Raw genomic sequence first — 72,089 nt, 5'->3', positions numbered from 1 at the left:
GACATTTTAGTTCAGAAAAACTCTCTTAATCTTTTGAGAGGATAAGACTTTTTGGGCAATAAAAACTCTCAAGAATTTTCGTATCCCAAGTCACTTATATATAGGCCTTTGATGGCCGTTCAAAAACATTTGAAAATATGTGACTGTTGGGAGTTATATTCAAAAATCCTCACTGGTAATCGATTACAATAATGGTGTAATTGATTACACAGTTACTTCTGAAGAGTTATGACTTTTCTCATTTGAAATTTGAATATTTAAACACTGGTAATCGAATACAACCTTACTATAATCGATTACACAACTTTGAAATTTAAATTCAAATTTCTTATAGTTGTTTTAAAACGTTCCAAACCTCTGGTAATCGATTACAAGCCATGTGTAATCGACTACATGCTTTCTAAAATATTTAAAACCTTTTAAAACCTTTTTGGAAAGCATATTGGCCACTGGTAATCGATTACATCCTCTGGTAATCAATTACCAGAGAGTAAATCTCAATTTAACATGATTTAGATAAAATTCTTTGGCCAAACCTTTTGCTTTTTCAATTTGGAACCTTCTTCCTAAGATTCTAGAGATCAACTTGATCATATATCTTGATTTTCTTGGATTCTTAGATTCTTGTCTTGAATAAAACTTGAGAAGCACTTGATCCTTTGGCATCATCAAAACATCAGAATATCTTGCTTCTACACCCGTTTCGACCTAAACCCATTCTGGGCTCATATCCGTCTCTTAACATAACCCAAGCCACCATCAAAGCGGCACTAGCTAAGCGTGGCTGCATCGAAGGCGATTCCACTTAAGCATTGCTCACAATTTCCAGTGCTTGGAATGATGTTTCCAATGACTCCTCTGTAGGCTCAACATAAGGCGTAGAAGATGGAAAACTTACTAGTATGTCTTCCTCCCCTGATACTATAACCAACTGCCTTTCCACCACAAACTTTAATTTCTGGTGTAGCGTTGACGGGACCACCCCAACCGAATGGATCCAAGGCAGGCCTAACAAGGAACTATAGGCAAGGCTTATGTCCATTATTTGGAAGGTTATCTGACATATGAGGGGCCCAATTTGAATTGGGAGATCTATGTCTCCCCTTACATCCCGATAGCTACCATCGAAAGCCTGCACCACCATGGAACTTGACCTCATGTGCGATGCGTTAAAAGGCAGCTTATCCAACGTAGTTTTGGGCATGACGTTGAGGGAAGAGCCGTTGTCGATGAGCACTTTGGCCACTATGTGGTCTAAGCATTTGATGGACACATGCAAGGCTTTGTTGTGTCCCTTGCCCTCGATTGGTATCTCCTCGTTGGAGAAAGTAAGGTAATTGTTAGCAGTGATGATGTTGACTATGCCCCCGAAGTCCTCCACTGATATGTCTTTCGCTACATGAGCTTCATTCAAAATTTTGACCAACAGCACCCGATGAGGCTCAGAGTTCATGAGCAGCCCCAACAGAGATATCCTAACTAGGGTTTTGTTCAATTGTTCAATTACTTTGAACTCACTTTGTTGAATGATCCTTAGGAACTCGGTCACCTCTTCAGTTGATATCTCTTTCTTCCTAAAGTTGTCCCCTTCCTCTGTGATCTTTCCAACAGGGACCTCGTCATTCAGGGTTAGGTCCGCCTTATCTCTCTCGCCTATATCTGCCTTCGCCTTCCCTTTGTCCTTTGACCGTACCGATAGCTCAGGCGCAACGAAGATCCGTCCACTACAAGTCATGCCACTCATACCGGAAATATTTGTAACTTTAGCAGATGATAGGTCCTCCTTAACACGTATGATGGATGCGTCCTTCCTTCCCTCGGACCCTTGCGCATATATTTCCATGGCACCGCCTTATCACTTTTATAAGGGAAAGGTGCAGGCGTCTTAACTGTAAAGGGCTGGAAACCTCGAGGCCTCTGAGTGGTGACGTCCCTGGTGAAATGGATCACCAAAGGCTTGGGCTTACTCGGGTTTCTGTCGTCTGACTGCATGCATACATCTCCTTCCCCTTTCTTCGCACTGTAGACTTCAATCTTCCCCCTGTTCATCATTCCTTGTAGTAGCTCCTCCGCTATTAGACATGTCTTCACATCGTGCGATATCCCTAGATGTATTAAACAAGAATCTCCTTTGTCACCATCAAGGTCAATCATACCAGCCGCACACAATGCTTCCAATATGAACCCTCTGGATGTTGACACATTCCCTATCTGCTTCTACCCCCGAGACTCCCATTCTTCCACTGCATTCATCGTCGAGCCCCTATGGTTGGTTAGTGGATTAGTCCTCACATTCAGACTGTCCTCTTGAAATGTCAGCCATCCAACGTCAATCAAGCTTTGTACCTTGTGCTTGAAGGCTACACGCTGCTCGATAGAGTGCCCTGGAATACCACCATGATAGGTGTAGGTTGCTTTGGGATTGTACCATCGGGGAAAATGAGGTTGATAGACCTTCCCCAGGCTCACCACAACCATTTGGTTGCTGAGTAAAGATGGTAGCAGGTTGGCATAAGGCATCAATATTGGGGTGAACTCTACGGGTTTTCTTTCTGGGAAGTTCCTCCTTGGGTTTGTGTTTATGTTGGGGTTGGGATTTCCAGCTAGTCGAGGCTGTGCAGGGAATGGATTTTGTGGGGGAGGCCTTTGTGGTTGAGTGGGCATTCTCTGTTGGAGGGGCGTCGGACTGGGAGGAGATTCGATATTGGCTGAGTAATTATACCAGGGCAAGGGATATTGGTAAGTGGGGTTGTGAGGGGTTTGTTGGGACTTTGGCCATGTGGGAGCTGCAGTTATGGCATGGGCATCTCCCTCCTTTTTCTTAGCTCCACCTGTACTGGTCCTCCTGTTGCCAGCACTTGTTGAAGCTGCGTAATCGAACTTGCCCCTTATTAGGCCCACTTCAATCCTTTCGCCCACAAATACCAGATCTGCAAAGCTCGAAGGCATTTGACCTACCATTTTCTCATAGTAGAACACTAGAAATGTGTCCACTATCATCGTTATCATCTCTCTCTTCATCATTGGAGGTGCTACCTGAACTGCCAAATCCCTTCACCTCTAGGCGTATTCTTTAAAAGACTCATGCTCCTTCTTACACATGTTTTGCAATTGTGTTCTATCCAGAGCCATGTCAGAGTTGTATTGATACTGCCTAATGAAGGCAGCCATTAAGTCTTTCCAAGAACGGATCTGGGAAGATTCCAGGTTGGTATACCAAGTGTTTACCGCCTCGGCAAAACTCTCTTGAATAAAATGCATAAGAGTTTTTCATCTTTGGCGTACGCCCCCCATCTTCCGACAGTACATCTTCAGGTGGTTCTTGGGACAAGTAGTCCCCTTGTACTTGTCAAAGTCTAACACCTTGAATTTGGGAGGGATGATTGTTAGTCGGTGAATACGACTAACTTTTGTGTATAAAACTTGTGTAAATTGTATCAAACTCCTCCAATTTATGGTTATTTTGTAGTGTTATAATTATTTTTTGTTAAAGATAGGTAATAAATACGCAGTACTCCCATTTTGTGTGTTTAATAATCATTTTCTCTCAATTTCAGGATAATTAAGCAAGTTTTGAAGTGCTGATTTTCACCCTCTCGCTAAGCCAATCTGTTGGCTTAGCGAGCTATCCACTGAGCAAAACATTCCTCAACTAAGCGCGAGGAAGAATCTGGAAGAAGGATGAGCTATGCTTGTTTGCTGAGAGAAGGGCCATCCTGCTAAGCGCACCGGTTTGGTCCATCCGCTGAGCAAGAAAAGCCGCGCTAAGCCGAAATTCACTAATGCGCATTAAGCGGTTCATAATTGCGCTAAGCGCACGAGCACGAACAAAGCCACCTATTTAAGCCTGAAATCAGATTTTGGGAGGGAGTTTGGCCTTTTCTTGAAGCTTCTGCATAGTTGGAGAGTTCTAGAGAGAGAAAGGTCCAAGTTCTAGAGAGTTTGAGAGATTTTGTTATATGAAGATCTGCAAAGACCAGAGCTGGAAGAGGAAGCCGTCCTGAGAGCTTGAGATGAGTTTGTGAGTGATTGTGAGGTCCTAGAGGTGGAGGAGACATCCCCACTACTTGTATTTCTACAATCTTTCATCTTTCTCTTCTCTTTGTTGTAAAGGAAGCTTCCCAGTTGTGGAAAGCTAAATCCTCTATTGGATCTTCCTTGCAAGTACTTGATGTAAATATCTTTTTATCTATATAATGATGTTTTGTGTGTTCACTATGCTATCAGAACTTCATTCTTCCATGTTTTTGCCTTGATCACGTAGATGCATGTGTTTTTAGGATCATTCAACAATGGAAACTGGTCTGATTCTTAGAACTTGATAAGACGGGGCTAGTTTGTTGTATTTTCACGAGGAATCGGGGTACGGTAACCTAGTTGTTGTATGTTTGTCTTAATGCGGTCCTGGCCGAGTTTAGTCCAACAAGAGGAATCTGCGGATGATGCTTGATCAGGATTAGGCTAGACTATCATGAGGAATCGGGGTTTAGCATTTCAGGAGACACCATAGAACACATGAGCATTGTTAAGTAGAGAATATCCTTCTAACATCAGGCACTTATTAGGAAGACCAACGTGTCATCTACTTGTTTTTACGCATCATTTCTCACGTGATTTTCCCTTTTAATAGTTAGTTTACACATTTGTTCATAGTAAACACATCTCTTTTCACACTAGACACCTATTCACTGAAATAGCTTTACCAAGTAACACAAGTTCCCCGAGAGTTCGATACACGGTTCGTACCATTTTATACTACTTGCGCGATCCGGTGCACTTGCTAGAAGCGAACAATGATGACATCGGGAACTAGGCACAGTTCCGTCATGTCGGCAAAAGGGTAATCTCCAATCCTCTCAATGGCTCTCAGCCTTTCCTCTATAAGATCAAATTTCTCCCTTTCTTCCATGGCAGGTGGCAGTCTTCCCACAGAGAAATGTAAGGGTTGCAGCGGGCGATGCTGAGGGCCCCTTAAGGTGTTAGGCTGGGGCATGCCACCAAATGTTGGCCCCTTAGTGGCATATCCAGGGTAAGGCTTGAAGTTGGCCATAACGTGGTCTCGGGATTCTTCACTTGGCCCCCTATGGGCTGAGCAAAATATGCATGCCCCAACTGGGGTTGCTGGCTTTCAAGGGGAACAGGAGCGGAGTGGTCGGCGTTCTCGTCGGGCACATGTACAACATTGGGTGGGGCATAATTGGGAGGCAATTCATATGGTGGGAAAGAATTATTGCTTTGCACAACATGAGGCCCGCCTGTACTTCCCAATGCTTCTCATCCCTGACCAACCATGTCCGGGATTGGACGACTTATTTGATTCACACAAGATGGGTGAGTTGGATCTACCTAAGCGGCAGCGCTAGTAGTGGCAACAATAGTCGCATTGCTTTCCATTATTTTCTTCATGCTCAACATGGCCTCCATCATAGGAGCTATTTGGTCTTTCATGGCCTCCATGTCGGCCTTCATCTCTTCCTGAACTTCGTCTACCTCACTCATGATTCTACCCCTGGCGCATGTTCGGTAAGGGTGCCGTAAAGCTTGTTCGTTCCTTTTGGTTACTATGATTACTTTTTAATGACTGTTAAAAATAGAAAGCAATGAGTAATGCAACAACTAACTAAATGTAAATGCATGAGAATGATAAGTTGCTGAGGTATTGAATCCATGTAGAACTTTTGTAAAGACATAGGGTCGAATCAAATTCCATTTTCATTAAGAAACAACATAGTTTATCTTGCCAAAGCCAAGGCATAAATACAACACAAACGCCTTAGTGATTCCTAATTAGGTGGGTCATTAGTTCGACCATGCATTGGCAGTAATAAAAAAGACCATGAACTTCATCGGGAGCTGAGTACGTGTTGATCATTGCCTTGGCTTTGGCTAACAACCTTGGAAGCCCTTGACTCCCATTTAGAGTGAGAGCGAACCTATCCATCCATTTCATAGCTTCCCTTCGCAATGATTCGGTCACCCTCTCTCTTGCTTCCCTTTCAATTTACAGAGCCAATACCTTCACATGTTCATCCTCTAGCCTCTACCCATGACTAGTAGCTAAGTTCACCTTCTCCTTATATTGATCAATAATTGTCAACATATTTTCTTTTGTTCTGCTCAACCGTTCCATCAAGCTTCTCTTCGACCTTTGACAAGCCTTCAACTTATCCTCTAACACCATGCTTTCCATCCTTGACTCGTCCCTCTCGGTCCCTCGGAATTTGTTCCTGCTCTATTCTTCCTTTCGGGCCCTTTTTGTTTCCCGCTCTAATGCTTCAACCGTAGTCATGTTGACCTCTCAGCTCATCACAATCTTTCCTGACTCTAGTGACTGCCGTCTTTAGCTTCTCCTTGATCACTCTTGTTTTTTCGAGTTCCGCTTTCAAAGCTTGCACTTCTTTGCTTTCCTTAGGGACTTCAGCTTCTTTCCCACTTAGGCCTTTTAGCTTTGGGAGCCAAGTTATCCCTTGCGTCCTAGAATTCAACCACTTGTGATAGCCACCGATGATGCCATTGCTACTTCCCCTAAGCTCCTTATCTTTCATTTCCACTGTATTCCATGCTTTACGAACTCTTTGAAGTATCTTCGCATTGGCTTCATTGAAGCCTCGTGCAACGAAACACGCGATGATCTCCTCCGATGGTGCACCTCTCATAGGGTAGCCTAGTTGTCTTATGGCTAGCATGGGATTATAATTAATACAACCCTTCATTCCCATCAAGGGGACATTTGGGAATCCTTCACACGAGCATAACACTCTTGCCCCTCCTTCTTTCCATCGGGGGAGCCGGCTAATGGACGCTCCTACCATACTTGTCAAGAGTTCTTCCCAATTTTCTTTTCCCTTTTCGGTGCACATGCGATGACCTTGTAGAGGACAAATAGGCCTACCTTCATGACGAAAACATGGGAGACCAACCACACATAAAGAGTAGGCGTACAATAGATAATTCTTGCACTGCTCTTCTCGCACCTCAAGTCGAGTGTATCATATGTATCTGCCAAAATGGTGATGACCAGGCTTTGCTTGCTATGGTGATAAGCAAGATAGGTGTCGATCGCTGCTAGGTCCACTAGCCCGTCTACATTCAGAAATAGTATAGTTCCAAACACCAATAGTGCTAATATGTCAATGAATGAGGTCCACTCCCTTTTATTTGCCAAAGCTTCTGCCTTCTCCTCCAAGTGCTTTCTTGGTATCCCTATCACCCCATTCCTATTTTGCTTCACTCGGTTTAGCTCTTGTTCCGAGATCTGGATCGCTTTTGCTATTCTTGCCATAGAAGGATAGAATCTAGCAAAGAGGTACGACTTCCTTCCCCCTAATGGGCATCCTAAGATCTCCTCAAACTCTTCTATGGTTGGTGTCAACTGAAATTCCCTAAAAGTGAAGCATCTGAGTGATTGGTCGTAGTATTGAGTGAGGGATGTGATGGCTTCAACGGCACTTCTACCATGGCCGAATCCCATATTTTCCCATACGCCTTGCTGAAGGCTTGATGTCGAACTTGATCCATCTGCTATCCTAGTTCTTGCAAGCTAGCTAGTTCTAGGTTCTTGAATTTGACATGATAGAACCTCTTTTTAAAGGAAGGCGCTTGGTCTGACCCCATGTTTGCAGGAATGAAAGTTCTGATGACCAATATGTCAACACCCTATCATAGAGGAGGTATGATGAATGCATCAGGGCATCTTCATGCTATGCGTGACAAATGCATTTATCTATGGACACAAGAGCTCGGAAGACCATCTCTTCTTACCTACAATGCATTGGGTATCATGGTTCATTTGCAGTCATTACCATGGTGCCCAATGCTTGCAATTAAGAAGGTGATATAGACTTTCTGGCTTCCCGTGACGAAGATGACGAAAACAAATGCAAGGCATGAGCAATGACACGACATGAGTATGCATGCGTGAAAGTAATGACTAATGACAACAAAGAGTATATGGTTGGCAGCACCAAGAGAAACATGATAAACGAATGAGCAGGATCATGCAATGACTTAATGCCAAAATGCCATGTGTTAACATAATAACATGGTAAACACAGGAATGATGTACACAATCATGACGTCATAAATATATGCATGACTAGATTAAGGAAACAAAACATAGTGTGTTTGTTCCGTGTCCCTAATTTAGTGCCAACTCCCAAGGGTGGTCATATATAACTTTCAAAGGTTTCTAGAGATATCATCCTCTTTGATATCAAACATTGTGGTGGTAGGGACTACCAGCGACAATGTATCATCAAAAGAGAAAAACTCTAGATGAGGCTTCACTGTTATCAAGCGAGTCGGAGACCCAGCATGACCACAGATCGACCTCCACTTCCTATGTTTCACACAGACCCGAGTATAGGGCCTAATAACTCACTGTGTGTGCAAAGGTGTAGGTGTCATGTGTGCATAGAACAAACAAATATTTCTAATTATGCATGTAATAGATAGGCAGCCACACACCAAACATAAAAGCATAGAAAAAAGGGTTATGTAAATATAAACAAAACATTGCACACAAATTAAATGGCTTAACTCTCTAACAAAAGAATTCCCCAGTGGAGTTGCCAACTGTCGTAGCCTACCCTTTGGCGGGAGGGCAAGGCGAAAAGCCAAAGGCTCGTCTTCCAAAAAGGAAAATGCGCGGGAGTTGCCACCAACGTTTATTCGGGGAAAACATTAGAAAAACCAAAAAGAGGGGTTTACGAATTTCGAAAATAAGGGTCCGGGAGTTGTTTACGCATAGGGAAGGTATTAGCACCCCACACATCCGTCACAAGGGATGGTAGCCTTAATCGAGTGTACGCAACGTGACTTCAAAATTATTTATTTTCTGTTTTTGTATTTTATTTATTATTTTGGGGTCGACAAGGGTGTTGCCCTTGCTCCTACGTATCCTCAAGTGCGTTGAGGAATTCAGACCTACATAATTCTTTAAAGCGATAAAGATGTGTGTTGAGTTGATTTTAGGCTTTTGAAAGATTCATCTTTAACTAACAAGAACGAAAGAGGTTGTTAAGGCGTTGGGGACTTCAGCCCTAACGCGAGAAAGATGTGTGTTGAGCTGATGCTTCACTCTGAAGTGACTTGGCTTGCCTGGACGAGTTGGGGACTTCAACCCTAAGCCATTTGGGGGGGCCCAGGTGAGCCAGAGGCTAGCCTGGGCAAGCTGAGGTCTAGAAAAATCCCTAAAAAGACCCTTTTGCCCATCCCTTTTAGTATCTTTCGCACCCTTGACCAAAACATCGAATGATCTTTCATCTTGCACGGTAACTGGTGTCGAACAACTCAATTCGGCTAGCGAGAATCCAAATATCCATGAATGATAGTCCCCAGACGAAATTTGGGTCTGACACCCATAAATCCTTCTTTCCCTAACAAGGGAAGTCCACCAATAGAGGGCATACCCTTGAATGCTAAGGGTAGCCAATGGAACTTTTCTCTCTTCACTAATATGATGACAAGCAAAGAGTTGTTCAACTTTCATTTCCCAATCTAGGTAGGCCTCAACATTATCTTTTTCCATGGAAATATGGGAGGCTAATGTTAACATCTTAAGGCCTTCTATCCTTTTCTCTTCTTTGGGAGTGATGTTTAGTATGTGACCTATGCCGCCCTCCATAATAGTCACTAAGTTCTTCACTTAAACTCTTGCAAGAGTCATGACTATTATAGGAGGCATGTTTTTCTTTTTTCATTTCTTTCATTATTTTCCTTCTTTCTTCTTCTCTTATTTTCTCTCTTTCATCTTGACTTAATTCTTCCAATCTTTTTTCCTTTTTCTTTTCTCTCTTGTTTTTCTTTCCACAATTTAAGGGATCTCAACTCATCTAATATCTTATACAAGGGGTCCTTAGGAGTAGAACCCTCACCATTAACACTAGATGAAGAATGAAGACTCATGTTGGTTCCTAAGTTATGGTTCTTTCTTGTTGGGGGTTTGAAGATAAAAAGTAAAAGAAAGTATGGTTGAAACTAGCCAAAATAAACACTAAAAGAGGTGTGAAAGATAAGGTAAAACCTAAATGGTAAAAAGAAATCTATCTTGGCGGTTTGACAATAGAAGTTAAAGGAAATTTAAAGCAAGCTAGATAGTTTCCTATGTGAATGCTTGGATAACCCTTTGGAGGTCCCAATTGGCTCTTCACTTAGGCTACATAGTTTACACTAAGCTATTACACACAAATAGAGGTTTGGGTAGTGTCTTGGAGTCTCCCAATACACCCCTGAAGAATGTCCAAATACAAGGAATTGCAATAGAAAAAATTCAACACTCAATTATTCTATTACAACAAATTTAACAAAGAAATTAAGGTCTTCAAATTTTTCTTCAATTCTTGTTTGTTTTATCAAGTGTTTCACTCAAAATTTGGTGAGGCTTTGGTTTCTTCAAATCCAATGGTGCTCCTAGGATGGTTAACCTCTAAGACTCAAAAATCTTCCTTCAAGCAATGCACCAATTTCCTCTTCCAATCCTTATTGTAGGCAACACTTTAAAAAAAGAAGAAGACAAGCAAGAAACCAAAAGATGAAATGAAAGATAAACCAAAAGTAAATTTAACATGACATTAACTCAATGAGAAAAGCAAAAGGACAACACCACAAGCCAAGGTGGAACATAGAGGAAGTCCTAGAATGACACTAGATTATATTGACAAATTAAAAACAAGAATCAAAGGAAAATTCTAGTTATGTCAATTTGGAAACACATCTAAAAGATTAACAACTCCAAGAAGTCAAATAGGCTTGTAATACAACTCAAAATAATGAACAATTTTAAAGCAAATCAAGCATACACATTTTTTTTGGTTGTTCTGGATGTGTATTTTGACGTTAATCTTTATCACCTTTTATTGCTCATTTATTTTTCGTTTTTGTTCATTATTTTTACATTTTTTTCTTCTAGATATCTATTTTATCCAGTTAAAATTTCAGCTCAAAACTCAAAGTATTCAAGCCATAGTGGAGTTAAGAAGATAGTGTGCCATAACTGACAACAACCAGAATTTCAACCTAGAAATCAAGAGTGGTGTTTATGTTGCTTAAGGCTTGGGTAGTTACAATTTGTGTTTTCTTATGACCAATTGTCTTGGATAACACAATTCAAGAGAGCTTAAGACTTATTTTAATTCACAAATCCAGCCACAACTCAGCACCGCAACTCAATTTCTTCATAGGCATCATATAAGAAACTTAGAAAAAAAAATTAACAACAAGACTACTTCTAGGAATTGATTTAGAACATGTTATGAAATAAATAACATGCATGAATTAGACTCAAAATTAAAATGATAGGCTAAGATTTGCAAGAATACACAAACAAATGTATCTAGAATTCAATCAACAAAATCAAAATTCAACACAAACTTAGAACATAATGTGACAATTATTATGACTAAACATGACTCTAAGACAACATGAATGAAGTGATTTACACTTAGATTTTTGTGTTTTCTTTAATAATCAATATTTTGCAAGAAAAATGAGATCTAAGGGTTCTGCACAAGAAGATTATGACTGAAAAATGATAGAACCTAAAATCAACACAAAATCATGATTCAAGAGTAGATCTATAAAATTTGAACCATAAAAATGCAAGAACAAGTGTACTTCTAAGATTTAATCGGTTTATTTTTTTGAATCTGCTCTAAACAACACAAAACCACAAGATAATGGAGGAGATACATGAAGAAGACGATGAACAACAAGGAATTAAAGTGAATTGACCAAACAAAAGATAGAGGAAGCAAAAGAACATCACCTAGATGAAGATGCTTTTGATACCACATGATGTAGCTCCAAGTAGAGCTTGTAGGCCTTGGATCTTCTTCATCAATGGAGTTATTTGCTTCTTGAAGATCAATGGCAGCAGAATGGAGAAGGAGGAAAGGTGATTGGTGATGCCACTTCAAGGAGAAGATGAGTCAAGAACAAGCTCACCACTATAGGAGGCCATGGATAAGAACTTGAAAGTAGGAGAAGATGAGTGGAGGGAGAGGTAAAATGGGGGGCACGAATTTGATGTCTCAAATGAGGTCTGAACTTTGAAGTCTAATTTTTCAAATGATCAAAGTTGAAAAAGTGCACACACAAGGCCTCTATTTATATCCTAAGTATAACACAAAGTTAGAGGGAAATTTAAATTTCTATTCAAATTTCACTTGAATTTGAATTTGTGGAGTCAAATTTGGAGCTAAAATTTTGCTAATTATGATTAGTGAATTTCAGCTATGGTTCAACCCACTAATCCAAGATCAAGTCCGAGATTCTCCACTAAGTGTGCTTAGGTGTCATGAGGCATGTAAAGCATGAAGGACATGCATAAAGTGTGACTATATGATGTGGCAATGTGGTGTAGTAAGCAAATGCTCACCTCCCCCTTAGGCTGGTCCAAAATTTAATTAGATTGGGCTTCTCCCAATTGAATTAAATTTCTCTCCCAACACGTGCATCAAATAGTGCACTTAATGCATGTGAAATTAGAAAACTACCCATAATACAAAAACTAGTTTAGGTGACCTAAAATACAAGGGTTGAAAAATCCTACATTACTAAGGTACCCTCCCTACTCTATAGAGCCCTAAATACAAGGCCCAAAAATAATGAAACCCTAATCTAATATCTACAAAGATAGGTGGGCTCATATATAGCCCATGGGCCCAAAATCTATCCTAAGGCTCATGAGTACCCTAGGGTCTTCTCCTGCATCTTGGCCTAATCTTCTTGAAGTCTTCTATCCAATGTCCTTGAGGGGTAGGATTGCATCACAATAAGCTAAAACCTTTTGGGTTAAAAGGGGAGATATCAACTCAAAATTCTTCTACTCCATAGCCACGATCAAGAAGAAAATAAATTCCATCACCTCTATGTCAAACAAAAATAGTGTGTTCTTTTATGAGCATCACGACTTTGGCAGAATTGCAACAAATTATTTTGAGGGTTTATTTTCAACAGATTGTTTTGAAAATATAATTCATATTAATTATATCCGTTCTTGCATCTCTGATGAGGACAATCAATCTTTGTTAGCCCCTTTTTCTATGACTAAATTTAAAGCCTCTCTTTTCCAAATGCATTCTGACAAGTTTCCTGACCCTGATGGGTTAAACGTTGCTTTCTTTAAAAATTTCCGGTTGGCTAGAAAATGGTTTCTTCCCACTAGAATTAAATAAAACCACCATTTTTCTTATTCCCAAATTTCCAAACCCAAATTCCATGAGAGACTATAGACTCATTTCACTTTGCAATGTTCTCTATAAAATTATCTCCAAAACCCTTGCAAAGAGACTCAAGCCTTTCCGCTCAAAATCTATTTTAGAAGAACAATTTGTTTTATAGAAGATCGTCCTATCACTCAAGGCTATAGATTGTTTTATAATGTGCTCAAAATCTGAGGTAATTCATCCCATGAAATGCAAAACAAATGGAAAAGCTAGTGAGATGACCTTGAAAATTGATATTAGCAAGACCTTTGACAAAGTGGACTAGAAATTTTTATTTCCAGTCATGACAAAAATGAGTTTTCATAAAAAATGAGTGGCTTGGATTAAACTATGTCTCCAAAGTGTTCACTACTCAATCATGGTCAATGGTGATCCTTTAAGACAAACAAGTTCAGTACATGAAAATTGACAGTATAATTATATTAGTATGGCTATAACACTGGATAGTATTATGATGTATTTAATTGGAAACTAAGTAAATAAGAACAAAAATGAATATGGCTCAATAAATTTATGATCAACACACGTAAACTGAATTGAAGGTCTACCATAATAAAACAAATATTATATAAGAAACAACCAATGAACAAAGTCATAATGTTAGAGACATTGTTTGTAGGAAAAGCACGCCCACAAAATAAAGAGTCAATTTACAAATATTTACAATAGTCAAAATAACATTGTACTTAATTTACAAACATGCCCAAAATAAAACATAGTTAAATGTTGGATCAGGGAATTTGAAGATAATTTCCATGTCAGGTTCGAAAGTTTGTGTTTCAAAAAAAATTTTCCATCCGGCTCCAACTTTAGTTGTCTTTCTCCACTGATTGTAAACAATGAGGCATTCCGCAATGTCTTCCAAATTCAAATGAATGAACCCTTTGTCTTTCATAAAATAATACATCCTGCTTGGAACATCCTGATATTAACAATAACTTTATGTGAGAAATGGAAAAAATTAAAATCTTGGCAAATAAAGGTTGGCCAAATGATTAAGTAAATTACTAAGTGACTTACCAAGCTGCTACAGGTAATTTTGTATTGATTCAAAAGCACGTTGAAAATGACCGAATTTGGCACTTTATGGTATAATGAGTGCCATTTTGGGAACGATTTTGGATGGCTACTAGTTTTGAATATGGTCAACAAGAATAGACTCAGACCATAATAAGTTAACATCACTTGATGATCTTCGATCAACTAATAGAAATCCCTTAATGTTGTTCACCCTAATACAATGGTTGGGCCATCCAAATCTTGGTTGTAGACAATGGTATGCATATTTCCATTTTTGTCAACCAAATGCCAGTAACGTTCAACCATGTCCTTCCACCTCATGGAAAACGACCTAGTAACTTCACCGTAAGTCTACATTTGAAATAGGTGTAACATTAGAATGAGAATAATTGGTTGATCAGTTGTATAAAATAATTGAAAAAATGATATGTTAAATAAAAATGAAAATGACAACAATATCATAATAAATGGTTGACCTGTTCCTTGGCATGAACAATGTTTAAAATCTCCTATGATGTTCTTGTGATCTGCAACATGATGTTGGCCATTTCATAGCACTTTCTGTGGTCTTCGTTCATTAATTCTAAAATCCATATAGAATTATAAATTTGGCATGATTAAATGTTGACACATAAATAACCATTTAAGTAGATTATTATACAATGATATAACAAAATTGACATTAATCTTGTGTCACGATGAAAGCCAATTCCTTCTTAGCCTCACATAAAGATGTACATCACACACCTATTATCCATGTTCAATGTGCCCAAAGTTATGCATATTATGAATTGAAACAGAACAATCAATCAATAAATAAATGCAATGAGATGGATAAAACTACAATACTCATAATTTGCTGAAAAGGAAATTTCAAAAGGTAACAGAACAATGTGCCTAGCTCTCTGGTTTTTTGTTCCATAGTGTTATCATTGTCAAAAAAATGATATACTTTGTTAATGAAGAAAAGGAAGATGAAAAGCCCTTCATACAATGTATTAGTAGACAATGCTATTACAAATTTGACATAATAATCTTGTGGCATGATGAAAGTCCCTTCATACACAAAGCTATTACTACACAATGTTCATATAAATTAAATGGGTAAAATAGAAATCATTTTCTGACAAACATTTATTATGTAATAATAGTTAGGCCATTCAATTAGCATGCCTAACATAATCTGCGTTTAGCCACTCCTAATGCTCTTTTCCTAAATTCAAACTAAAAGCGCATGCAGAGAACATTAAGCCTAATATGATGTTGGGTCTAGTTTAAACATTTTTACCAGGCGTGGTGGCTCGACGCGCAACTGGTGAGACAGGTTGAGGGTGCCAAATGTAACGACCCACCTTGTTGCTACGATATCACCACTCAAAACTGCGTAAATTTCAATTTTTAAAAGGAAAACTCTGTTAATTTGCTTATGAAAAACGAAGGTAAATTTTTCGCGATATATATTCCCCAAACAATGCACAATTACTTTTATATATATATATATATATATATATATATATATATATATATAGTAACTTAGTACACATCATTCATATAATAAAAAGTAAATTAGTTCATACATATAAATAAATCTATGATTTACATCCTCAATTCAAGAAAAGAATTATGGAATCAGCTATGAAGGAGTTGATTAACAAAACACAACTCTCTCCCAAAATAATTCCAATGTGATCACGTCGGCTTGACGACTCCACAAAAGAATCTCACTTCACTTACTCTACTGCTGTCATTCTGCTCCTATGAACAAAGGTTCGCAATCATCACAAGTACCAACCACACGGTACAAAAATTGCAAGGGTGAGTTTATTATAAAAGAAATTAATACAAAAATTAAATAACCATAATTAGTAAGAAAACATTAACAAATACCATAAGCACACACAAACAACCATTAGTCCAACATACATTCAACAAGTAGTCATCATCCATCCATAATTCCAATCAATCAAGCTTAGTATGATGCATGCACCTGACCTCAACTCTCAAATGCAATGTGGTACCATTCATCAAGGAAATAGCCTAAGTGTGTCCATCGTTAATGACTTTTGGCAAGCGTACCAATTGTCGTTGTAGGTTTCACATTTATAAAGGAGTTCGTCTCCACATGGATTTGAGTTATTTAATTCATTCAGATAAAGGTTACCAATTTAATAGTTATGTACAAATTCAATCGAATGTCATTTGGTTTTTGTTTAACTAACTGAAAGTAAAAGAATAGTAAAAATAACGGACTTGCGGAAATAATGGAATTCAGTGCATCGGAAATATGGAAATTACGGAAACAATTTAAATTAATTCAAGAAAACACAGGATTAGATTTCAGCGTTCATACCATGGATCACATCCTTCATTATTTCTCTTGTTGGTCTTGTGCTCTGTGCAATGATCGGCTAGTTTTTATTAAGGATTGGATGTAAATTTTGTACCCTTATGTATCCCTTTTGATATTATATATGTATCAATCTTTTCTACTAATTATTTATGATTTCATTCTACTCGTGATGCATGATTGTATTTGATCACTAGTGTCATGAAATTGGATTTTAAGTGAGACTGGAAAGTAATGCAATTTGGTATGACACAGGACCGACTCTTTTGAGAATTTGGAAAGGACTGACAAAAAGAGGTGTGAGTTTTTGGGATTACAATGCTCAACCAACCCCAGTCTCAAGAATACATGATCACTAACCTTAAACTCCAGGTCTTTCCTCCTCTTGTCCTGATAATTTTTCTGCCTACTCTCAGCAGTCCTCATCTTCTCTTGGATCAACTTGACCTTCTCAGTGGTTTGTTATACCACTTCAAGTCCTAAGGTGAGGTCTTCCTGGGGCTCTAGCCAATGTAAGGGTGTCCTACACCTTTTACCATACAAAGCTTCATAGGGAGCCATGCCAATGGTAGAGTGAAAACTATTGTTATAAGTGAACTCTATTAATGACAGAAAACTCTCTCAACTCCTCTTTTATTCTAAAACACACGCCCTCTAAAGGTCCTCCAACGAATGAATGGTCCATTTAGTTTGGCCATAAGTCTGAGGGTGGTAGGCTGAACTTAGTCTAAGCTTGGTTCCCAATGCTTTGTTCAGACTCCCCCAAAATCTAGAGGTAAACCTAGGATCTTTATCAGACACTATGCTAGATGGCACACCATGTAATCTAACAATCTCACTAATATACAGGGAGGTCAACTTCTCTAAGGAAAATCTGATATTAATAGGAATAAAGTGAGTATACTTGGTTAGTCTGTCAATAATAACCCAAATAGAATCTAAACCTTTAGGTGTCCTAGGTAGTCCTACAACAAAATCCATGAAAATACTATCCCACTTCCATTAGGTATCTATAAGGGTTGTAGTTTCCCTAAAGGCCTTTGATGTTCTATCTTAGCCTTTTGACAAACTAAACATGCATACATAAACTAACTAACCTCTCTCTTCTTGTTGGGCCACCAAAACATCATCTTCAGATCCTGATACATCTTGGTAGCACCAGGGTGGATGCTCAGGTTACTCCTATGTCCTTCCTCTAAGATCATCTTCCTAAGTTCTGGCACATTAGGAACGCAAATTCTATCTTGAAGTCTCAAGACTTCATCCGATCCCACAATGAAACTACTATCTCTCCCTGACTCTATAGCTTCTAACTGAGTCCTTAGAAAATGATCAATCTTTTGGCCCTCCCTGATATCTCCTAGTAACTAACTGGTGATCCTCAAAACTCCCAATCTCACACTATTAAGGGTAACCTCACATGCAAGCCTAAGGTCTCTAAATTGTTCTAGGAGATCCACCTCTCTAACAATCAAGGCAGATATATGTAGGGATTTCCTACTCAAGGTGTCAACTATTACATTGGTTTTGTCGGGATGGTAGCTAAGCTCAAAATCATAATCTTTAAGAAACTCTAGTCATCTCCTTTGAAGCGTGTTCAACTCTTTCTGACTAAACAAGTACTCAAGTGCTCTTCATGTTCCTCTCTAGTCTTTGAATATACCAAAATATCATCTATGAATACTACCACAAAACTATTGAGGTAAGGGTGAAAAACTTTATTCATGTAGTCCATAAACACACCTAGAGCATTAGTCACACCAAAGGGCATGACAAGATACTTGTAGTGACCATAACGGGTCCTAAAAGCAGTCTTCATGATGTAACTCCATTGGAGCTTGTAGGCCTTGGATCTTCTTCATCAATGGAGTCCTTTGCTTCTTGAATATCAATGGTAGTAGAATGGAGAAGGAGAAAGATGATTGGAGACGTCACTTCAAGGAGAAGATGAGTCAAGAAGAAGCTCACCACCATAGGAAGCCATGGATAAGAGCTTGAAGGTATGAGAAAAAGAATGGAGGGAGAAGGAAAGAGGGAGCACGAAATTTTGTGCCTTAAAAGAAGTCTGAACTTTGAAGTGTAATTCTCAAATGATCAAAGTTGAAAAAAAAATACACACACATCACCTATATTTATATAGCCTAAGTGTCACACAAAATTGGAGGGAAATTTAAATTTCTATTCAAATTTCACTTGAATTTGAAATTGAATTTGTGGAGCCAAATTTTGGAGCCAAAAATTCACTAATTGTGATTAGTGAATTTCAATTATGATTCAGCCCACTAATCCAAGATCAAGTCCAAGATTCTCCACTAAATGTGCTTAGGTGTCATGAGGCATGTAAAGCATGAAGGACATGCACAAAGTGTGACTATATGATTTGGCAATGGGGTATAGCAAGCAAATGCTCACCTCCCCCTCTAAAATTTAATTGGATTGGGCTTCTCCCATTCAACTAAATTTATTTCCCAACACACACATCAAATATTCACTTAATGCATGTGAAATTACAAAACTACCCCTAATACAAAAGCTAGTCTAGGTGCCCTAAAATACAAGGGATGAAAAATCCTACAATTCTAGGGTACCCTACCTACATTATGGAGCCCTAAATAAAAGGCCCAAAAATAATGAAACCTTAATCTAATATGTACAAAGATAAGTGGGCTCATACTTAGCCCATGGACCCAAAATCTACCCTAAGGCTCATGAGAATCCTAGGGCCTTCTCTTGCATCTCTGGCCCAATCTTCTTGGAGTCTTCTATCCAATGTCCTTTGCGGGTAGGATTGCATCACTTCAAAATATCCTCAAACTTCATTCGGATCTGATGGTAACCTGACCTAATGTCTATCTTGCAAAACACACAAACTCCTACTACTGGTCCATAAGGTCTTCTATTCTAGGCAAAAGGTACTTATTCTTAATTGTCACCTTATTTAACTGACGTCTACACACAACCGCATGGTCTCATCTTTCTTCTTTACTAACAACACTGGTGCTCCCCATGGAGACATACTGGGTCTGACAAACTGCTTCTCCAACAACTTCTCTAACTATTTCTTAAGCTCGGCTAACTCTATAGGAGACATCCTATAAGGGGCTTTGGATATGGGTCTAGCACCAGGTACCAGGTCTACAGAAAACTCTCTCTTTCTCAGGTGGTAAACCAGATATATCTTCAGGGAACACTTTAGGAAACACTCTAACAACAGGGAGGTCACCCATGGAAACATTTGTCTCTACTTCAAAGTTAAACAAGATCATGTGCACTTAAGCATCTTCTTTTAAAGATATCACAACTTGGTTGGTAGATATAAATATCCTATCCTTACTCACTCCAAAATCATCAAACACCACAGTTTTATCAAAATAGTTTTACAAGACATGGTTGGAAGATAACCAGTCCATACCCAAAATAACATCAATTTGGATCAAAGGCAAACAAATCAGATCAATCAAGAATGTTCTACTAGAAATTTCCATAGGACAATTCAAACACATATTAGAAGTTAACACAGAACCACTAGTTGGGGTCTCTACCACCGGATCTTTATTTAAAGAAGACACAGAAAGCTTAAGTTTCTCTACACACGAACAAGCTTAAGTTCCTTGATGAGTCAAATAGCATAAGTAAGGGAATCCCACTTATGAAACATTTACCTTGGATTAGATCCTTGGATTTTGAAGCTTCATCACCGTTAAGGGTAAAGACTCTTCCTGTGGCCTTCGAACATCCAGTTTGGTCATTCAGGCCCACACCATTCCGCTCCTTCTTGGGATATAGGCAATCTCTCTGAATATGCCCTTTCTGCTTACAGTTGAAACAAGTCATGCCTTTATTAGCACAATTTGAGGAGATATGCCCTGGCTTACCACATTTGTAACATGTGATCTGAGTTGAGGAAGTAGTGGGTTTGCTACCACTAACACCACCCATAGCAACAGTCCTTTGATTGTTGGGGCGATTACCATATTGCTTAGAGGGAGTTGAGTACGGTTTTTCCCTATGTTAAGGTCCATTCTTTTTGTTCTTCATTGGGCCTGTACTCCTATAATAGGCCGCACTATCTCGGGAGTTTTCATCCCAAATCCAACACATGTTCACCAAAAGTGGAAACTGACGAATACCTTGGTAATTCACAACTTGATTCACCTCAGGTCACAAGCCATTCATAAACTTCACATACTTTGAACTTTCGCCATCTCTTCCTTGATAATGCAGAAAGTACCTTACCAATTCCTCAAACTTGGCTGCATATTCAGCCACAGTCATGTTCCCATGCTTGAGCTCCAGGAACTCCATCTCCTTCTTGTTCCTAACATCCTCAGGAAAGTATTTCTCCAGAAATACCCTCTTGAAGACATCCCAGGTCACAACTTGACCTTCAAACTCTAAGCATTAGCGAGTATTCTCCCACCAATACTCAGCTTCTTCCACCAGAGTATATGTACCAAAAGCAACTTTTTTTGCCTCCGGACATGCCATCACTAGAAAGATTTTCTTGATCTCCCTTATCCAATTCTGAGCACCATCAGGGTTGTATCCTCCGTTGAAAGCAAGGGGATTGTTTCATTGGAAGCAGTCCAACCCTTGGTACTCAACATCTCCAGCAACTCCTCCCCTATTATGATTCCCCATAGTTCGAGCTAAGGCTTGGAGAGCATCAGCTATCGCACAATCATTCCACCCAGCCATCATTCCCTATACACACCAGGAAGTGAGAACGTGGAAAGAATACACACAAGAAAAAGAACAGAACAAAATCACACCTATCTTAAGTCCCTACTTAGTTACTTTTGAGAGCTAATGCCTTGAGAAATTACTCCTCTAAATCTCTTGAGACATTAATACTTACTTTTCATCCTTTGTATTCCTAATCGCTTGCCATATCATCCCATTGCACTTCACAAATTATACAGATGGCCAATCTGATAACTCATGACAAGGCATTGAAACTCATGAAATAGCAGACATCAAGGGAACAAACATGTTATGACTACACCAATCAAATCTCTATGACTCATGGAAACACAACAAGCTGAGTAAGTTCCAAATACAAACAACAAACATCAAGCATTCAACAAGGCAACCACAAAATGCACAGAGAAACATAGCCGACTCGTAACTCACTGGCCAAAAGGTTTGATCGGCTCTGATACCACTAATGAAACGACCCGCCTCGTCACTATATCACCACTCTAAACCACATAAATTTCAATTTTTAAAAGGAAAACTCCGTTAATTTGCTTATGAAAAATAAAGGTAAATTTTTTGCAATATACATTCCCCAAACAACGCATAATTACTTAAATGAATATATATACATATATATATATATATATATAGTAACCCAGTACACATCATTCACATAATGGAAAGTAAATTAGTTCATACATATAATTAAATTTGTGATTTACATTCTCAATTCAAAAAAAGAATTATGGAATCGGCTATGGAGGAGTTGATTAACAAAACCAACTCTCTCCTAAAATAATCCCAACGTCATCATGTCGGCTTGGCGGCTCCATAAAAGTATCTCACTTCACTTACTCTACTGTCGTCATTCTGCTTCCACAAACAAAGGTTCGCGATCATCACAGGTATCAACCACACGGTACAAAAATTCCAAGGATGAGTTTATTATAAAAGAAATTAATACAAAAATTAAATAACCATAATTGGTAAGAAAACATTAACAAATACCATAAGCTTGCACAAACATCCATTAGTCCAGCAAACATTCAACAAGTAGTCATCATCCACTCATAATTCCAATCAATCATGCTCAGTATGATGCATGCACCTGACCTCAACTCTCAAATTCAATGTGGTACCATTCATCAAGGAAATAGCCTAAGCGTATCCACACGACACTCTCACTTAGGGAAACTAGGCAGTAAGTGTCGAGGTCACCTTATCATGCATAGGCAACTCCCCCATGGTGATCAACCTGAGTCTCAAGGGAGTTCCAAACCGAGTGGCATGCCACCAAGTACAAGTATTCCCCCTCATGAGAGACTACAAGTACTTACTGACAAAGTTTATACTATTTGCATGAAATATGAAATATGAAACATGGGCACCATCAATGCCTTGACCGTGGATAATTAAAGATTCTAAGCCATCCCCCTCCGGAGATTCTTAAAACTCTCTTTAACCACTTTATTTCCCCCACCAAGGATATCCAACATCGTCACTGCACCCCCCCCCCCCATGTACATACACATCACACATCATCACAATGACATTTTCAACATCAGCATCATCTCATATCAATGTTATTCTCAACATCAACATCATCTCATCTCAATGTCATTCTCAACATCAAAACAATCTCATCTCAATGACATTATCAACAACAACAACAACATCATCTCATATCAACATAATCATTAATACCAACATTATCATCAACACCAACATCGTCTCGTATCAATTATTATCGATATCTTCTTCAATAACAACATCATTCTCTATCAACATTATCATACACATCAACGTCACCTAATATCAATTTATATCATCAATAACAACATTTAGGGTCAATTACCCCAGTCAAAAATCAAAGGGCTAAGGGGCATTTTAGATTCTACTAAAACGAGACATCATTTTGAAATTTCGATCACGCCAGTGTGACCGCATTCAGTGAAGGTCACGAAAATAACATCAATTTTATAAAAAGAACTTTTATAACGTCTAATTTTCAAGGGTTTTTGAAAGGAACTGTAAAAACACACTATTACAGTACCTAAAACACAAGAAACACTAAGAGAAGCTCAAACTAACTAGGAGGAAGGCTTAGAAGTCAAGATTACCTCAGAGAAGCTATGAAAAAAAAGGATTTGAGGGATTGTTCTCCATCAAATCCATGAGGTTGATTCTGAGGATTCCGCTCTGATTAAAAAATTCCTCTCGGTGTGGTGGTTCAACGGAATGCAACGCTGGCTCGTGGTGGCCACCGGTGGTTGTGAGTGGTGAAGAAAGAGTTTCTAAGGTAGTTTGGATGGAGTTTAGAGAGAGAGAGAGAGGCGTGAAATCATATTTTTCACGCTGAAAAACGTATTTATAATTTGCAGATCTCGCTTAGCGAGCTCATATCGCTAAGCGGGAGTCCACTTTTGGCACTAAGTGCGACAATTCACGCTAAGCTCAATTCCTTTTGCACTAAGCGCGACAATTCTTGCTCAGCTCAATTCCCTCTCAGGTTGGAATTGCACTTAGCACACTTCTCGTGCTAAGTGAGACATCAAAAGTTGTTATTTTCAAAATCCCAACGGTCAAACCGTGGGGACATATCGCAGGAACCGACAATCAAAATTTTAACATGATCCAACGGTTACAAATCTTGGATCGTGATTTTACTAGAATAAGTTTAGGTAAATTTTGAAATCTTATAATTTCAACTTTGGTTAGTAAAACTCCACATAACTCATCATCCACATCAAGGAAATCACACATGACTAATTCAGACCATACCTCAACTCATTCAAGTCAATCGTATAATCAATAACACGATAAATGCAATTAAACATCGATTTATAATTAGCAAAATTTCAGGGTGTTACACCAAATAGTGACGATGGTGGAATGGGGCGTTGTGGTTGGACGTTATACAGACCAACTTTGTCTTCCAACCCCGGCTTGATCTTCATCTTTGCAAGATAGGCATGTGTTCTTCACTGGTCAGTGTAGGAGGTGTCTCCGGCTTTGGAAATGAAGAGAAGCAAATGAGACCGTATACGAAGTTTGTGGTTTTAAGAACGAAGCATTCATCATAGCACCAAATTTGCTTCCTGCACCCACCAATATACTTGGGCACCCAGGCCATTTTGGACAATTACAAAATTTTCCTTTGTTGAATCTGATACATATTATGAATTCGTAAAGTCATTACAGATTTGCAATTTGTATGGGTCAATAGCAATTTTGTGTTGATTGCACTTTATTTGAGTGTGTAAAATATTAATTTGTGAAAATTAATTCGTACATAAGTTTAGTCCAATTTATTTACATAACCTTGTTTATTTGGAAAAATGCTTAATTGAAGACTTTGATATTTAAAAAGAAAAGTTACAATTTATTTGAAGTGGTTATAGAAAAAAAACATGGCTCGAGGTAGCATGAATATATGGAAATTATAGCATATGTGTTAGTTCTTTCCTTATAAATCAATTAGTTTTGTACTTGGAAGTGTATTGATATCAACACAAATGGTCATTATATATGCAGCTAAGGTATATGCATGCTAATTTACTAGGTTACATGAAGCTTTCCATTTATAAAATATCACAATTGCAAATTGATGATACCTTGTAGATAATAGCCTCAGAAGTTGATTATCATGACTAAAGATGAAAAGTTGCACCATCACAATGACATACCATTTAACCATAAGAGAGGATTTAATACAAAGTCACACTAACTTTGACTTACACCACACCTTCTTAAGACACTAAGTGTAAACATTGCATGAAGTATACATGCATTCAATGTAAAATTGAAACCTCATGGTTGAAAGACCTTGCTGCATCAAAACATCAGTTGATTTTAATTAGTCAAACAGTGATGTTTTAATTCAATGAGCAACACCAAAATCTTACACTATCAATACAATATTGCACACAGTAATTAATAAACACATGTAGTCTTAAATTGAAACCAAATAAATAAACCATATTTAAAGAACTCATGTTGCAAGCTTAGGATGATGAAGCTGTGACAAATTTTGTCTTCTATAAAATTGTGCAAAATGTAGATGTCATGAAGTTGTTACAATATATAATGCAGTTAATAATCTGGAAATTAAATTTAGATAATCTTAATATGATTGCTTTGGAAATGTATTGATATCAGGACAAATGACCATCATATACACAGCGGAGGCATAGCCATCCTAATTTACTTGCTTACATGAAGCTTGTCATGTTCAAAATATCATATGCAAATTGATGATACCTTGTAGATAATAGCCTCAGAAGATGATTATCAAGACTCAATTAAAGGCTGAACCATTACACAATCATACCATTTAACCACAACAATGAATTTAACACAGAGTCACACTAAACTTAAGTTACACAACACCTACTTAAGACATAAGTATAAACATTGCATGAAGTATAGATGCATTCAGTGTAAAACTAAAACCTCGTGGTTGATAAGCATTGATGCATCAAAATATTAGTTGAATTTACTTAGTCATACAACAGTCAAATATTTATTCAATGAGTAACACCAAACTCTTACATTGTCAATACAATTTTGCACACAATAACTAGCAAACACATATAGTCTTAAACTGAAGCTGCAACAAATAAACCATATCTAAAGAACTTATGTTGCAAGGTTAGCAAGATGAAGTTGATGTGAATTTTGTTATGTATGAAATTTTGCAAAAAGTAGATTTCATTAAGCTGTTACAACTTGCAGATTTGTTAATAACGCTGCAATTAATTGCACATAATCTTAATCTGATTGCTTTGGAAATGTATTCATATCAACACAATTGGTCATCATATAGCAATAGAGGTATAGATATGCTAATTTACTGGGTTACATGAAGCTTGTCATGCTCAAAATATCACAAATGAAAATTGATGATACCTTGTAGATAATAGCCTCAGAAGTTGGTTATCATGACTCAAAATTAAAAGCAACATCGTTATATTGTCATACCATTTAACCACAAGAGAGGATTTAATGCAAACTCGTACTAAATTTGACTTACACCACATTTGCTTAAGTCACTAAGTATAAACATTGCATGCAGTATACACGCATTCAGCGTAAAACTAAAACCTGGTGGCTGATAAGCATTGTTGCATCAAAACATTAGTTGAATTTACTTAGGCATACAACAATGATGTTTTTATTCAATGAGTAACACCAAACTCTTACATTGTCAATATAATATTGCACATCATAGTAACTAACAAACACATGTAGTCTTAAATTGAAACCAAGTAAATAAACCATATTTATAGAACTCATGTTGCAAGCTTAGGAGGATGAAACTGAGTTGAATGTTATCTTGGTGAAATTGTGAAAAAATTGGAAGTCATGAAGCTGTTAAAACTTATAATGTACTTAATAACTCTGTAGTTAACTACAGATTTTGTAGTACTTCCTTGAAAACCACATTGGTTGTTGTATTTAGTGGTTTTCCTTCTTTATCATGAATAAGAATTTTCAATCTAGTTTTTCTCTGAACTCTTGACACAACGACACCAGAAACTTGTTAGACTTTTGACAAGCATACCAATTGTCAGTGCATGTTACACATTTATAAAAAGAGTTTGTCTCCACAAGGACTTGAGTTACTTGACTCATTTGGATAAAGGTTATCAGTTCAATAGTTATGTACAAATTTAATCAAATGTCATTGGTTTTGGTTTAACTAACTAAAGATAACTTAAAGTAAAAGAATAGTGAAAATTATGAATTTATGGAAATAACAAAAATACGAGAATAATGGAAATAACAGAATTTAGTGTGTCAGAAATATGTAAAATCACGTAAACAATAATAAAAACTTTAATTAATTCAAGAAAACATAGGATTGAATATCATCATTCATACCCTTAGTATCTTAATAAGATTAACATATATGAATCATTTTCTAACATTAATGATGCACACATTAAGTTACCCTAAGATGATCCTTCACACTTGAGGCCTAAGAATATTTACAAATATCGATCCCTCGCATATGAAGTAAATACCCCAGCATTACAATTATATTCTCTTGTTTTCTGCAATCAAAATGTTATGCTTTATTCCTAGTAATGTAACATAAAGAGTAAAATCATTCAGTTCAAATTCTAGGATTACTTTCCAGTCTAACTTAAAATCCAATTTCATGACACTAGTGATCAAATACAATCAAGCATCACGAGTAGAATGAAATCATAAATAATTAGTAGAAAAGATTGATACATATATAATATCAAAAGGGATACATAATGGTACAAAGATTACATCCAATCCTTAATAAAAACTAATTGATGGGAAGCTTCCTTGGGAAGCTAGGAAGAAAGCTTCCTTGAGAAGCTAGAGGGTAGCTTCCTTGGGAAGCAAGGAAGAAAGCTTCCTTGAGAAGCTAAAGGGTAGCTTCCTTGGGAAGCAATAAAGAAAGCTTCCTTGAGAAGCCATGTTTTGTTGGCCTAAACTATCCAGTATTCTTTTCGACTTCGAAATTTTGGTTCATATATGTCTTACCCACTTTAACAACATCATTCCACTTACTAGGATCAACATTTTTAATTTGAGCAACAATCTTATGAGTCTATGCAAATATTAAAAACTGTCATATCAAATGGAAATTATTTGATAGTGATCACATTTTGAACATACCAGGGATTTTGAATTTCCTTTTTCATATTGTTTAGGAACACTGCATTGCATTTGATTTGAACAAAAAAAATATACTATCCCAAAATTGACAAAACAAAGCTTGAGTTTGAGCACAACATAACTTACAATACTTAAGAAGATGTCGATTCATCATAATAATTTTTTGTTGCTTGGGGTGCACCACTCCTGCTTCCTCCAAAACCTTCATATCTTCGGTCCTCCTTTTGCTTTTCAATCCATTCAATTAAAACTTCAAGTGGAGCAAGTTCTACAATAATCATCTTAGCATTTTCAATTGATGATCTTTGTGCAATTGCCTTTGCACCTAACTGGCAATTCCAATGAGTTTAATTATCAGTAATAAGTTCCAATTTTGATGAAATTACATTATGATAACATTGAATTTTTCATATACCTCTTGTGCCATAGTTAAGAACTCCTTGGCATGAAACATCCTTGGTACTTGCTTGTCATGACAGATTTGATGCATCACATATCCATTAAGATAATGAACAGCATCTTGAAAACATTTACCTTAAGCACTTTCTCTATGTTAAAAAGAATATATGTTTGCCAATAAGTGTCATCACCTGTGGTGGATACACTCCTGGATCAGGATTCTGAAAAAGTCAGAAAAGCAGGCTATGCAACATTGGTTAAACTATTGAAACAATCAAAGGTCTATGAAAAATCTATAAATACCTTAGTTCACAAAAAAAAGATTATGGAAGTCCTCATTGAGTAACTTTGCTACTTCAGAATTTGGTAATTTAAACCATGCAGTTCCAAAATCATCATAAACTTGAGCTACTAATGAGTAGCTACAATGCCATCATAAACTTATTTAATTGACTATCATAGGAATGATTTATGTGCAGAACAAAAGGTATTAATTAAGTATGTTTACCTGGGAATTAGTGGAACACTGACTTCAGTTTGGTAATGTCTTGTGTCATTATATTCTACCAATCAATGGTCATTTTCTAACTCCCAACAAGGTGTATTATTGTTTCCACCCCTAGGAATAATACTTGTTTGTGTGGGTGCGAAATCTACCGGCAAGTGCACCGGATCGTCAAGTAAATAATTAAAATGGAATCATCCGAGTATCGAACTCAGGGAACCTGTTTTACTTGGAAAAGCATCATTCAAAATACAGTTGTTTGTAAAAAGAATTAAGTATCATGAATTGAAAACAAAGGTATATTCTATTGTAATCAAAGAAACTGTAAATGTGAACAATAGAGTGTGAAAACAAATAAGTAAAAGCGTTGGGTTCTTCCACCAAGATACTTAATGCAATTAGGTTTTTTCTCTATTTGAAATTATTCTTGTGTTCTATGCTGAGCACAAAAATACCAAAACCGATGTCTCGTGAGTTTGGACTAATTTAAACTAAGCTTCGTTCGCAGATGTCTCTTGTTGAACTTAGCCTAATTTAAACAGCATTATAAGCATAGCATAATAAAAACTAGAACCCTGCACACTATGTCTAGCACTACAGTTATACTAAAAGAGTTAAGAAAAGAAAAACATTTCTCCTATAGTAATCATAACTCTTGCAAGAGCCTAAGTGAAGAACTTCGTGACTATTATGAAGGAAGGCATAGGTCACATCTTAGACCTCACTCCAAAAGGAGAGAAAATGAAAGAAAGCCTAAAGAAGCTAACATTAACCTCCCATACTTCCATGGGAAGGACAATGTAGAGGCTTACTTAGATTGGGAAATAAGGGTAGAGCAAAAACTTAAAAGAAAGTCTACTTTAAAATCTTATGGCGCTCACTCTTATCCAAAGAAAGATAAAGGTCTAGGCATCCTAGGGGTGGCACCTTCTTAGCCCAAAGATGATAAGGGGAAGAAATAGAAAAGCAACCACCTAAGGCTAGTATGCAAGAGAAGACTAGCTCTATAAAGTGCTTTAAATGTCTTGGAAGAGGACACATTACTTCTCAATGCTCCACCAAGAAAACCATGATTATGAGAGGCCAAGACATTTATAGTAACCAAGATGAGGCTACTACTTCACCTTCCTCTAGTGAAAGTGAAGAAGCAAAAGGGGAAGAATCTAGTGAAGAAATCTACCCGCAAGAAGAAGGACAACCATTAATGGTTAAGGAGGAGCGTAAGGAGGTAAGTGTCTCCTCCAAGAGGTTAGCTAAGAAGGAAAGTCATTTTACAATAAACATAAACATTAAAGAAACTTCCCCTCTTAGACAACCTCCACATTTTCTCCTTTGTAAAAAGACACTTGTTAGCATTGCCACACCTCTTGGGCTTGAGTTTATTCCTCAAGTAAAGGAGTTGTTGGGTGAGGGTTTAGTTCGCTAGTGCTTAAATCCTTGTGCTTTGTTGGTGCCCAAAATAGGTATTATTAGGCACCAAATCCCTAAAATAAGTGGTATGATAAATGTTTTGAGTGGTGCAACCCTCTTTTGTAAAATCACTCATGCGCCCAACATCTTAATGATTTGTGTACATAGGGACTCATTAGGTAGGTTTATTCTTATTTTTAGTTTCAATACAAACTTAGGTACTCATATGGGACACCTTAGGTTTGTCACACTTTTTGGTAGGAATAATCAACATGAAAATACAGAAAAATGTATGTTTTATTGTATTAGTTTCCTTAATTTTTTAATTAGTGATCAAGGGGTTCCCATAAACCCTAAGAGAATAAAGGTCATTCCTGAGTGGCCCACTCCACCAAGTATAAGGAAAATTTGGGGCTTCCATGACTTAACAAACTTTTACAAAAGGTTTGTCTCATATTTTTCTGTACTTGTAGCGCCACTCATTGAGTTGGTGAGGAACCATGTTCCCTCATGGGAAGATGCCCAAGAAATGGGTTTTCAGACCTTACCTTACTCCAACATACCAAACACCACTAATATATATGTTTTTATTCTTTTTACAGGTGTTGAGGGAAGAAGCCTAGAGTTTCAAGAACCTCTAGATTTGAGGTCAAATCCTTTGCAAGGGGGAGGGAATGATTCAATCCTACCCCCAAAGGGCATTGGATAGAAGAATCCAAGAAGATTGGGCCAGAGATGCAAGAAAAGGCCTTAGGGTTCTCATGAGCCTTAGGGTAGATTTTGGGCCCATGGGCTAAGTATGAGCCCACTTATCTTTGTACATATTAAATTAAGGTTTCATTATTTTTGGGCCTTGTATTTAGAGCTCCATAATGTAGGTAGGGTACCCTAGAAATGTAGTATTTTTCAGCCCTTGAATTTTAGGGCAACTAGACTAGTTTGTTGAATTAGGGGTAGTTTTGTAATTTCACATGCATTAAGTGAATATTTGATGTGTGTGTTGGGAAAGAATTTAATTGAATTGGGAGAAGCCCAATCCAATTAAATTTTAGAGGAGGAGGTGAGAATTTGCTTGCTACACCTCATTGCCATATCATATAGTCACACTTTTTGCATGTCCTTCTGCTTTACATGCCTCATGACACACATAGTGGAGAATCTTAGACTTGATCTTGGATTAGTAGGTTGAACCATAGATAAAATTAACTAATCATAATTAGTAAAATTTTGGCTCCACAAATTGAATTTCAAATTCAAGTGAAATTTTAACAGAAATTCAAATTTCCCTCCAATTTTGTGTGACACTTAGGCTATAAATAGAGGTCATGTGTGTACATTTTTTCAACTTTGATCATTTGAGAATTACTGATGTGTCATTATTTTCTCCTATTTCTTAACCCTTTTGTCACCATTTTAATTACTGATTAGTCTTAATTGTCAAATTAATTATGCAGTTTTATCATTTGGGCCTACTTGACTAATTTTGTGTTTTTAATTTAATTTCAGGAGAATTATAAGCAATTGGGCTTGGATCCGGAATTGGGCTAAAGAGAGCAGACAATTTTATTTTATTTCTTCCAATTTTATTTTATTTCTTCCAATTTTATTTTATTTCGTTTTTTGGGCTTGGACTTAAAAGAGATTTGTAAGCTTTGGGGTTGAGGACCTATATAACAGCACCAGGGTTTTAGTAGAGGAGACTGTGGATGTAAGGAAGATTTTTAGGGTTTTGTATTTTCAATTTTGTGTTACTGTTCGCACTGTTCACATAGCAATCAAGTTTCGTTTCTGCTTCAAATTGCAATTTTGTTTTTTGTGTCTGCCCTTGAATTTGTTTTCATTTTCTGCTGATTAATAGAAGGCTGAGTTTCCAGTGTTGTTTTTTCTTGAGGATCAAGCACAACTGTCTTTAAGGTTTTGTTATTACTATTGAATTCTGATCAGTTTTTCCCTTTCACCAATTGCTCTGTATTCGTTGCTATTAATCCATGCATGCTTAATGCTTGATTAATTGTCTCTGTGCTTAATTTATGTTCATGCTTAATGATCAGTTTCATTCATGCTTAATGGACATGTGAGAGGGATTGACAGCCTTATGTTAATTTTCGCTTAGTCAATTGCTCGAAAATATGGCATTTTAAAAAGCTTGCAACATTTTGACATTTAAAAAAATTGATTTCAAGCACATAAAGAAGAAATATGAGAAGGTGAAATCAATTCGAAAATAAGAGACATTAAAAAATGGATTTCAAGAACATAAACAATAATCAATATGAGAACATGAAATCAGTTGACTCTACAACCCCTCTTTTCAATTTGCAACACTTCCAAAATCTCCTATTTTGATTATCAGTCGTGTTTGCAATGTAAAGGCTAAGGGTGGGTAAGCGGGCTGGCCCACCCCATGTAAGGCCCGCCCACATAAGCCTGCATTGGCAGCGGACTGGGCCAATCCGCCCCCGCTTCTTACACGGACCAAATAAATTGGTCCATCCCTGCCCCGCGGACCCCGCGAGTCAAACGGGCCGGTCCGCGGGCCTAGCTTTAAAGAATTTCAATTTTAATAAAAATACAATATAATCAAATTAAATTCAATACAAATGTAAATAAAATCTCAATAATTAGTCAATTACATCAATAAAATAAATAAATCATACAAAAACTCAATTCATCATGTTTATAACTTGCAGATCAAGAGTTTCGTGGTTCATTCCCTTATCCCATGATTTTATCATATAATAATAGACAAGTGAAGTGTGATGGGTGTAGTAAGTTTGTGAAAACAAAAGTATCTCTGCGACAGAATTGAGAAAAGAGGCATAGAATTTAAGAGTTCAACAACAATGAATCAACCCCAACAAAAATAGGATAAAAACAAATTCTAGAGAAAGAAGAGATATACTTTGCGTGGTGGCGCGGTGGTGGGTCGAGGCTGTACTGCAGTGGTGTGTCGCGTGACTGCGTGAGTATTAGTCGCGTTTTGTCTTCTTTGTAAGGGAAAGAGTCGTATGACATGCGAGTGTGCGTGACTACGTGGTGGAGAAAAATCGTGAGGAGAAAAAGTGTTCTTAGTATGCTACAATGATGACTATTAAATATGACATGAGCTATTTTTTATAATAAAAGTATATTGAAATATATTTAAAAATATTTATTTAACAATTATTTTTGGCTTAAATTTTATTATTTATGACTTGAAGATATGAAAATGATAGATTAAAAGAGAAAAAGATCGAAAAAAATATCAAAAAGGAAGATTTTTTTTATCACTTATCTTTTTTATAATAAAAATATACTGAAATATCTTTAAAAATATTTATTTAACAATTTTTTTTTGCTTAAATGATAAGAATTGGTATTTTTATTATTTATGACTTGCAGATATGAAAAACATAGATTAAAAGAGAAAAAGATCGAAAAAATATCAAGAAAGAAGATTTTTATTATTTATCACTTATCTTTTTTTATATTAATCTTTTATTTTTCTTATCTTATCTTTTTTATCTTTATCATCTTTTAATTTAAATCTTTTATTTTTATCTAATATATATTTCTTTATCTATTATTTTAAAAGAAAAGTTTAAAGTAAAAAAGAGAAAATTAAATCTAATATAATTGGGTCAGGGTCACACAAATCAAACCTAATACAGGCTGCGGACAACCCGTGGACTCCGCAGGCCAAACCCGCATAGTCCGGAGGTTAAGCAAGACGGACCCAAAAATATAACATAATCATAAACCGTTTAAAAAAGTTGGTCCATAACTCGCGCGGACGGCAGATCCCGCAGGCCAGTCCATGGGCTTGGGCTTGTGTACCCATCCCAGTTGAGGCACATTGTGTCTTCACAACCACAAAGTGGAATAGGCAACCTTGAATACGCAATCCCAAAAGTGTCGTTAACGGCCATTTCACAACCTGATGCTCTCTTTCCTTTTATGAAACTCTAAGATGAGTATCACGTGACCCTCCCTCCCATCAATTTAGTCTTTTATTCATTTTATTAATGTATAATTTTTAATTACAATATTGTAGACAAAATATATTTTAAAAACAAATAAATAAAAGCCACATCAAATTCATTAAAACACCAATGATACAATGTCACGCAGGCCTCTGTTAGCAACATCATGTTTTTTTAAATGGAGACTGACAGGAAGGATGTAACCCGAAATATTGTTAAATGGGAAGGATTAAAGTAAAAAAAATTAGAAAAATGAAAAGTAAAATTTCGCAAAATAGACCAAAAAGTTATTTTAAAAAATTACAATATGATCATTGGCAAAATTACACTTATCTAACTCGGGGAGTGCTTTACCAGGTTAGGTATTTTCAACAACACTCAGTGGAATGGGCCCACCACCACCAGGTTGGAGTTAGAACTATTGGACTAACACAACATTAGTGGCAGTGCAACGTCGACGTTTAGCCTCAGAATTATTAAGATTGAGACGTTACTTTACCAAAGCTAGCTCTAGTCAACAATTGTTGACTAATTGTCGATTGTGGTCTGAGTTCGCGGTTTCAGTGAAAGAAAGATGCCCGCTCTGTTGGACCTCTGATTCTGATTCCCCATGTTAGGGTTTTAAGGGATCCAATTTCAGCTTCCACTTTCCCATGGAATTGAAAAAGGGCAATCTTGTCAGGTATTTTTTCGTGCTTGAAGCTTCCTCGACGAACTCCTTTAATAATGCATGAATTTTAACCAAAGATTTTTTTTTTTCATTTCATTTTAATTTATTCATTTGGTCCTTGCCCGGTACTATTCAAACACATTCATTCGTTTACTTGTTGGAATAAGTTTTGTTTCTTGAACAATAATAATAATCGTTTTTCTTTTTTGTAATTTCTTTTCATTTGAGAACAATTTGATGTGTTTTCTAAGAATTTAGCATTTTAGGTTCTACACGGATGGCAGAAAGCATAAGGATTCGCTTTGGGGAGCAAGAGCAACTGAACCTCCAGGGCTTAAACCTAGCAATTTGCTACCATTAGGGAAAAATAGAATTGCTGAAACATTTAGAATTGGAGGATCGAAGGTATTCCCGGAGGACCACGAGCCATGGCGTAAAAGAATACTTGACCCGGGTAGCGAGATTGTGTTGAAATGGAACCGGGTCTTCATAGTTTCATGCTTGGTGGCTCTTTTTGTTGATCCATTGTACTTTTATTTGCCTAGTGTGATAGAAAATACAGGGTCTTCATGTGTAAGGACAGACCTAACATTGCGCATTGTCGTGACCTTTCTTCGCACTATTGCTGACCTTTTTTATCTGTTGCACCTGATAATTAAGTTTAGGACAGCATATGTGGCACCAAGCTCACGGGTGTTTGGCAGGGGTGAACTTGTGATGGACCCAAAGAAGATTGCAAGGAGATATATAAGATCTGATTTCTTCATTGATTTTATTGCTACACTCCCTCTACCTCAGGTGTGTTGTTCTAGTGTGGCATTGTTTGATCTTTTACATTGTTGATTTTGATTTGTGCAATAAAAATGGAGATGAAGTTAATTGAGAAAAATATTTAGCTGAAAAATTATCTTTAGGGAAAATGGATAAGTTTCTCTATTCATTGTAAATTTCTGATTTTGTGCATAGTAATATTATCCACTATATTACATTGATGTAATAAATAAAGCTAACCATATTGGTTAGTCCCTTATCCATTCTGGACCAACATCCAGAACTGAAGTCATGAATCAACTAAGCATGTTTGCCTATAAAAAGCTTCTCACTTGATCTTCCATCACTTGACCTCTTAGGTGGCCTACAAAATGTAATAGCATTATTGCACTAATGCTGGCTTTGGCTTATGACCTGATGAACTTTTGCAAGCTAAGATCTAGGTTCTTATTTTATTGTTTAAAGTGAGGCGTACATACACACCTCTACAATGAAATTTGGTGGAAAGAGTCTAAAACATGGTAAACTAAGATGATATGTCCAATTTGAGGCCGGTATGTGATCATTTTCTATTTCTACATGCTTTACTTATATAAACAGAACAGTTTAGTTGGTTTAAATTTTAGAAGCCTTTTTGCAGGTGAGCCATATTAGTAGCTGACTGAACTTTTTTCTGTTTCAGATGGTCATTTGGTTTATTATACCAGCAACAAGAAGCCCTCAAACTGATCACAAAAATAACGCACTTGCATTGATTGTTTTGCTTCAATATGTTCCAAGATTATATTTGATTTTTCCATTAAGCTCTCAAATAATTAAAGCAACAGGAGTGGTTACGAAGACTGCTTGGGCCGGAGCTGCATATAATTTGCTGTTGTATATGTTAGCTAGCCATGTATGCAATTTTGATTGGTTTTATGTTTCCCTTTTTAAATTGTTGCTCTCTCTCTCTCTCTCACACACACAGACACACACACACCAGTTGTCTGAACTCTTTGAAGTTGGAAACTTATTGGGTTAAGTCTAATTTTCTGCTATAAGAATATATGTTTGTATTTTGTTATTGCAGGTTTTAGGGGCAGCATGGTATCTTCTATCCTTGGATCGATACACTACATGTTGGAAATCCTTTTGCAAAAAGGAACATAATCCTGAAAACTGCTTTCTTTACCTAGACTGCAGTTCTTCAAATATTAAGCTGCATGAGATATGGGCAAACAGTACAAATGTGTTTAGCAGCTGTGATCCCAGTAATGATGATATTAATTTCAAGTATGGAATATTTGAAAGCGCAGTAAAGAAGCATGTTGTTTCTTCAAAATTTATCCCGAAATACCTTTATTGTTTATGGTGGGGATTGCAACAATTAAGGTATGACTTGGTATTTTACTTGGCATTTTCATGAGTACTGAAAATTGATTTTATAAATGTTGCAATTGATTAATTCATCTTTTCTTCAATTTGTTTGCTTTCTGATTTACTTCAACTTTGAAGATGATGCTGACTGCAATTTTAGTGTAAAATTTATAAGGTTTAAGGTGAAGGAGAGGAAAGAGATTATAGATACTCTATATCGAATTATATTCATATGAGCAGTGTTGTCAAATAGTCGCCAGGTTTAAGATGTTGTCGTCAAATAGTTACCAAATTATGACTCAATTATTTTATTAACTTATTTTGCTTTCCTTATTTTCCTTTTTTTTTAAAAAAATAGTTGCTTATTCTATTTTATCTAATACATAGATTACTATTTTTAAATGTATATGATCAGTGTTTTCTACATGTACTTTCAATTCTATTTTTTGAATATTTATACTGCTATATTTGATACTGTTTTTTTTCTAATACTTAAAGAGAGAAGAGTATTGTTTCTTTCTTATCAGTTCCTGTTTTTTAATTCTGTTTTTCTTATTTTTCAATTCAGTATATAATAATCCACACATAATCCTTTTCCCTCCTCTTCCTCAACAAGTGTGGTCTCAGTAAATAGCCTGGAACTGCCAATTGCAGTCAAGGCAAGACCCATAACTAATAACTGGGATTAATATAGTTAATAGGTTAATTATAAGTGAATTAAAAACAATTAATTATGAAAAAAACTTATTTATAATTAACTTAATAACTTTACTAATCAAAATTATTAGTTAATAATCTAATAGATGAACCAAAATCGCTAATTTATAAAACTAGGGGAGAGCAAATGTTACAATTAAAAACCAGGATGACCAAAATTGTGAATTTGAAAACTAGGGGACCAAAATTGCAATTTAGCCAAAAAATTATCAAATTTCACAAGAAAAATTAATGTCAAACTACAAAGTTTGTGTAGTGGATATTGGACCTCATAAAAATTTCAGGTTCCACTTCAAAGTTGTACAAAAAGTCACTAAATTTATTGCAAACCACCCCACACTGTTCAGGAGTGGGGTGGTTTGCAATAAATTTAGGAATACTGAAGCTGTTAGGAGACATCCTGGAAAATAGGAATAAGTTAATTATCCTTTTATTTATCCTTTTCTAGAAAAATAAAAACTAGTTAGCTATCTTTTTATTTACCTTTATCTAGAAAAATAGGAATAAGTTACTTATCCTTTTGTCTTTGTCTATCTTTATCTTTCTATTTTTATTTTGTATCTATCCTTATTTTTAGCAAAAGAGGTTAATTAGAAGGATGTTATGGGCCAGGTTCATCATATCTATAAATAGGAGGATACTAAGGTAGAGGGGAGGCATTCAGATTAGTAAACCTTGTGGAAATAGATCAGTGGCTGTTGTAAAAGGGGAAACCTTTGGAGGAGAAATTATCTCCTATTTTAGTTAATAAATTGGTTCTTTCCTTCTTTTCAATTTCTGGGTTTCTAACAGAAGCAGTTATTTTCCTCCTAGTTTATGAGCTAGTTATTGTTATTGTTCTTAAACCTTGATGAAATGTTCAATAATTTCAGTATTAGATTTTGTGATGTTGTCAGTTGTGACTATGCTATGTTACATTGATTTAGACTTTCCTGGAAACTCTTGCTTGTGGATTATAATCATAATCAAATATCCCACAAGACTTGATGTACTCACTTGCTACAAGGCATTCACAAAGTGAGTTACTAATGTCGGAGAAAACTGAAAAGGAAATGATTTGATATCCAATACACATGAATTAATGCAGAAATAAGCCATTGAAGAGGACACAGCTTTTTAGGGGACCAAGGTGAAAAATCTTTTGGCCAACCATTGGTTAGTACTATAAGCATATGTGCAGCTGCAGTCAATGCTCAGTCCACCACTTTCAATTGGTGAAAGTTAGTTATTTGGTAATCATGAAAGCACTGAATAGAGTACTGAAATGTAAAAATGATATTTCTACAAGAAACTCTAGAAACACAAACAAGAAAATCATCGATCAATCTCAATTTGAATTCGAAAGCCTATTATGCAAAACTACACATTGCTTTGGCCTTTAGGAATTTAGACCCCCACATTGAAGCTCATTTTTGCCCAACTAGCTCTATAACAAAGGGATACACCTCCAAATCCAATATCATTGTTTATATTTTGAATCATCAATTCAAAAGGGCAAAAATACTAAGAAAATATGACTGTTTATTAGTACCATTTATGCCTTTATCAACACTGTTTCTTCTACAGATAAATTTATGCTTCCTAAATACATGTTCTTACTTTGTGTCTCCTACTTATTTTAATGCCTGCAACTATCCTTATTTCTAATAGTAGAATTATCTTCATATTTATTAGGATCTAGGAATGTATCACAAAGATACCATCTCAAGTCACAAAGGGACTGCACCTGGGTACATCTCTTACAAAAATTGGTGATTAGTAAATGATACAAAATTCCTTAGGAAAAATAAAGTTTGAACTGTTTTAGAATTTAAAACTATTTGCATTAATCTACTTAGGAGTTAGGATAAGATTAGCTTTGTAATGGTTAGAGAGAAAGACTTCTTACTTTAGATGCTGTGCATGTGGCTTCATTCTGGCCTTAACAGCTAGGTTATGGTTTGGGTAGAAAACACAAGTTCTTAAAATGACATTTAAATAACTAAAAGAGGACAAATGTCTTCAAATGTCCATGTCCAATCCTCTAATAATATCATCTCCAAGTTCTTATCCTAATGCATTTGTGATCTCTTTTTCATATCCCCATAGCAAGATCCATTGGTTCTTCAAGTTCGGAATTTGATGTTGCAAGTAATGAATCTTCAAGGTGATGACACACACACTAAGCTCTGAAAAAATCTCAAATTTCTAAGTGTTATTTTCAAAATGAGTGTCATTGTAAGAGAGTTTTGAAACTTAGTTTATATAGATCGGAAATTGAGCTAACTGATTTTTCATAAAGGATAATCGATTATTTTGTGCTTCATATCACATGGGTACTAAGAAGATCAATATAGTCAATTATTTCACCTGATAATAGATTAATTGCGAAAGGTCTGGTTTTGTTCAGGGTCAAATAATCGATTATCTTAAGTATAGTCCATTATTTGCGTCCCTTCACAAATTTTAAAAGAACAAAGCCATGGATAATCAATTATTTTGTTCATGTTTCAAAACATAAGATTTTTCAAAATGATTTTCAGTCCAGAGTTAATTCTTAGTTCATTTTTGAACTCAATTTCACTTTAGGTACTTCAATTAGAGATCACTTCAGGCAAACTAGTTACGATGCATGCTTTACTCACGTTCATTCAAACAATTAAACAAAGCAAGCAACATATGATGTTGTTCATACTAAGCATAATTTACAATCTTGTCAATATATCATCATCAAAACCAACTGAAACAAAGTGGACTTCTTCAAACTTCAATATGGTCATCATCCAGCACCTCTGTTCTAACTTTAAGGTCAAATTTCTCCTTTTGAAACACACAAATTGGTGAAAGTTGTCTCCCACAAAGTGATAAATTTCTTTCCCACCTTTCCTAGCATATATAATTATAAAGTACATAAAAATCAAAAGATATGTAAGTTATGGCCAAAATACACGAGCAATGTGTCCATTCTGCAGTTCAGGTGAGGAGAGCGCTGTCCACCTATTTTTTCATTGTAGAAGGATATCCAATGTGTCCATTCTGCAGTTCAGCTGAGGAGAGCGCTGTCCACCTATTTTTTCATTGTAGAAGGATAATCCCGCTATGGTGGGAATCATTATCATGGGTGAAGTTAGTGGGGGCTTTCCCAAATCATCCAAGGCAACACTTCCTCCAACACATATATGGAGTGACAGAGGGAATGAGAGCAAGTAGATGGAAATGGTGGTGGTTAGCATTGACATGGAGTATTTGGAAGCAAAGGAATAATATGATCTTCTCCAATGGGACTTTTAATGCCAACAGAATACTAGATGAAGCTATTTTCTTAACATGGACATGGCTCACGCAGTTGGAGAAAGATTTTAGTATTCACTACAACCACTGGTCTTCTAATATTAGTGCAGCTTTTTCCAGCAGTCATGTATAGAATTTTTATTTAAGCATACGGATGTAGCTTGTAACTCTTTATCAGTTACTGGTTCAGAGATCTATGTTAATCTCGAGCCTAACACTGATTATTATATTGTATCTTTTAGTACCCCTGGTACTCAATTAATATAATTACTATTTTTGCTGAAAAAAAAAAAAAACACGAGCAATGTAAAAATGCTGTCAAAATATAATAAAGCCAAATTTGGCCTAATAATTTAAATTAGTGCCATGACAAATCATTTAAGACCAAAATCTCATTAATTAGGTAATTATAGAGGTAAATAAATGTGTCAAAACAGTAGCTATTATAAAGCCTTTTTGCTCAAAAGAAATTTTCTGAGTCTAAAATAATCAAAATCAAAGATGCATTGAGTTGGTAAAGGGATGGAAGATGCTCCTATGTGTAATAGATAAGAATAAGAATAGTATAAGATATGCTGAGCATACATAGACTGAAATTGTATGTGGCAGGGAATTGTTAGTTATGTGTTAATTGTAATATTTATTAGAGATAGATGATATTGTTTGTTGATGTTCATTCTTTTAATCCTTTTGGCTTTGTTGCAGTTCTTATGGGCAGAACCTAGAAACTAGCACATTTATTGGAGAAACATCATTTGCTATTGTCATTGCCATCTTGGGTCTTGTATTGTTTTCCCATTTGATTGGGAACATGCAGGTATTTATGTATAATTTGTTTTCAGTCTACGTACAATTAATATCTAAGTAGTCAAGAATTTCAAATTTTAAAGAACTTCATTTGTTACAAAGTTCAGGTATAGAGTAAAGAATGAAAATTTTCTTAATTTGTTGGGATTTTTTGTCATCTTGGTTTTTAAACAATGACTATAGATATGTGCTACAAAACACCAGGCCAAATAAGTTGTTAGACTTGATTAGAATAAGTAGCAATATACTATACTAATAGAGTGCTCAGGGTTTTTTTTTCCTTCTTAATTTGATTTTGCATTGAGGTTGTTTCTTTTGCGTAGACATATTTGCAATCAATTACTATAAGGCTTGAGGAGTGGAGGCTTAAGCAAAGAGACACAGAGGAGTGGATGAGGCATCGCCAACTCCCTGAAGATTTGAGAAGTCGTGTTAGACGATTTGTTCAATATAAATGGCTTGCTACGCGTGGAGTTGATGAGGAAATCATTTTACGTGCATTGCCTGCTGATCTTCGCCGTGATATCCAATGCCATTTGTGCTTAAACCTTGTTAGACGAGTATGATTTCTGCTTGACACTTTTAGGTTTAAGAGTCTTCTTATTTAATAAGGTCATGATGGTTCACTTAAAAGTTTGGCAGCTCTCTATAAATCCTCCCATGCTCTTATTCACAATTTGGGGCATAATATAGAGACCATTGTTTGATTGTTTCTTCCAATTCTATCACAGGATGGTATTTTATAATTACCTTTAGTAGGAGTCCTGTGATGTGTAAGTTTTCACAAAATGCTTACTGTCTTGAAGATTTATGCATTTAGTACCATTTCTAGTTCAAATTATCTTCTGTCTGAGTTTGCATTAGCATCTGAAGGCTTCTTATTGTAGGATAAATTGATTTGAATGAGTATAGGTTGGGTTGAAAGATTGATTCCCATTGATGCCAATGAACATAGAAATGATAGTAAGTATAAAATTTACTCTATTGTAAGTATTTAACAAATTCCCTTTCTATGGTTTCAGGTTCCCTTCTTCTCACAGATGGATGATCAACTTCTGGATGCAATATGTGAGCGGCTGGTATCGTCTCTGAGCACTCAAGGAACCTACATTGTTCGTGAGGGTGACCCCGTGACTGAAATGCTTTTTATCATTAGAGGTAGACTGGATAGTTCTACTACAAATGGTGGCCGTAGTGGTTTCTTCAACTCAATCATACTGAGACCTGGAGATTTTTGTGGGGAGGAACTACTTTCTTGGGCTTTACTCCCAAAATCAACTATTAATTTGCCTTCTTCAACTAGGACAGTTAAAGCCCTAAGTGAGGTTGAAGCTTTTGCTCTACGGGCTGAAGACCTCAAGTTTGTTGCTAATCAATTTAGGCGCCTTCACAGTAAGAAGCTGCAGCACACTTTTCGATTTTATTCCCACCATTGGAGGACTTGGGCAGCCTGCTTTATACAGGCTGCTTGGCGCCGATATAAGAAAAGGATTACTATGAAAGATCTCAGTTTGAGGGAATCTATTCCTTTAGATGAAACAGTAGCTAGTGAGAGAGAACATGAGGACTATGCTGCTGGTTCAAATTCAACTCGGGCTAAATTAAACCTTGGGGCTACAATTCTTGCTTCGAGATTTGCTGCTAACACAAGAAGAGGAGCTCTAAAGATTAAAGATGACATGCCCCAGTTACAGAAGCCTGAAGAACCTGACTTTTCCACTGAAGCTGATGATGATTAGTTACACTTGTTCGGTGGGAACCTACATTCTATTTCAGTATGGATAATGATTCTGCAGGTCCATCCTGCGTAACCCTCTGCCATATGACCCTTGCTGGTGGGGTTGTTGATGTATTTTAATGAGTAAGATACAAAGGGAGAAATATAAGGTCATGCCCAGGGAATGGTGGTGGGTTGTGTTGCTTCAGTTGTGTATACTCTGACAAATATTTATTGCAATTTTCATGAGTTAGTTCATTACTATTCTGCAAAGTATCAATCAATCCCTATTAGATAGTCCTAACCATGCTTTTCAAAACCAGACTGGGGCGGCCGGTTGAACCCGGAATCGGTGTCATCTGATACGGATGACCCTTCAAACCGGTCAGTAACCAAACCGTTTAAAAAACTGGGAAATCGGTCTAAAACCGAATAAAACCGGTGGTTCAATGGTTTGACTGGTTTAAAAAAATGTTTGCAATTTGAATCATGGGACTTGTGTTTGCTCCTTCTCTTTGAATTGGATGCACTGTTAACGTGACATATTGGCTAACTAGCAACAACTTCCAAAACAATAAGCTAAGTTTCTATACGTACTATTATATTTTTTACTTTTATATTATTAGTTAAATATTATATCTGTACCATAACAAGTTAAATTTTTATACCTACTATTATATTTTTTACTTTATATTATTGGAGTTAAATATTATATCTGTACCATAAAAAAAAATTGTACCAAAAATAGTTAAATATTATATATTATATTATATGATATTATAAGATGCATCCAATCTCAACTTTATTTTCTACATTTATATTATTTTATGTTGTTAAAGCTTAATATTATGATGTATGATTTAATTTTATGTGTAGTTTTGGTTGTTACATGGTATAAGTAATGATATTTCTAGAGAAAGTTCAATTTTTATGGTTATAGAATTACTAGTATATTATTTTTATTTAAAGCTATTAAATAAATTATATTAAAAATAAAAATATTAATTTATTATTACCGATTCAATTATGAGTTACCTAAGATTAAGATTGAACTATTAAACCTTAAATAAGTGTAATTAGTCCAATCACCTATCAAATTTTTAAAACCTTGATCCTAACATAAAAGGGGGCAATGTGAGAATTGGTGTTTTTGTTGCATTATTAATGCTGCTCATAGCCCTTAAAATTCGACTTGGCATTGGAGTTCTGAAGAGTGTAGTTGCCCGTCTTTTGTTCTCACAGTTTTCCTTGTATTAAAAGGTGGACCTTCAATGGTCTACTTGATGAAGTGCTTTCCAACTACCTTATGACCGTGTGCTATTATAAGGAGTTTACTTATAAACTAGTATTTTAGCTTTTGTATTGCACAAATAAATATTTATTTTATATAAATAAATTATAGTAATTAATCCTAAATATACAAATTATAATTATAATTTTTAATAAATAAATACTTTTAAACATAAATTATATTTTAGATTTATAGTAAATATTTTTAATATAATATTATCGTTAATTATTCATGACTTTAAAAAATATTAAAATGTAGTTAAAAATAAAGATATTAAAAATGATAAATTAAAAAAATAAAATTAAGAAATTTTTTTAGAAACACTTTCTTTCGGTTAAGAGATAAGTAAAATATGATAAGAACAACTTTAATTACTACAAAGACAAATATTTAGAATATTTAACGAGGGAAAATGCTTAAAACATCATTGTAATGCCTGAGGCCCAGTTCTCTGTATCCATTTCCTTTGATTGATATCCAGATACTACGCAAACTGGATGCATTTTCAGAATAATCTCTTCAACTACAAATAAAAGCAAATCGCTGCTATATACAGCATTATTTACAAGCCGATACTAATGTAATGGTACACTGTTGTACACGCTGGAGACTATTGGCTTACATTCCAACATTTCCTCTTTTGGAGAATTATGTAGAAGCTGCGTAATTCAGGTTTTGTAAACCACCATTCCTTTAACGGTTAGTATTTATCAAAATCATAGAACTCTATGTTCTTGTATTTCTGGGATATAATCTCAGCTTGAACTTTTCTTGCTGTGTCTGTTGCACAACCAACAAGAATAAGAATAGATGTTCCTGCAAATCCCCGGAATGCGGTCAAGTGAGTGATCTGTTCAACAACTGCTGGACCAGCAGCCAAGATAGCCAAAAATGTTGAACCCAGAACTGATATTCTACTAAGAACCTGCACCAAGAGAGAAAACCAATGGTTGACTTTTTTTTTAAGTTCAAAGATAGAATGTTCATTGAATTTTCAAAATAAATCTAAAATTAAATTCCATTCACAAGGAGGGATATCACAAGCCGTACAATTTTGAACTTTAATCTAACTATCACAAACTACAAAGCTAATGGCATATACTAGTATAGCACATGTATAATGCTCCCTTCAGTCCTTTGTATAAGAAACAAATAGGTCTATTTTTTTGTCCTAATTATAAGAAACATAGACTCACCTTCAAATATATCATTGTTAATTTTCTTTTATACCCATAATTTTATTATGAAATATATTAAAATGACACACTTACTCACAACGCATGTAAGTAGATGCATTTATTAACCTAATAACAATACAAGCCACACTCATTGGTGGAAAAAATTATTCCTTGAATTATGTGAGGTGTCATTAAATATAATCACTACTCACTAGTCACTATTTAGTTCTAAATGGGTATTTTAGGAATAACATTTAAATTTATGACAATATTAATTAAATTAACTAGCTTAAGTGTTAACTACTTTTATTGATCTTGATGTACTAGTCATTTGTTTCTTATATAAAGACTGGAGGGAGTATATTTTTAAGAGAAAAGACAGTATATAATCAGAAGAAGATAGCAAAGTGCAAAACTAGAAAAGGACGGAATTACTGTTTTGATAAATGTAGCTGTAGTTCTGCCTGGTCTGACAAGTGGAATTGAAGCACCTTGACGTTTCAATTGTTCACTCACATCATCAGGGTCCAGTTGTAGGAAAGTGTAATAGTAGTTGAAGAAGGCTATCAAAAGTATGTTAAATGGAAGGTAGAAAGAACCTACAACAAATATCCGATGTAAAAAGCATCAATGTATAAAGAAACAAAACTTTAATGACAATAAAGCGTAATAGAATTTTATTTCAACAATGTACAGCAACAACAAAGCCTACGTGTATGCATTGTATATTTGTGAAATACACGACTTTCATGGAATGTCAGAACCTGACATTTCAGGAAAAAATAGTCTTAATATAAATCCAGTGCAAAAACAACCAAGTACCTCCTGGATTTAACGCCACTGCAGCCTTCTTTAGTGCAGTTAAACCAGTGAAGCGCGCTAAAGTACCAGGAAGAGCTAATGATGATGTAGAAAATATGATAGGCATTACTCCAGAACTATTTACCTGACAAAATAGAAGATCTACATTCTCAAATTTTGAGGTTTAATGTGATAAATTTCATAAATAATCAAATACGTGACATGATTAGAAGGATGAGATGACACAGTAACATAGAAGATAAAACTAGGAAGTTAGTGAAATGGAGTGAGGACCTTAAAGGGTAGGTAAGCGGACTTTTCAAGACCAGTGCTTCTGCTGGTGAATCTAGAAGCATAGTTAAGCGGGATTTTTCTCTCTGCTTCCTGAAAGCCATTGTTGGAGATCAAAATCTCTTTGCTAGTTCAAATACATCTTTGTTTAACAATAAGAATGAGATTTACCTGAACATAAACAATACCAACTACCAACAAAAAGAAGGACAAAACAATGGTACCAAGTCCAATGTAGTTTGCATCATTAAATGCTTGAGCAATTGTCCTACCAAAAGAAGCTGGCAAGTACGAGATAATGTTTGTGAATATCAAAAGAGAGGTGCCATTCCCAAGTTTTAGGTCTGTAATTCGTTCTCCGATGTACATTGTAAACACAGAGCCAAGAGTCAATAAGATAACAGAAGAAATAACCCACTCTGTAGAAAAGTCATTGACATAGGGACGTAGGAAAAGAACTTGGCCAATTGCCTGTAGCGAAAAAGAACAAACAGAAAAATAGAAAGGAGAAAACTCAATTAGTAATATGAAGACTGCATAGTGAATTAAACAGCATGAATTTTCAGGCAAGAATCTCCTTCATTTTGCATAAAGTTAGTAAACAAAATAAATCTTTTTTTTTTTCAAAAAATTATCCCAAACAAAAGTTCACAAATTGCTGACCTGCACAATGGCAAATCCAACTGAAGCATATCGAGTGTACTGCAGAACTTTCTTTCTTCCAGCCTCACCTTCTCTCTTTTGAAGATCTTGCAATTTGGGATATACTTGTGCAAGAAGCTGGAAAACAATCTGTGCATTGATGAAGGGAACAATGCCAAGGGAGCATACCCCAAGTCTACCAATACCACCACCAGAAAACGAGTCCAAAGTGCTTAATAGACTGTTCTGATCCAAATTTCCAACAAAAGCCTCCCTATTAACTCCACCTAGGGGTATGTACACTCCAAGCCTTGACAAGGCAAGAAACCCTAAAAGCTTGAGAAACTTCCCTGGCAGTGGGCCCTTAAAAAAGTCACCAAAATCTATTGAACTATCCTCTATTGCAGCTGCCAACACCAAAATACAATAATCAGTTGAACAATCCTCTATTGCTAGGAGATACAAAACTCATAATTTCAGGCTCCATAAGATAAATAAAGAGAAGAATGATACCTGCTACCCCTTGAGAAGAGTTAGGTTTTCCCTTTTCTGCACTTGAAGTACTCTCAAATGTTTGTGTAATTGAGCACACCAGATTTTTCCAGGTAGAATTCAGACCAGAAGATAAATCTGAGTTAATACCCAAGGGATCAAAATTTGCTAGCTCACTGCTGCAAAGTTTGAAACAGCAAGTGTGGCACAAAATAATTACAACCAACAACAAAAGGGAAGAAAATTAAATGGTTGCAATTTTCTCTCTAAAATTGAGTAGAGACAATTGACCTATGAAGCACGGATGCCTCTCTTGTTCGAATTGTCACCGTGTCGGAAACTTTTCCGCTACCGACACACCCAGACACTTCTTATTAGAGGTTTGATTCAAAAATTACTTTTGTGTTGGCTTGAACACTTAAGTTGTCTTATTTACACAACTAATACACTTGAAAAAACATAGAAGGTTGGTTTAAAAAGATGAATTTACCATCATTTAGATATTTTGTGATATGCTACTCATACTTCATTAAATTAGTATCTCTCTGTCTGTGTGTGTATTGCTGTCCCTGTGTCCTATATTTTAGACATTAACCATGTCAAAGTGTCAGTGTCCGTGTCAAAGTCCATGTTTCATAGCAATTGATCACTGACCACAGTAACAAGCACTACACTCTTTGCTCTAAGAAATAACAGCAAATATCTATAAATTCATTCAGTGGAGAGGGAAGTTAACATAAGTTACCGCACTAAAGATCAAGGGATAAGTTTCGTTCATCTTGTTAATAGTCAAAGCAATTAGTACTCCTGAACCAAACACAGATAATTACTAAATTCAATCTAAAAAGGAGCACATATTGTTTAAGTGGGTCTTTTGAAGAGTTCCCTTTTCCATTCAATTTGTTTTAAAGAAGAGTGAAACAATTGGAATCAAGATAAATATAAATAAAAACCTGGTAGAGAGATGGCGAGTATTCCATGAATGAGTGGGTCTTCTTTGGACAGAGAAACTAGCTTGGCAAATGGATGTTGTTTTGAGTGTTTTGGAGGGTTTTGCGTTGAAACGATTAAGCCAGAAGCTGAGGGGAGAAGAAGAACAAGAAGAAGCTTCCCTAACCGTTATCAACATTATTATCCACACACTCTCTTCACTTGGCCAGCGTAGCCTGTGTAGGAGTAGAGTGACGGAATCTCAACACAAAAATAATGATATTTATTGACCCCTTTATTTTTATTTAAAAAAAAATTGTAGTTTGCTGTTGGTGTAATTTCCATTTATTAAAGGTTTAAATACTAGTATCTTTTTAGTAATTACAATTTAGTGTTTTTTTTCTTGTAAAAAAAATTGATTTTAGTCCTTAAAAATTATATTTGTTTTGTTTTTTTGTCCTTTAACCTGATTAGATAACTTTTTTATTGTTAAAACACTCTCAAAATTGATTTAACAATGAAAAACAAAAAAAAATATTATTTGCACAAGGATAAAAAATAAAAAATCGTTAAATTACAAGGACACCAAAAGTATTTAAGCCTTTTAAAAAATTAGACAATTTTGATTTTTTCATCTATTAATCATCCATAGCTAACGATTGACTATTGACATGGCTTAATGATAATGATGAGATAATGAAATGTAAGTCTAAAGGCTTACACTAAATCTTAATCATCGATATAATTCAACCAACCGGTTTATAATATTTTAATTAAAAAATTTAAAATATTTAAAAAGAGGTCACATGGTAACTTACTTCTTTCCCTCCTTTGTTGTTGTAGGTTCTTCCTTAATTGAATTGACCATCACATAATTGAAATTAGACTAAAATATGTTAGTAATCTTTGATATATATACACGACTTTTGTTTTTTTATCTTTGATAAATTTTTTCTTTGCTTTTGTTCCTTGATACTTAAAAAGTTTTGGATTTGTCCCTATTATTACTATTGGTATGTTAACTATTGACATCTCTGTTAACTTGACACATCAGCTGCATACATTGTGCCACGTTGGATTAAAGTGACATGTAAGTTAATGATGTGCCAAATGCATGACTACGAATAATTGATAAATTAAAAAACATTAAAAACAAATTTAAGGATCCATTAATCAAAACACTATCATTTTAATGAAGGGTCAATACTTACTCTATTTGTCTCGTTCGTTCATGTCTCTCTAGGCTTCGTTGCCTTCTTGTTTGCATGTGCGAGTTTAAAGTGCTTCAACCCATAAAGGACCATGGCATCAATGGGAGCTTCTTCGTCATCGTTTAGGTCTAGTGGCATTCATTGTTGGTGCGAAAATTTGGCGATTCAACTAACATCTCAAATTGAGAAGCATCCTGACAAAAAAAATTTGGCGATGTGCTGAGTGGAATGTAACAAATTTTTACTCTTGTCCTCCATGGTTTGTGCTGTGTTTTGTTTTACAGTTTTTCTTTGGTCATATTTTTTTTGCAGGAAAGAAGGAGGTGCAAATTTTTGGCTTGTGATGATGATTTGAAAAAAAATTGTAAACCAAGATTTTGCAAGTCATGCGGATGTTAATTCTTATATTTCACAAGTAGAGCTGAAGGAGAGGGTTATAGCAACTAAATAGAAAGTTGCACCATAATAGGAAAAAAATGATTTGTACGTTGAACAAGTAAAAGACTTGAAGAAGATGTTTGCAAAAGGCGAGGCTTAATGTCGGGGACATGTCAAAGTTGTTGAAGAACTACAGAAAAATGCAAAGCAACAAATGAAGATCAATATGAAAAGAAATAGGGACAAGATCTTAGGGTGCATTGTTGTCTTCTTTTGGGGTTTGTTAAGTGTTGTGACTATTGTATTTGCAATGAAGTAGTTGTTGTCAATGTTAGTTTTTCTTATTAGAGAACCCGTCTAATGTTGTCATCTAGACAATTGTTGGTTACAGCTTATGCTCATGTATGATTTTTTTTCAACGTTTTAGGTTCAAAACACAGTAAATAATTTTGATTTAGGTCCTTCATAAATTCTACATATTGTTTTAGGCACCTAATAAATTGGAAAATTTTGTTTTGGTCCATATCTTTGCATTGTGTTTTGTGTTTGGTCCTTAATTGTTGAATTATGTTATTTGTCTCCCTACCCCTGCTATTAGTGGATTATAGTTTGTAATTGTTAATACATGATCTAATTATGTGCATTTTTTCTCTATAAGGATTGGGATACCATTTCTAATCTAATATCCAACATTCAGATAAGAACTTAGATTCCACATTAGGTATTTCAATAAGAGTTGTTCATTACATAGCAACAAAATGATATCCAAATAGTAATTATCATTACTAAACATGTACTCTAATAGGTGATAAAGCCCGCAACATTAACCAGAATGCAACTTTGGTCACTGGCAAAGCCATGTAGTATATACAAAATACCAAATACCCTTTACATCCCTTAATTCATGAACAAAGTAATCCATAAAGTAAACTAAAACAACCATAATCCATAAATTTAAAGTAAAAATCCAACAGACAAAATAAGCCTTCATTGTTGGTGCTCAAAAAATCATCCTTCACATTTAGACCACTACTATTGTTTAGGTGTTCCTTCCTACCCAACAAGAAGACTAGTAACTTTTGTGATAAAGATTCCCTTGTTGTGGTAGAGCTTCTTGTGACAGGTCTTGGTGGTTTGAAACCTTGAAATTTACATCAAAGTTTTTTCTAACCACCCTGAAAGACAAAAGCTTGTCAACATTAAATGATTTTGATGAAAAGCAATAATTGAAAGATTAACATTTAGAAGTTAAAGCTAAAACAACCTTTTGGATACTAGCTTGTCCATCTGATTTTGCTTTGTTTGGATAAGCCAACCTTATGCACAATTCCTTTCGATAACATCATGAATAGATTAACCTTTTGTTAGCTCAAACATTTTTTCCTTAAGATTTTGAATGCTTGATGGGGTTGATTGTGCACAGGGTGTTGTCCTTTCAAATAGCTTGATCTTTTTACTAGATTTTTCATTGTTGTGTGCAATAAATCAACTTTATGTTTTCCCTACATAAACAAACTGATGCAATCCTACCCCGCAAGGGCATTGGATAGAAAACTGCAAGTAGATTGGGCCAGATATGCAAGAGAAGGCCCTAGGGTTCTTATGAGCCTTAGGGTAGATTTCGGGCCCATGGGCTAAGTACGAGCCCACTTATCTTTGTAAATATTAGATTAAGGTTTCATTATTTTTGGGCCTTGTATTTAGGGCTCCATAATGTAGGTAGGGTACCCTAGAAATATAGGATTTTTCAGCCCTTGTATTTTAGGGCACCTAGACTAGTTTTTGTATTAGGGGTAGTTTTGTAATTTCACATGCACTAAGTGGATATTTGATGTGTGTGGTTGGAAATAAATTTAATTGAATTGGTAGAAGCCCAATCCAATTAAATTTTAGAGGGGGAGGTGAGCATTTGCTTACTACACCCCATTGCCACATCATATAGTCACACTTTGTGCATGTCCTTCATGCTTTTCATGCCTCATGACACCTAAGCACACTTAGTGGAGAATCTTGGAATTGATCTTGGATTAGTGGGCTGAACCATAACTAAAATTCACTAATCATAATTAGTGAAATTTTGGCTCCAAAGTTTGGCTCCACAAATTCAATTTCAAATTCAAGTGAAATTTGAATTTCCCTCCAATTTTGTGTGACACTTAGGCTATAAATAGAGGTCATGTGTGTGCATTTTTTTCAACTTTGATCATTTGAATATTAACTTCAGATTTCAGAGCTCTTTTTGAGCACAAAATTTCGTGCTCTTCTCTCCCCCTCCCTTCATTCATCTCCTTCTTCCTCCAAGCTCTTATCCATGGCCTCCTATGGTGGTGAGCTTCTTCTAGACTTATCTTCTCCTTGAAGTGGCGTCTCCTCTCTCTCTTCCTTCTCCATTCCGCTGCCATTTATCTTCCAAGAAGCAAAGGAATCCATTGATGAAGAAGATCCTAGGCCTACAAGCTCCAATGGAGCTTGCATCATGTGGTATCAGAGCATCTTCATCTAGGTGATGTTCTTTTGCTTCCTCTATCTTTTTGTTCGGTGAATTCTCTTTAATTCCTTGTTCTTCATCTTATTCTCCATGTATATCCTCCATTGTCTTGTGGTTTGGTGCTGTTTAGAGTAGATTAAAAAAAAAAAAACCGATTAAATCTTAGATCTACAATTGTTCTTGCATTTCTATGGTTCAAATTTTGTAGATCTACTCTTGAATCTTGTTTTTGTGATTGATTTTAGGTTCTATCAATTTTCATTCATAATATTCTTGTGCTGAACCTTTAGATCTAAATTTTGTTCAAAAATATTGATTAGAAAAAAAAACACAAAAATCTAAGTGTAAATCACTTAATCCATGTTGTCTTAGAGTCATGTTTAGTCATAGTAATTGTCACATTATGTTCTAAGTTTGTGTTGAATTTTATTTTGTTGATTGAATTCTAGATACATTTGTTCATGTATTCTTGTCATTCTTAGCCTATCTTTTGAATTTTGAGTCTAATTCATGCATGTTATTTAGTTCATAACATGTTCTAAATCAATTCCTAGAGGTAGTCTTGTTCTTGAACTTTTTTTTTTGCTTTCTAAGTTTCCTACATGATGCCTATGATGAAGTTGAGGTTTGGTGCTGAGTTGTGGCTGGATTTGTGAATCAAAATAAGTCTTAAGCTCTCTTTAATTGTGTTACTCAAGATAATTGAGCATAAGCAAACACAAATTGTAACTATCCAAGCCTTAAGCAACACAAACACTACTCTTGATTTCTAGGTTGAAATCGCTGGTGCTGGCAGCTTGAACATACGAACTTGTATAAATTACTGGGAATTGGTCACTACGTTTTTTGAGCTGAAACTTTTACTGAATTTTCTAGACATCTGGAAAAAAATTATAAAAAAAGAACCAAGCGATTTGGATTAAAGGAAAAAATAAGAAAAATATTACAAGTTGGCAGAAAAATCAGTGTCCAGGAAAAAAAAAGAAAAGTGAAAGGAAAGTGTGCTTGTTGTTTTGGCTCAAAATTTGTTCTATAATTGGTGCCTATTTTATACCAATCCTAGTTCTGAAATTTCAATTGAAAATTATTGTGAAAACAAGTGCCAAAACTAGAGGTTTCTTGAGTTTTTTTTTTTAGTTTTTTCTACTCTACTCTAGAGCCATTCTAGGTTTCTCTTTGAGTCCTAGCTTGCTTTTTTGTGCTTTTCATTGCTTTAATTGTTGAATAATCCTTGGAAATTTGTCTTGTTAAAACTCTATTGGTTTAGCTTTCATTTCATTTTTTTTTGGTCTTTGGTTATTGCTTGTCTCTTTGTTTCCTTGCTTGTGAGTTGCCATATAGGGAATTGGAAAGGAGGATTGGTGCCATATCTTGAAGAATTTGAGTCCAGAAGCAAGGGGCCAACCACCTTAAGAGCTATTGGACTAAGAAGCACTCCAAATTGAGTGAAATACTAAAGATATAATAGCCACCACAATTGAGGACTTTTTTTTTTTGTAATTTTGTAATTGGCAATTTGTTTTGCTTTCAAATTTTGTAACAAAAAGGCCTTTCATTGGAAGTAAGTTGGGAGCCTCCAATAGGTCACCCTACTTCCATTTGTGTGTAATAATTTTAGGCAATTTCCCCTTAGGATAGTGAGTGTTTTGTTGGGAACCTTAAATGAGGTCATCCAAACACTCTTAGGATCCGCCTAGTTTGCATTTCTTGCACTTTAATTTCTTGCTTATTTTCATAGTTTATTTCCTTTACCCTCCATTGTCAAACCGCCTAGATAGCTTGCCTTTTACCAATTAGTTTTTACCTTATCTTTCACACCTCTTTTAGTGTTTATTTTGGCTAGTTTCAACCATAGTTTCTTTTAGCTTTTGTTTTCAAACCCCCAACAAGAAAGAACCATAACTTAGGAACCAACATGAGTCTTCATTCTTCATCTAGTGTTAATGGTGAGGGTTCTACTCCTAAGGACCCCTTGTATAAGATATTAGATGAGTTGAGATCCCTTAAGTTGTGGAAAGAAAAACAAGAGAGAAAAGAAAAAGGTAAAAAAAGAGTGGAAGAAATAAGTCAAGATGAAAGAGAGAAAATAAGAGAGGAAGAAAGAAGAAAAATAATGAAAGAAATGAAAAGAGAAAAACATGTCTCCTATAGTAGTCATAACTCTTGCAAGAGCCTAAGTGAAGAACTTCGTGACTATTATGAAGGAAGGCATAGGTCACATCTTAGACCTCACTCCCATAGGAGAGAAAATGAAAGAAAGCCTCAAGAGGTTAACATTAAACTCCCATACTTCCATGGGAAGGACAATGTAGAGGCTAATTTAGATTGGGAAATAAGGGTAGAGCAACAACTTAAAAGGAAGTCTACTTCAAAATCTTATGGCTCTCACTCTTATCCAAAGAAAGACCAAGGTCAAGGAATCTTAGGGGTGAGACCTTCTAAGCCCAAAGATGATAAGGGTAAGACAATAGAAAAGCAACCCCTTAAGGCTAGTATGCAAGAGAAGACTGGCTACATGAAGTGCTTTAAATGTCTTGGAAGAGGACACATTACTTCTCAATGCCCCACCAAGAAAACCATGATTATGAGGGGCCAAGACATTTATAGTAGCCAAGATGAGGCTACTACTTCACCTTCCTCTAGTAAAAGTGAAGAAGCAAAAGGGGAAGAATCTAGTGAAGAGATCTACCCCCAAGAAGAAGGACAACCTTTAATGGTTAAGGAGGAGTGTAAGGAGGTAAGTGTCTCCTCCAAGAGGTTAGCTAAGAAGGAAAGACATTTTGAAATAAAGACAAATATTAAAGAAATTTCCCTTCTTAGACAACCTCCACATTTTCTCCTTTGTAAAAAGACACTTGTTAGCATTGCCACATCTCTTAGGCTTGAGTTTATTCCTCAAGTAAAGGAGTTGTTGGATGAGGGTTTGGTTCGCAAGAGATTAAATCTTTGTGCTTTGTTGGTGCCCAAAATAGGTATTATTAGGCGCCAAATCCCAAAAATAGGTGGTGTGATGAATGCCTTGGGTGGTGCAACACTCTTTTGTAAAATCACTCGTGCACCCAACATCTTCATGATTTGTGTACATAGGGACTCGTTAGGTAGGTTTGTTCTTATTTTTAGTTTCAATACAAACTTAGGCACTCATATGGGACACCTTAGGTTTGTCATATGTTTTGGTAGGAATAATCAACATGAAAATACAGAAAAAGGTATGTTCTATTGCTTTACTTTTCTTAATTTTTTAAATTGTGATCAAGGGGTTCCCATGAACCCTAAGAGAATAAAGGTCATTCCTGAGTGGCCCGCTCCACCAAGTGTAAGAAAAATTTGGGGTTTCCAAGACTTAACAAAATTTTACAAAAGGTTTGCCCCGTATTTTTCTATACTTGTAGCACCACTCATTGAGTTGGTGAGGAACCATGTTCCTTCATGGGAAGATGCCCATGAAATGAGTTTTCAGACCTTACCTTACTTCAGCATACTAAACACCACTAATACATATGTTTTTGTTATTTTTACAGGTGTTGAGGGAAAAAGCCCAGAGTTTCAAGAACCTCGGGATTTGAGGTCAAATCCTTTTCAAGGGGGAGGGAATGATGCAATCCTACCCCGCAAGGGCATTGGATAGAAAACTGCAAGTAGATTGGGCCAGATATGCAAGAGAAGGCCCTAGGGTTCTTATGAGCCTTAGGGTAGATTTCGGGCCCATGGGCTAAGTACGAGCCCACTTATCTTTGTAAATATTAGATTAAGGTTTCATTATTTTTGGGCCTTGTATTTAGGGCTCCATAATGTAGGTAGGGTACCCTAGAAATATAGGATTTTTCAGCCCTTGTATTTTAGGGCACCTAGACTAGTTTTTGTATTAGGGGTAGTTTTGTAATTTCACATGCACTAAGTGGATATTTGATGTGTGTGGTTGGAAATAAATTTAATTGAATTGGTAGAAGCCCAATCCAATTAAATTTTAGAGGGGGAGGTGAGCATTTGCTTACTACACCCCATTGCCACATCATATAGTCACACTTTGTGCATGTCCTTCATGCTTTTCATGCCTCATGACACCTAAGCACACTTAGTGGAGAATCTTGGAATTGATCTTGGATTAGTGGGCTGAACCATAACTAAAATTCACTAATCATAATTAGTGAAATTTTGGCTCCAAAGTTTGGCTCCACAAATTCAATTTCAAATTCAAGTGAAATTTGAATTTCCCTCCAATTTTGTGTGACACTTAGGCTATAAATAGAGGTCATGTGTGTGCATTTTTTTCAACTTTGATCATTTGAATATTAACTTCAGATTTCAGAGCTCTTTTTGAGCACAAAATTTCGTGCTCTTCTCTCCCCCTCCCTTCATTCATCTCCTTCTTCCTCCAAGCTCTTATCCATGGCCTCCTATGGTGGTGAGCTTCTTCTAGACTTATCTTCTCCTTGAAGTGGCGTCTCCTCTCTCTCTTCCTTCTCCATTCCGCTGCCATTTATCTTCCAAGAAGCAAAGGAATCCATTGATGAAGAAGATCCTAGGCCTACAAGCTCCAATGGAGCTTGCATCACAAACTAATTGCATTAATGAAATAGTTAATGATCAACACAATGCAAATCCTCATTTCATAACTTACCATGTTACTAGACTTTGCAATCAAAGAAGGCATTTGAGTAGAAGGACCATCAACACTTGTTGCAGTTGGTGTTTGGTCATTCAATGACTTTGGATGCTGCATTTTTCCTTTCTGATTTCTCTTTCTTGACACAAAGGATGTCTTCAACTTTCTAGCTATAGTTGCAGGTGCATGAGTCACATTAGTTGATGTAGCATCACTTGTTTTTATCTTTGCAAATGTATTCTTATCCGTGGCAATTACAGTTGCAAGTGCAAGAATTGGTTTTCTTGATGGTGCTATAGTTTCTTTTGTCTTATCAGTGGTGGCTACTAATGTTTTGTTTGATGATGCAACCGAGACTTGCTTAGATTTACCTGTTGTTGGTTTTGCATTCTTGATAGTCTTCATTAAGATGGTGATTTTCTTTTACGCACTTGTCTAATATTCTATTCAATTCCCTGTAATGACAAAATGATGAATTACCATGTTAGGTCATTGTCAATAGTTCATTAAATAAACTAACTAGAGAAGGAGACAAAGTGCACTTCCTCTGATTATGCCCAGATTTTCCACATCTTCTACACTTGTAAGGTGTTGTTTTTTCTTCAATTTAGCAGGATTAGGAACCTCATCAGGTTCCTTTCTCCTTAACTTCTTAGGTCAACCTAGACCCTTCTTATATTTAGATGTGTTAAGTCAAAAGATATTTATGTCTTAAGGCGAATCAAGACTCCTAATTATTTTGATTAGATGCAAATAAATATAAATGTTAAAAGTTGTCTCTCATACGTTATCATATTATGTTGTGTGAGTTTGTGTCTGAATAATCAAATGGCAGCGAGCTTAAGCCATCATGTGATACAACACTTAAGAGTTTGCATTTATGTCTTCATTTAATACTATGTGTCTAAGATTCACTTTGTAGAGATATTCTCCAAGTATTTTTCGAAATCCTTCAAGATCTAAAAGTATCAAGCTCCATCAAAAGGTGTGCTCTATTGTGCAGACTTGCTCTGACTTATGGGCAAGTGTTTTTCTACTAAAGTGCTCAACACGAAATTCAATCAGAGTGAGCTCTCTAAATGAAGAAAAGACATACATTTAATGCAAGAATTAAATGCCCCAACGACCATTATCATCAGATGAAGAACAAGTGAAGAAATCTACCCATTGAGAGACAACAGAAACTTGAAGATAAAGACTATAAATACCAAAAGCTTTGAAGAACAATTACATGAACCTTGCACAAGAACATTCTTTATTCTTTTTGTAAAAAGCATTTTGTATATTCTTGTAAAGTTCAAAATCTCTCAAAACAATTTGAACATATTGAGAGAAAAGACTAAGTGTTACAATCATAGAATTAGTCAATGAGCAAACTTAAACAACAAATATTTTCTAATTTGTTTAGAGCCAACAGTGATTTGGTAGGACAAAGAATACTGAGTATTCATCAAGCTTGGGATAGAGCTTCTATTGTAGAGCTAGAAGTGACAATGAACAATACTTGTAACTTGTGAGAATTTAGTGCAACTTAGTGTTTTTGCCCAGAACTAGGCGTAGTCTCAATGGTTGAGATAAACCAATATAAATCCTTGTGTCTATTGACTTTCTTGCTTTCTATGTGCTTTAATTAATCCAGGGTTTGAATTCATTATTATACATTTTGAAATATCTCTTGCTTTGCAAAAAAAAATTTCATCGTCTAACGAGTTTTTTAAAATATTCTATCTATCTATACAAAGATTTTATTTTAGACATAAAACTTTGTTGTTTACAAAAAGACATCCAAAATTTCTGAAATCACAATTCAATTCCCCTTTCTTGTGATATTTGCCTTTACAAAGGTGGCAAAACAAATTCCACATTTCTCACATTTTCCCTCATTCATTACTTATTCATAGTAGACACTTCACTTGAATAACATACTTCATAAAATTTTCTACTATAATACTCATTAAAAAAAAGGTTTATGACTAGCATACTGCAAGGCCAACACAGCATGGCGACAATGAATACCAACTATACCCCATAAATTACAAGTACAAGAATTATCATGCAAGTTGACAACAAACTTATGACCATTTAAAGCATGGGTGACTTCCAATATCTTATGAAAATAGTAATCTAAATTCCAATTAAGACTAAGCTCAATTTCCCTATCTAGCCTCTTCATAGGTTTAGGCATAATTTAACCATAATATTTTGCTAGCTTTTGTTGCTATGTAACAAACCTAGCCATTAAATATGACTTAATCCACTCAAACAATATTATTATTGGTTTCTCCCTTGCCTCTAAAATAGTGTTATTGAAATCGTCACTCAAATTATTCAACAACAAATCACATTTAGGATAATGAGAAAAAGCATGTTTACAACATGCATTTTTGTCAATTTTTGTCATCAAACAATCATGTCCTTGTTCATTCACCTCCTTTAAACAACACCAGACAGCCCCGCAACTATTGAGATCCAAAGCTTGTCAAACACACATAGTGGCAAGACGCTGGTGAAGCAATCACGGTCAATTTCGAGGTTGTCCATGATGCAACAAAGGTCCTCTAGAAGGATGCCAGTCCCTAGCATCAGGATTCGAATTGAAGGGAGACACATGTTGTACTTGTTGGATTTGATTTTCTTCAATTGTTCTTCACAAAGATCTGAATTCATTTTTGCATTTGATCATTTTTATTTTATTTTTCCCCTTTTTGGTTTTTATGGCAGTCGAGGAGAAAAGGGTTTGAGATGGTTTGCAGGGAGGGGAAAGGTGATGCGGCAATGTGACCAAGAGTGGGAGTTGGTATGGGTCAAAGACACAACGATAAAGGATAGGGTGAAGCTTGTTAATGAGGGAGTTGATATTGAGTAGAATAGGAACGTCGGAGAAGCCGTAGAGAGTGAGGCTCTCTTGGTCGCAAAAGGCTCTGAACACCCTAACGACAATGATGTCGGTTACCCAAAAAGCACCATTGTTCATCTTTGTGTTTTTGTTTATAATTTTTAAAGTAAAAAAAAAAAGATAATGGAGGCTAAAAATTGCCACTATGTTAAAACAATTATTTTTGAATTTGAATGTTACCGTAACACTAATGTTTTGAACGAAAATTTAAAGAAAGGACCAAAATAATGACATTTCAAAAACACAAAGGACCAAAATGAAACTTTTTAAACTTAATGTACCCAAAAGAAACTAAAGTAAAACTTAATGGACCAAAAGTGAAATTAAACCTTATATGTATTTGATCTGAGTAGGCCTAGGCTTTAGGACTTTTGCTTATGTATATATTTCAGTCATCTTACTTTGTTAGTACATATAGTTACACTTGTACTTTAAGGTTGTGCTCACTACTTTACTTAGGGTAACATGCATATTTGTATATATATTATATTGTCCAATTTGTTCTATTTCATTTATTTTGTTTGAATTGTTTTAAAGGAGTATGCTTCTAAGAGAGATTGCATTACACTTTCCTTTCAAAAATATGAATGAGACATTTTATCTACTATACGGTATTGACTTTAGAAAGCAACTAATAAAAAGTTTTAAAATTTTAGTAAAATTCCAATTCACGTTTTCTTAACTCATGATTGCAACTTAAATAGATTAATACATTGTATAAGATAAATCAATAAATATAATAATGGCTTAAATATGGTTTTGATCCTTGATATATACCCGAATTTTGCATCTGGTCTCTAATAAATTTTTCCTTTGCGATAGGTTCCTCCTATTTTAAAAGCTTTGTGCGAGGTCACTACCATTAGAAAGGATCTGTTATTTGTTGATGTTGTTAACTCTACACGTCAGTGAACTACCTATGATGCCACATCAAATTAAATGTGACATAATAGCTAACCATGTGTTGTCTGACATGGCATCATATTTTAATTAAATTAAAATGAAAAAAAATAGAAGATTAGGTTTTGTTATAATGAAAACATTGTCGTTTGAGAATAAAAGGAGGGTTATGTCTTCTTCCCTTAGCACTGGTTATCGCGATAAGAAAGAGGAGCCTGGCGGTCTAAGATTCATAGTGGTGCACCTTCGTATAGTGTTGGGCTAGCTTCGTTGAGGGATGTTTGTGCTAGTTGAATGTCCTCCAGTCTAGAAAAGAGAATGACATCCATGGGAGCTTCTTCTTCGTCATTTGGGTCCCTATGCATTCATTGTTGGTGTAACAAGCCAACGATTCAACTAACATCTCAAACCAAGAAGCATCCGGACAAGATATTTTAACATAGTTGGTTTCTACTATGTTTTGGTTTCCATTGTGTTATGTTTTAGGGTTTTTAGTAGTTTTTGTATAACGTGTAGGAATACAAGAGGTGTAAATTTTGGATCTAGGATGATGATTTGCCAAAATATTTAATCCAAGGTTCTGGAAGTATTGTGGAGGTTAATCCTTATCTTTCAAAAGTGGAGGAGCTAAAGCATAAGGTTATAGCAATTGAACAAAAACTTGCATTACATGAGGAAAGAATTTGTCTCTTGAAGAAGATGCTTGGAAATGAAGAGGCTCAATCTTGGGCATATGCCAATGGTGTTAAGAACTACATAAATAAATGGCAAAGCAATAGATGAAGGTAAACATTTAGAGAAAAAGGGTGAATGTCCTAGGATGCATTGTGGTCTTCCTTTGGGGTTTGTTGTGTGTTATCACCATTGCATCTGAAATTAAGTAAATGATACAAACTGTTGTAGTTTTGTTGTTTTTTGAGATGTACTGATTCAAATTGTGTTGTGATCAAATTTAAGGTTATGGGTTAGGTATTTAGTTATTATAAGCACAAGTTTGTTTGAACAAGTTTAGTAATGACACTTTTTGGATCAGGTCCCTATTAAATTGTAAAATTATGTATTAGGTTCTTATTTGAAACCTTTATTTTTATTTGTTTTAATTTAATTCAAATATGATGTCATGTCAGACGACACATTGCCAACTTATTGTCACATTTAATCTAACGTGACATCATAGGTAACTTATTGACATGTAGAGTGAATGACCACCACAACAACTAACAGATTCCTTCTAACAGCAGGGACCCCACACAAAGCTTTTCAAATATTAGGGACCTATTGTAAAGAAAAAAGTTTATTAGGAACCAGATGCAAAATTCAAGTATATATCAGAAATCAAAAACATATTTAAGTCTTTAATAATTAAGGTATAATTATAGTATTAGAGATATGGGTGTTACAACCATTGTTGTTAAAATTGAGATTTTAGCTAGGATTGGGAAGGAGATTATTAAAACTCATAACATAGGGATCATAATATGGATCGTAAGATTTGATATTCTTACCTCATTGCTATTTTAAAATATATATATATATATATATATATATATATATATATATATATATATATATCTTATTATTAAATTAATTTTATTTATTTTTTCTATATATTTATATATTATCGTATTACTATATTATATAATAAATAATAATGTCTTAATATTTATTATATTTTAAAATATTCTTAAATATGGTATTATCCTTTATAGATTTTTTGGTACAGAATCTCTATAGTTTTATAATAATATGATAGGTTTTCAATTAGAAAAAAAAATTCCAACTATACTATTTGTGATAGAATGGCCCAACTTTTGTGCAAGCCCAACACTCTCACCCAACAAACACAAGAAACCCTAACTTAGTTTTCTTTCTCCATTAGTCATCAGTCATCTCTTATTTCAAAATGCAAACACTTGCTTCATTCTCATTTTGCTAGGACGGTGATCTATGTTGGGGCTACGACGGTTGCTAACAAAGGAGAGCTCCCTTCCCATGGATGAACAAAAGTGAGAATGACCAAAGGTCACAAACTAGGAGAGAATATTTTTGAACCATAAGTCATAGATTTTGAAGGGGCCACGTATTTAGTTCTTCTTCTTCTTTGCCTCATTGAGAATCGTCAATGTCACAATTGTATGTGAAAGAGCCTTATCCCACTGTGATCCTGCTCACAAAAGATCTAGAGCACGATTCAACACGGAGGATGTTTCTTGGCACATAAAATTGTGTGATTTCACAATGCAAATCACAATTCTAACAAGATTGCCCACAAACTCTCCCTCCAACTCTAAATTCAACCTTATAACTCATAAAGAGTTACTTTAAATGTATAAAATTTGATTTGATTTAATTGATTGCTTTATTAATTTATTTATTTTATAATTATTATAAATATTTAGAACAATTTAATTTTTTCAACAAAGAAATATGTTAATTAATTCTACTATTATATAACTTATTTCAAAGTAATATGTTAGTTTAAATAATTAAAATATTAAATTTCAAGTTATGTATATTTTGATGAAATTATTAAAGAATAATAGCATCAATTTTAAATATTTTAATGATTTAAATTAGCATCTTAGTTTGTAAAAATTTATGTAATAGTATAATTAAAATATGAGAAAAACATTTATATATAAGATTCAAGATATATTTACTCTATGAATGAATAAACATATATTTCTATATTTTTTCAATTTAATATTGAAATTTATGTATATGTTTAATTATAGACGGATTCTAGGATTTGTGTCTAAATATTTTGAACCCTTGGATTAATCTAAGCGCATGCTCTTACTTATTGTACCTCTCATACCAAAACTTTGCTCTCTCTTGGTGACACAACCACCACCTTCGATGGCTTTGTGACCACCCATCACTACCATTCCCCTCTATCACCACTCACCACAATCGTCACCCACCAACCCCTTTTCACTCCCATGTTCCATTTCTTCCCCAAATTTAGCACCCTGCATTATTGCCTCAAGTGAAATTCTGTGTAGATCCTCACAACGAAAGTAGAGGGTGGTATTTCCTACACTTTTGGGGCCGATAAGGTGGTCGGATTCTTGAAGGGATTTTTTTCTCTTTCCACTTCTTTGTGATTTGTTGTACATCGTTTTCCATCCATGGTTATCTTTTTCATTTGTTTAACTTTATTTGAAATTTTTTATTTTTGTAGGAATCTTAATGATAGAGGAATTTCAGAGTTCATAAATTTGATAAATCTTAATAGATTTGTTTCTTTAATTTTCCCAAAACAAAATAAAATAACTTGGCTCTCAGAGACATTTTGTTCATTTACCTTTATGTATATTATGCAATGTCTGGTTCATAATCCTTCAAGTCCAGATTTGGTTTTCTCCAACACTTTTGATAGGGTGAAATTCTTCCTCCAAGGTTAAGGTCTTGTTAAAACTCCAATATTTAATGGAATTGAACACTATGCATTTTAGATTATCAAACCCTTGGGCTTGAAAGGAAAACTCACAATAACTTAATTGCATATTTTTTGCAATCTATCCATCAGGGATGAACTTTATTTGAGCATATTGGGTTGGCTAACAAAGCAAAAAGGGAAAGAAGAGTTAAATGAGATTTTTTTTTTGTTCATGCAAAAAACCTAGGGTTTCAAAATGGTAGATGTGACACCCTCTACCCCGAAATATATATAAATAAATAAAATATATAAAAGTAAAGGTAAACAAATTCACATTTACCAAATAAAACTTATTGAAAACATATCCGGCTCAAAACAAGGCCGTTAAAGTTAACAAGAGAAATATTGTTGAATCAGTGAGGTAAAATAAAATAAAATAACATCATGCAATTAAAATAAAAATTCATCCTCAATGTCACATCCTATAAGAGTATTGTGTCTCAGCGTCCTCTAGCACGAGGTTCTTTAAAGTCATTCACCTAGTCATCTACTCCCATGAACACAAGGTTCGAGATCATCACAGGGTCCAAACACAAATAGCACACAGGGAGTGAGTTATCACATTTCTATAAAAAAAATACAAATAAACAAAGACATGATCAAAATAAATTATAGATGTGTTTATAACATAGTTCAACTTAATACAATCCACATCACTTCACCACTTTATCATTTAAAATTCTTTTTCAATCATCAATCACATTACACATGAATCACACACTCAGGTCAAGACATAATAAAACTCATCAATTTCATAATAAACAATTAGCATGTGTTATGCAACAATTATACTAAGAATCAAACCTATATGCAATGTGGTACCATGTTAGTGAAAAACCACACTGGGGCACTTAGGAGTACATAACAAGACATACCACACAATGGGTATGTCAGGTCACTCTTAGTAAGTAAAATCATAAGGTAACCAGTCGAGGTCACTCTATTTTGCAAGAATGTTCCAACCATATGGGATCAATATAGACTTAAAGAAGCACTCAAACCGAGTGTCTTTACTCCCAAGGGCTAGACTTCAAAGAATCCGTTAGGACCTCACCTTCCTAATTTAGGTCCAACCCCTAAAACACTTTTTACATGTAGACATTGCTCATGAATTATACAATACCCACAACCTCACACTCATGTTTCAAACACGTTTAACACATTGTGCTATCATTTAAAATTTTAGGTTCCTAACTAGGAATCCTATACTTTCCCTTTAACACTGTGCATAAACACTTTTCTCAAGGTAAACACCAGTCGGGTTATTGTATAATTCATAGCTCACAACACAAGCATTGTCATTAAGTGTTAACCACACACTTATTCCCAACCAAATCTCAGGTCCATAATTTAACATCTCATAATGTCACAATCCACCATCACATGTTTACATGTATCTCACAAATTAACACATGTTCAACTTTGCACTTATACTCAATCTCAATAACAATATTATGATCTCAATGCAACATGCTATCTCACAATTCATCACATATTTAATTTATCACTTACACACAATTTCATGATCCCAATATAACAATCTCACAATTATAATACATGAAGAATTACAACATAATAAACATCCCAAAATAAACCCCAATTTGATCCCCTAAGGATCCATACATATATTTATTCTAACCCCAATTGTGATAAACTCATCCCTTACCTCTAAGCGGGCTCACATGTGTAGTCCAACAGTGATAGTGGCATCTCTAGCGGTTCCCTAAGATTCCTCAAGCTTTTTCCCTATTTGCTTTGTTAGGGTTTCTAAGCATTAGAGAGAAGGGGAAGAGATTGTAGTCTCCATTTTATTGTCAACATGAGAGACTGATTTATCTCTTGAAAAACATTACTTCATAAATCCCAATGGTGAGAATGTGTGAAAATGGGTTTCGAAGGCGGTGTCCAAATTTCACGACAATCCAACGATTGACCAGTCCGGGATCATAATTTTATTGGAATAGGTTTTGGGTGTCTGTGGGAAAAGAGAAGATTCAGTGCGAGGGACATTTCTTCCACAACAGACATTATCTCAAAAATCCCAATGGTGGGTGTGTGCGAAAATAAGTTCCAAACCACGCATTAAAATTTCACGACGATCCAATAATCAGCAAGTTCGTGATCATTGTTTTACTGAGACAGATATGAGTGTATGTGGAAAAAGAGAGGTTTTTAGGTAAGGAAGAAGGGAAAATGGATTTGAGAGAAAGAGAAAGCATATAGATGTGTAATAAATGTAAAGAATGACCTATTACGTTTCTGTTTATAGCTAGGGTACTCTGAACCTTTTATTTACTCTATTTTTTATTTTATCATTTTATATAAAGAAAATTTATTTTAGTCCCTCTCAAATGAATAAATAAAATATTTTTTTTTCTAAAAACATATTTATTTATTTACATTAAAACTATTATTTTAATTAATAAAATTATTTCTCTTATTTATTTAATTACAAAAATTATTATTTTCCTAAAATTCTATTTATTTTAATTAAAATCATTTTTAATTTATTTCATGAAAAATGATATGTTACAGTAGACTCATCTAGAGGAGAAAAGGAACCATTAGTGAGGTGGTGGTGTGTAGTGTTACATTTGGGGAAGGAAGAGAGTTGGTGGGTGATGGTGTGGTGGGTGGTGATTAAGGGGAACGATGGTAATGGGTAGTCACGGAGTTGTTGGGGGTTGTGGGGAGTTGCTAGAAACAATGGTGAGGGAGGAAAAGTAAAGTTTTGATGTGGGAGGCGTTCAATAAGAAGTAAGAACATGTACCTTAGATTAATCCAAGGGTTCAAAATATTTGGGCATGACAAACCACTTATAATCGTGGTTTGCCCTAGAATTAATCTTAATTATATAATTTATTAAATTATAGTTTTAATAAATTATGAAAAAATAACCTCCTTAATATTTTTGGCTAGAACGAACTAATGCACATAATCATTATTAAAACTTCAACTTGATAAAAAAAAATATTAACACTTCAACTATTCAAGAAGTCCAACATAATAAGTTAACCCAATTTTTTTTATCAAATCCCCACTTTTAACTTTAATTTACAAGACACAAAATTCAATTTACCCAGGACACCTCCAAGTGATCAAGAAGATTAGCTTCACCTTACAAGTTTCAACCTTTCCTTAGTAACCATTGTTGTCCCACTATGAAGCCACAAAGAAAACCCGCATACTCAACAATATGAAAAAAATATTTATTATATAAGATCCAAGATAATATTTATTGTCCCTTAAAAATAATATTTATTATTTTTTAACAAACATATGTTAATGTATTTTTTTTAAAAAAATAATATTAAAATTTATTGTATATGTTTAATCAACTTTAAAATATTTAAATTATTATTATCCCCCAAATTTAAATCGATATAAAGCAAGGGAAGAACTGATTTTTTGGGGAAAGTTACCAAAAGTGGGTAATTTTTTTTTTTTGTAATTTATCAAATGGGAGCAAATTTCAAATTCATACCTAAATAAGGATAAGTCTTAGCGTGGGTTACGATTGAGGATGACGAAGTTGTAAAAAATTGCACGACTTTGATTTTTTTTTTAACTGAAGTTGTAAAAAAGTAAATGACTTATGCTTTTTTTATTTTAATGTGAAGTCGTAAAATGGTTTTTGACTTCAAAGTCGTTTAATTTAAAAAAAATATTTATTTGAAGTCATAAACTAATTTATGACTTCAAAGTCGTAAATTAATTTTTATGAATTTAAATTAGTTTTAATTTATAATTATTTAATATTTTCTATATTGTTGTATATTATTTTATTTAATATATTTTCTAAATTTTTATATTATTTTGTTTAATTTTTTCTATATTTTTGTTACTAATGTTAAGGATTATTATTTGTTTCGTAAATTAGAAAATTAATGTAAACAAAAGACTTAAATTTAAATGAAAAAAATAAAAATGAACTACATACTTGTTTAACAAAAATATTAATAGTGAGATGATGTCACACAACAAGTTCTTCTATATATATGTTGAGGTCTTTCATCTTGTTGCACTTAATTTGTTGGTGGTGGTTGTCTTCTTATTCTATGACCTCTTCCTCCTTTTGTTCTAGGATAATCACGTGTAATTGTTTGTTGTTATTGAGGAACATCATCACCACCATGACCATCATCATCATTATCATCATCATCATTAATAGAAGGCTACTCAAAGAGCATAAGGACCTAGAGGCACTTCATGAGTTGAAGGATCTGATGACAAGGTCCAAAGCCAAGCTTCTACAAGAAGAGATGGCCAAGAGATTCAAGGATGGACTACTCATCAAAGGCAAGGAAGGAGGAAGCCACAAGGAGGTGAATTGGAGCACCAACCTACTCACTAAGCACAATTCCATCTGGAGGAAATAATTTGCTTAGTGACAATGCTGAGTTGGTTGTGGATAAGCAAGTGTTACTTACATTCTCCATTGGAAAGTATGTTGATGACGTGCTTTGTGATATGGTTCCCATAGAAGTTGTACATGTGTTTCTTGGAAGACCTTGACAATATGATAGAGATGTTGTCCACAATGGGGTCACTAATCAATATTCTTTCTTACATAAAGGTCAAAAGGTAGTTCACTCACCTTTGTCTCCAAGTGAGGTGTGAGAGGATCAAATAAAAAAGAGATTGAAAAGAGAAAAAGAAAATCAAAGAAGGAAAAGGTCCTTTGAGAGAGAAAAGCCAAAGAGAAAAAGAAGGCAAAAAGAGTGACAAGAAAGAACAAAAGAAAAGAGAAAAAAAGAGTGAAAAATAATTAGTGATAAAAGAGAGTTTATTCATCAAACATAAGGAGGTAAAAAGAGTGATGCTAGCTAGACAACCAATTTATTTACTCATTCCAAATTACACGTGTTTGTCTTCTAGTGCCCTTGAGTTGCCTTAAGGTTTTGGTACCCTCTTAAAGGAGTTTGAGGATGTCTTCCCATAAGACATTCCTCATGGCTTGCCTCCTTTAAAAGGAATTGGGCATCAAATAGATCTTGTTCTGGGAGCTTCACTTCCTAATAGGGTCACCTATAGAAGTAATCTGGAAGAGACAAAGGAGATCCAAAAGCAAGTTGAAGGGTTGATGCAAAAAGGATGGGTGAAAGAAAGCTTGAGCCCATGTGCAATGCCAGACATCCTAGTCCCCAAGAAAGATGGCACATGAAGGATGTGCACGAATTGTAGACCCATCAACAACATCATCATGGGGTATAGACATCCTATCCCTAGACTTGGAATGTTGGATGAACTTCATGGTTCTTGTGTTTTCTCCAAAATAGATTTTAAAAGTGGTTACCATCAAATTAGAATAAGAGAAGGTGATGAATGGAAAACCGCTTTCGAAACTAAGTTTGGACTTTATGAGTGGTTGGTCATGCCTTTTGGCTTAACCAATGCACCAAGCACTTTCATGCAACTCATGAACCATGTTTTGAGGCACTTTATTGGCAAATTTGTGGTTGTTTACTTTGATGATATCTTGATCTATAGCTTAACAATGGATGACCACTTATATCATGTTAGGAATGTCTTAAAAGTACTTAGACATGAAAAGTTGTTTGCTAATAGAATAAATGCACATTTTGCAAATTAGTGTTTCTAGGATTTGTTGTGAGTGCTAAGGGAGTCCAAGTGGATGATGAGAAAATTAAAGCTATTAGAGATTGCCCCATACCCAAAAATGTGAGTGGTGTGAGGAGTTTTCATGGGTCGGCTAGTTTCTATAGGAGATTTGTCAAAGATTTTAGCACCATAGCATCTCCATTGAATGAGATTGTTAAGCAAAATGTGGAATTTAAGTGGGAGAGTGAACAAGATAAAACCTTCAATGCATTGAAGGAAAAGTTGACAAATGCACTCATTCTTGCTTTATCAAATTTTTTCAAATCTTTTGAAATTGAATGTGATGCATCCAATGTTGGCATTGGTACGATATTGTTACAAGAAGGTCACACAATTGCTTATTTTAGTGAAAAACTTAAGGATGCCATCTTTAATTATTCCACCTATGACAAGGAACTCTATGCACTTGTTAGAGCTTTGCAAACTTGGCAACACTATTTCCTTCCTAAGGAGTTTGTGATTCATAGTGACCATGAGTCACTCAAACATTTGAAAAGTCAAGGAAAGCTTAATAAGAGGCATGCTAGATGGGTACAGTTCTTGGAACAATTTCCTTATAAGATTAAACACAAGCAAGGCAAGGCTAATGTTGTGGCTGATGGACTTTCAAGGAGATATACTTTAATCTCCATGCTTGAAACAAAGATGATGTTTGAATTTGATCACATAAAAGATTTGTATTATCAAGACCATGACTTCTCTACATTGTTTGAGTTGTGTGAAAAGGGGTCTCATCAAGGTTTCTTTAGGCATGAAGGATACTTGTTTAAAAACAAAAAGATTGTGTTTGTCTCAAAGTTCCTTGTGTGAACTCATGATTTGTGAAGCTCATAAAGGGGGTTAATGGGACATTTTGGAGTTCAAAAGACTTTGGACATTTTGCATGAACATTTCTTTTGGCCTAAAATGAAACATGATGTTATAAAGTTTTGTTCTAATTTCATTGCGTGTGATAAGACAAAGTCAAAAGTCATGCTTCATGGTTTGTATATTCCATTGTCAATTCCTACCTCCCCTTGGACTTACATTTTCTTGGATCTTGTACTTGGTCTTCCAAGGTCCAAGAAGGTCAAGGATTCTATTTTTGTGGTTGTTAATAGGTTTTCCAAGATGGCACACTTCATTTCATGTCATAAAGTGGACGATGCTTGTCATGTGGCAGATCTTTTCTTCAAAGAGGTAGTGCATCTTTATGGATTGCCTAAGAGAATTGTGTCAGATAGGGATTCCAAGTTTTTGAGCCAATTTTGGAAAACATTATGGGGAAAACATGGAACAAAGCTTCTTTTCTCCACAACTTGCCATCTTGAAAACAATGGGCAAACCAAGGTAGTAAAGAGGTGTTTCATCAAAGGTAATTTGAAAACTTGGAAAGAGTGATACCCTGT

General features: G+C 35.3%; 2 protein-coding genes across 4 annotated transcripts; one reads left to right on the top strand and one right to left on the bottom strand.

Moving 5' to 3' along the window:
- Positions 1-34,661: 34,661 nt before the first annotated feature.
- LOC100810967 (cyclic nucleotide-gated ion channel 17) lies at positions 34,662-43,796 on the top strand. Of its 2 annotated transcripts, none has more exons than XM_006582039.4 (7): positions 34,662-34,906; positions 35,161-35,692; positions 36,348-36,560; positions 36,735-37,036; positions 41,714-41,825; positions 42,139-42,375; positions 42,838-43,796. In XM_006582039.4, exons 1-7 carry the CDS (start codon positions 34,878-34,880, stop codon positions 43,552-43,554), a joined length of 2,142 nt encoding a protein of 713 aa, XP_006582102.1. In that variant the 5' UTR covers positions 34,662-34,877; the 3' UTR covers positions 43,555-43,796. The 2 variants fall into 2 exon arrangements, with proteins under 2 accessions (XP_006582102.1, XP_006582103.1); XM_006582040.3 differs by lacking the exon at positions 34,662-34,906 and adding an exon at positions 36,025-36,219 and having other exon boundaries at positions 35,552-35,692.
- A 1,451-nt stretch (positions 43,797-45,247) lies between these two features.
- LOC100810430 (preprotein translocase subunit SECY, chloroplastic) lies at positions 45,248-49,432 on the bottom strand. 2 transcript variants are annotated; one of them, XM_003527140.5, is made up of 8 exons: positions 49,181-49,432; positions 48,249-48,406; positions 47,757-48,142; positions 47,265-47,564; positions 47,097-47,186; positions 46,824-46,947; positions 46,437-46,600; positions 45,248-45,748 (listed from the first exon to the last, which is right to left on the bottom strand). In XM_003527140.5, the coding sequence occupies exons 1-8, from the start codon at positions 49,354-49,356 to the stop codon at positions 45,524-45,526; spliced, it is 1,623 nt and encodes a 540-aa protein (XP_003527188.1). In that variant the 5' UTR covers positions 49,357-49,432; the 3' UTR covers positions 45,248-45,523. The 2 variants fall into 2 exon arrangements, with proteins under 2 accessions (XP_003527188.1, XP_006582101.1); XM_006582038.4 differs by having other exon boundaries at positions 48,249-48,403.
- Between the last annotated feature and the right edge of the window lie 22,657 nt (positions 49,433-72,089).

This window comes from Glycine max, chromosome 6 (assembly GCF_000004515.6).
Source record: "Glycine max cultivar Williams 82 chromosome 6, Glycine_max_v4.0, whole genome shotgun sequence".
Lineage (NCBI taxonomy): Eukaryota > Viridiplantae > Streptophyta > Magnoliopsida > Fabales > Fabaceae > Glycine > Glycine max.
This window is presented reverse-complemented; position numbering and strand designations above follow the sequence as displayed.

Bases quoted from the DNA above. Each gene is read 5' to 3' on its own strand.
- LOC100810967 (XM_006582039.4), top strand. From the start codon at position 34,878: ATGGAATTGAAAAAGGGCAATCTTGTCAG. The intron at 34,907-35,160 runs GTATTTTTTCGT...TTAGCATTTTAG, and splicing joins AAAAAGGGCAATCTTGTCAG to GTTCTACACGGATGGCAGAA. The intron at 35,693-36,347 runs GTGTGTTGTTCT...TTTCTGTTTCAG, and splicing joins CTACACTCCCTCTACCTCAG to ATGGTCATTTGGTTTATTAT.
- LOC100810430 (XM_003527140.5), bottom strand. From the start codon at position 49,356: ATGTTGATAACGGTTAGGGAAGCTTCTTCTTGTTCTTCTTCTCCCCTC. The intron at 48,143-48,248 runs GTATCATTCTTC...TGGTGTTGGCAG, and splicing joins CTCTTCTCAAGGGGTAGCAG to CTGCAATAGAGGATAGTTCA. The intron at 47,565-47,756 runs GTCAGCAATTTG...TTTTCGCTACAG, and splicing joins TTGGATTTGCCATTGTGCAG to GCAATTGGCCAAGTTCTTTT.